Raw genomic sequence first — 72,089 nt, 5'->3', positions numbered from 1 at the left:
GTTTTCCTTGTGGGGGTCTCTTTCAGGAGGGGATGGGTGGATTCTTTCAATGATGATTTTATCCTCTGATTCCATAATTTCATGGTAGTTCTCCCTGATTATTTCCTTGAATATGGTGTCTAGACTCTTTTCTTGTTCATGTCTTTTAGGTAGTCCAATAATTCTTAGATTATTTCTCATAAATCTATCTTCCAGGTCAGTTGTTTCTCTAGTGAGATATTTCATATTTTCTTCCATTTTTCAGTCATTTGATTTTCCTGGACAGATTCTTGGTGTCTCGTGGAGTTATTAGCTTCCATCTGCCTAATTTTAATTTTTAAGGCATTATTTTCTTCAGTAAGCTTTTGCAACTCCTTTTCCATTTGGCCATTTTTTTCCTCCTGTTTTCGCCATTGTATTTTTTAAGGAATTGTTTTCTTAAGTCAGTTTTTGTGCTTCTTTTTCTAGAGTAACTTTAATTTCTCTCATTTCTTTTTCAATTTTTTCTTCTATCTCCCTCATTTGGTTGCTAAAATCCTTTTTGAGCTCTTCAAAGAAGGCTTTTCTGGTCTTTAGAAAAGATCATCTTCTCACTTGAGTCTTCACTTGTAGGCATTTTGACAAACTCTTCTGAGCTTGAGTTTTGGTCTCCCCTTTCACCATGGAAGCTGTCAGTGGCAAAAGTCCTTCTTTGTTTCTTACTCTTATTTGTAGCCTATTTTTAAACTTATGAAGATGATGTCAGTACCTGGGGCACAGGTGTAACTGTTGCAAGCTTCTTACTACTCTCAGCTTCACTACTCTCAGCTTCACCACTCTCAGCTGCCTCACTCTTAGCAGTGTCATGCTGTAGCTGTGTGGAGCTGCTGGTGAGTAGGTGAGTTGGCTGATCTGCCCTCCCCTTTTGCCCAGGTGAGATAGACCTTTCCTGAAGTCTTGTAAATTAAATCAACTAGGATGATTGTGTCTCTCAGTATTTTTCTAGGTTCTGTAGTTACAAATCTGTTTTGAGACTTGATTTAATGATTTTGAGGAAAATATGGGAAAGCTCAGGCTGCTTCCTGGCTTCTCTCCACCATCTCGTCTCTGACCCTAGAAGTCTCAACTGTATATATATATTGGTGAGGCAATTGGCATTAAGTGACTTGCCCAGGGTCACACAGCTAGTAAGTGTCCAGTGTCTGAGGCTGGATTTGAACTCAGGTCCTCCTGACTCTAGGGCTGGTGCTTTATCCACTGCACCACCTAGCTGCCCCAACAATCTATTCTTAATTGAACTTGTTATCAACTAAAATCACCAAGTCCTTTCTGCATACAAATTCTATTGAATTATGTTTGTTCCATACTGTTCTTGGCCATTTGATTTTTTTCATGGTTTAGCATTTAGGAGATCAGCATTATGTAGAAGAAAGAATACAAAATTTTGAGATAAAGAGGATCTGGATTTGAATCCTCAATCTAGTGTGTAACCATAAATCATTTAACATTTATCAGTCTTAATTTCTCCAACTGTACAAGTGTAGTTGGACTTTATGAAATCTAAAATTCCATCTACCTCTAAATCTATGAACTTCTGGTTATACATTTATCACTAACACATTTCATCTTGTTATCTATTTCATCATTCCAGTCTTCAGATATAATTTTGTATCCTGATTCCATCATCCAGTCCATTAGCTGTCCTGTCCAACATTGGATTCAATAGAAAATTATTAAGTATGTGATTTATTTTTTCATCCAAATCATTGTAAAGGAACAGGGCAAGATTAGCATAAGCCTCATCATGTACCAATAAAAATCTTCCTCTAAGTTGACATTGATCTTTTAATTACACTCTTTTTTTTTTACTATTTTCCAGTTCATATGACAATTTTCTCAAATTCCTGTTTACTAGATCTATATATAAAATATAATAATATAATAATCCTAACCTCTGACTCATCCAAGAGAGGGAAATGAGCTTATTTTAGTTTCAATTGTTTTCAGTAAACCCATACTGGTCCCCAGTGATCAGTTTCCATTTCTACATGCATAGAAATTATTTCATTTCAGTTCAGTTTAATTAAGGCCCTTCTGGGTAGAGACAACTGTGATGAGTACTAATAGAAATAGACAATATGAATTAGACATAGTGCCTTTCCTAATTTGCCCTGCCTCACATCTAGCAGTAGGACATAGTGCATATCTGTAACACTTTTGGATCTATGATCACATTGAGGTGAGTTGGCTCTCAAATGTCAATCAGTAAGCATTTAATGAATCAACTATGTGTCAGACATTGTGCTAAGCACTTGGGATATAAGAAAAGTTGAATGGAAATCATTGCTCTCAATAAGTTCCCAGTCTAATGGGAGAAAGACTGTACAAACAATTATGTATAATTGTTTACATATATCCTGTTTAACAGGATATATGAAAAGTAAATTGGAAATTCTCAATAGGGAAAAGGCCCTACCATTAAAGGGGATTGGGAAAAGCTTCTGGTAGAAGGTGGGATTTTAGCTGCAACTTGAAGGAGGCCAGGGAAAACATGAAGAGGGAGAGAATTATAAGAATGTAGGCCAGTCTGTGAAAATGTCTGGGGTCTGGAGGAGTGTCTTGCTCAAGGAACAACAGACTAGTATCTGTTTCCTAGAGTACATGGGGTTTAATGGAGATGGAGAAAGAAAAGTTAAGAAGAGAGCAGAGAGAAAAGGGCTTTGAATGACAAGCATGATTGTAAATTTGATCTTTTGAATGATAGGGAGCATATTGCAACCCATTCTTAATTTCTCATTCTATATACTCCTTGCCCATTTATTCCCATAATTCTTCACTGGAGAATCTACTCAATATGCTCCAGAGGTCAGAAATTATTTAGGGTTTTTTGTTTCTTTTCTTTTCTTTTCTTTTTTTTTTCTTTGCACCATATATATTCCCAAATATGTTGTAGCACAGAACCTTATGGTAAGACAAAGAAAAATTGCTAAACTAAACCAATTGACATTTTATCTGTGTGAAAATGTATACAATATCTCACACCTACATTCCACCTTCCATTTATTTAGCAGAAAAAGAACATCTGTTTCATCACACATTTTCCAGGATCAAGGTTGGCCATTATAATTCATGAATATCTAGAGATCTTCATTTATATTATTGTAGTCATTGCCGATATTTTCATATCATTCAATTTATTTCACTCTCCATTAATTCATAAAGTCTTCACATATCATTATCTATTTCTCTAATTCATCCTTTCTTATGGCACAATAGTACTGCATTGCTTTATTGCATTACATTTTTTCAGTAATTTCCTAACTCATAGTTTGTTTTTGAAGTTTTTATCTATCATAAAAATGTTATTATGAATACTTGGGTATATATGAGGGATTTATTCTTGTCTTTGTGTCCTCATAATGTATGAAGAGTAGTGAAAGTCCTAGGTGAAATTACATGAATAGTTTAAGGATTCTTCTCTCTAAATTTCCAATTATTTTACTGAAAGTTTGAGCTAATTCACAGCTCCACTGTTAACATAGTAGTAAGCATATCTCCAAACAGTCTTTTCAAAAATGACTGCTACTCTGTTTTACCATGTGTCTCACTTACAAATCTTAAGCTTTCAAATCCAAGAAAGAATACTGCAAGTAGAGAGAAAGAATTGAAGTCAAGGAGACACAGTAAGGATCACAGAAGATTTATAAGCCACCATTTTAAAGTAGCAAAGAGCTTGGGACACAATATTATAGAAGGCAAAGCATATTGATATACAACCAAAAATTACTTACAAAGCAAAACTGCATACAAAGTTATAATTCTTTGGAGGGGATGTAGGGGAGGGTGGGAGAAGGGATGGACCTTTTAATGAAATTGTGGACAATTTCTGACAAAAAGATCAGAGCAGCACTTAAACTTTGAAGTTAAAGAAGGTGTAAGAGAAGCATAAGGTAAACATAAATGTACAATGTTGTCTTGGTTTTGCTTACTTCATTTCACAGTGGTTCATATAAGTCTTCCAAGGATTTTTTTTCTGAAACCACTTTGCTCATAATTTCTTATAGCACAATAGTATAAACATAAACAATCATAAGGGACTTAAAATGAATAAACCTCCTATGTGTGCCCTCTAAATCCTTCATCAAAAATGGTCTCAAATGGAGTCTAATTAGGTCAGAAATATGTTTTATTATGTGTTCATAATCTTTTAAAGAAAGAATGGAAAAAGTGAGAGGAATATATTGGAAGAGAAAGGGAAAGAAAGCTTAGAAATTTTTTTTTCATAAGTAAGTGTGTAAGAAGAAATACTTCTACTTTACAAGTAAGGAGGAGGTAGGTGGGAGCAGTTAACCATAGTACAAAATTCTCATTAGAATTTATCAAAGTAGAGAAAAACACACAGATTTGGGTATAGAAATACATTTCTCTCAATAAAAATATGGGAAGAAAAGGGGGAAAAGGGGAAGGTGAGATTTTAGGGACGGCAGATTAATTGAGGAATTAGTCCTAAGCAAATCAAAATCTAAGTATATAAACAATATTTTTAGTTCTTTTTGATGCAGCAGAGAATGAAACTATAAGAAGGTCATCAGTTGGGGAATGGTTGAACAAATTATGATACACAAATGTGAATGGATACCACTGTGCTAAAAGAAATAATAAAAGGAATGGTTTCAGAGAAATCTAAGAAGAATTATAAGAGCTGATACAGATTAAAGTCAGAAAGAGCAAGAAAACAATTTATATGACAAGCATTATAAATACAAACAATTAAATGTCTTAGGAATTCTAATCAGAATAAGGAATAACCATGACTCCAGAGGATTCATGATGAAGCATGGTATTTGTCTCCTGAGATTCAGACTACAAAAGAAGACTTATTTTATTTTGGGAATAGTCAGTTTGATAATTTGTTTTGCTTGAGTATCCATGTGTGTAAAAAGTTTTTTTTTAAATGATGGGTGTGGGAAGCTTTGGAAAGAAAAGAAAGCAGATTTTTACTAATTTAAAGCATGCACTTTTAACCTCCTCTTTTCTTCTAAAAACTTTGCAGTCTGATTTCCAACCACTTTTTAAAAATAAAATTACTCATTCATATATTACCAACTTTTTTGTTTTTTTATAATTATTATTGATATCATTTTAATGGCCTAGATTTTCCTTTAAATATCATCTCCTTCCATATCCCAGAGAACCATTTCATAAGACAAAAATTCTACAAAGGAAAGAATAGGAAAAAAATCAGTAAAACTAATAAATAAAAACCAAAATGTTCTATACAGTGTTTCCCAGCTGGTGACCCTTTATCTCTACAAAATATCAGTAAATGGTCTTATTTTGGAATATGAGTAAAAACCTAGTTACTGCCATGGCCCTATTAATCAGAATACATGTCTTTTGAGCCTCATTTAACCTACAGACTATATATTACTACCCCAGCCCCATCCTCAATCACTTATGTGATAGAGTAGTGTTTCCTGAGTGCCTGCCCCTCATTCCTCATTCCTTATTAGGCAATGCAGGAAATAACCTTATTTCATTGGTCAAAATTACCATATTAACTTGACCCAAGGATGATGGAGCAGTCTCCTATTAGTGAAAAATCAACACTTTGTCTAAAACTCTATACAAATTTGAGTCCCAAGTAGTTTGAAGCTTGATGTTATAGTGTGAAGTTTGTTGCCTGGACCAATAAATTGGCTCATCCATGACACTGGGGGATTGTAGGTGGGAGGTTGAGGATGCCTACCTATGTTGTTATTTAGTGACATGCTTTCTTCTAATCACAGCTATTCCTGTGTAGGCAATGTCATTCTTTAGGAATAGTTTTCTCCCCTTTAGCATTGCAAAGGATAATCTTAGTCTTTATAATTTTGTGACATTCATATTCAATTGTTATGTGGTTATTTTCCTTTCCATTTACATGATTATCATAATTATGTGTATTTTTTCTGGCTCTTCTTAATTCATTTTATAGCAATTCATGTCTTTTCATTCTTCTCTTATTTATTATATTCATTGTTGTTTGTGAAAAGTAATACTCTATTACATTCATGTACCAAAATTTGATTAACCAGTCCCCAGTTGATGAAAATTGGAAGGGTTGCTGCAGAAATATTCCAAAATGTCTAAATAGGAAATAAAAGAGATTCTATAAAGTTCTACAGCAATATTCTTTAAAAAATATCATAGATATGTTTTATATAACTTTCATTTCCCCCTTATACTTTTCCATGCCCTTTCTGGAGAGCAATATAGAAATGATTTTAAAGAAGGAAAGATGACATAATAGATGGTGATGCTAATGATGCTGCTGCTGATGATGATGATGGCAGACAAGAAGGAGAGCAAGGAGGAGGAGGAGGAAGATTTGGAGGATAGAGGAAGATGAGAAGAAAACAAGATGTAGAAGGATGGTGATTAGGAAGAGGAGGAGTAGGAGGAGGAAGAGAATCCTTTATTATAGGAAGGATTCCTAAGTATTTACCAAGGGAATCAGTGATCACCAAAATTCTGCATGGATTCATCAAAAGTAAGTGATAACCAATATAAAGGTTTTTTTTTTAAGGTTCTAAATCACTAGTGATTAGAGTAATAAAAATTAAACCAACTGTGAGGTACCATCTCACACTTTATTGTCAAAGATGACAAATAAGGAAAGTTACTGGAAGGAATGTGGAAAAACTTGGACACTAAAGAACTGTTGGTGGATTTATGGAATAGTCTAATGATTTGGGAGAACAAGTTGAAACTACACCCACAAGGCTGTAAAACTGCATACCCATTGGCCCAGCAATACCATTATTAGGGCTATATCCCCAAAAGATCAAAATAAAGGGAAAAGGACCTATTTGTAGAAAAAATATGGCAACTCTTTTTGCAGTGGTAAAGATTTTTAAATTAATGTGAAGCTTATTAATTAGGTAAAGGCTAAACAAGTTGTGGCATATGATTGTAATAGAATACTATTGTGCTATAAGAAATTATGAGCAGAGTGATTCCAGAAAAAAACCTTGAAAGACTTATATGAACCATTGCAAAATGAAGTAAGCAAAACCAGGACAACATTGTACATAGTAACAGAAATATTGTAAGGATGGTTAACTGTGGAAGACAGCTACACTGATCAAAAAAATGATTCAAGACAATTCCAAAGCACTAATGATGAAAAATATTACCCACCTCCAGAGAGAGAACTGCAAAACTCTGAGTACAGAATGAAGTATACATTTCTAGTATCTTTATTTTTATTGCTACATGTGTGTGTGTGTGTGTGTGTTTTATTTTGCAACATGGCCAATGTGGAAATAAGTTTTCCATCACTTCACAATTATAATCTAAATCAGAGTGTTTGTCATCCAAGGAGTAAGAGGTAAAAAGAAAATTAGGAATTTTATATGTAATTGGGAAATATTTACCAAAATAAATTATATATGTGCATGCACATGCACACACACATACACACATATGTGGGGGAAAAGAAAAGACAAGTAATAATAAAATAATCCTATTTCCAATTTTGACTAGATAAGTAGCCATGTAGATTAACTAAATGCTGGGATGGTATGACTGTGGATGTCACATAATCATATATCAGCAAGTCATCTGACAATCTCTCTCATGCTATCTCTATAGAAAAATAGTGAAAATTAAGCTAGATTAATGTTAATTGGATTCAGAACTGGTTGAATGAACTGTTCTAAAGGGTAGTCATTAATGGCTCAATGTCAAATTTATAATAGCTAGCATTTATATAGCCCTTTAAGATTTGCAAAGTGCTTTACACATGTTATCTCTTTTGTTCTTCACAACCCTATTAGGTAGGTTCTATAATTATCTTAAATTTACATGAAAGAAAACTGAGTCTGAAAGAGGTTAACTTATCTGCCCGGGTCAAACAGAAAGTAATGGTAGGAGGCATGAATAGAACTCAGGTCTTTTTTTTTTTTACTCCAGATCCAGTACTCTATACACTGAACTATATAGTAGTCCAAATTAGAAAGACATCTCTGGCAAAATATTTAATGGACTTGTCTATGGATTTGAGTTATTCCACAGTTTTATTAATGACTTGAATAAATTCCTAGAACCTATTATTGTCTAATATGAAGTCTATACAAAGCTAGAAGGGATACCTAAAATTTTGTATGACAATCAGGATCCAAAATATTTGAAAAGTCTATGTAAATACTTATATAAGATGAATTTAATTGGGATAATTGGGTTAATATAATATGAAAAGTAGTGGGCTTATCCTTAACAGAGGTCTTCATACAATGTCTAAATGATTGACCATAGTTCTGTACTTGGATCAAATAAACTAATATAAAAATATAGACTAGATAAGTGTATTTAGAATTCAAATCATATAAAAAGATCTCAGATTTTTAGTAGGCTTTAATGTCACTGTAAGAGAGCAATGGGTAATTGCATGCCCCAAAACTAATAAATTTTAGGTCATATTAAAGGAGACATAATACCTACTGCTATGAGGAACTTTTCTCTGAACAAAAAATCCAGAATATTAGATGGTTTTGAGAATTTTACTTCAGAGAAGACCATCAGTAAGTTACACAGAAATGTGACCAGGATTTCACCTAGTCAAGAGATTTAGAAGACATGTCATTGAGGACTATTAAAAAAAAAAAAAACTAAAGTTATTCAGGATGGAGAAGAGAAGACTTATGAGGACATGGTATTTGTATTCCAATTTTTAAAAGTGTATCATGTTGGGGAAGCTAGGTGGACCAGTGAATAGAGTCCCAGCCCTGGAGTCAGGAGGACCTGAGTACAAATCCGGCCTCAGACACTTGACACACTTACTAGCTGTGTGACCCTAGGCAAGTCACTTAACACAAATTGCCTCACAAAAAAGATGTAATATTAAAAGGATATCATGCAAAATTAAAGTTTTAATTGTTTTAAATGCCTCCAGATTGCAGAAATGTAGTAGTGAATGGAAATTTAAGAGAGGGAGATTTAGGTTTAACATGAGGAAAAAACTTCCTTACAAGAGCCATGAAATGATTCTAAAGTTGGGCTCCACTCACTGGTTGTTGGAGAGGCACTTGCAAGCTTCTAGTTTTTTTTTTTTTTCATGGTTCTGTTTTCAGAACTATTTTTGTGGGTCTGTAAGTTTTCTGTACTTTCAAGGTGGTATGATCAATGGAGAAGTGTCATAAGTGCTCTTCTAGTCAGTGTTAAAATTTTTTATCCAGGAAAGTCCACAGCTCCTCTGCAACCACAATACTTAATGCTCCTTTCTGCCTTGGAGTGACAACTAGTGATCCTGCTGCCTTGTAACCATGCACAAGTGCTCTTTTCTGCCTATGAACTGGAATCCAGTTCAGCTAGAATTATGCCTGTCCTCTGCCTATTTTGCACAACTAGTCTTAGCATGCTTTTTATCATAAAGTTCAAAGTCAAGAAATAGACTAAGTAAATGAGCAAATGACAACAAAAGTTGACAATAAAAATTTAATGCAATGGCAGGAAAGATCAAAACACAAACTCAGAAGAAGGCAACTATGTGAAAACAGCAAGAAAACCTCAGAGGAAAAAATGCTAATTAGACACAATCCAAACAAGAATTACTGGAAAAAATAATGAAAAAGGCAAGAGTAGTAGAGGTAAAAGTTGTAAAGAAATGAGAGCAATATAAGAAAATTATGAAAAGAGAGTTGAGAACTTGGTAAAAGAGAGGCGCGCACACACACACACACACACACACACACACACACGCAGAAAAAATGGAAGAAAGTCACATCTTCAAAAACAAAATTGCCTAATGGTAAAATAGCTATTAAAATTCACTTAAGAAAAGAACTCCTTAAAAAAAAGCAAAATAGGCCAAATGAAGAAGGAGGGACATAAAGGAACTAAAGAAAAGAAATCATTATAAAGTAGAACTGGCCAACTAGAAAAGAAGGTACCAAACCTTGCTGAGGAAAATGATCTGGGCAAATGGAAGCTAATGAGACATTAAAAACAATTTAAGGGGAGGGGCAGAGGCAAGATGGTAGAGAGAAGCCAGCAAGTTGCCTGAGCTCCCCTTTGGTTCTCTCAAAAAGAACATTAAATCAAGCTTCTAAACAGATTTGAAACTACAGAACCTACAAAAAGACAGAGAGATACAATCTTCCAACCTGAGTTAATTTAGAAGACTTCAGGAAAGGTAGGTCTCACTATGGCAAAAGGGGAGTGCAGTGTACCTCAGCACAGTGCAACATGGAGCGGATCTGGGCAAGTCAGCAGGAAGCTCTAGACCACAGCTGAGCAACTGAGGGCCCTTGATCCCAGAAAAGCAAGCTGGTGGAACAGCAGACCAGTGGGGAGATCCACCAGCAGCAGCTTAGAGGGCCACCCATAGAGGATTCAGAGTAGAAAGCCAGTGACACAGACCCTATTCCCCAGCACAAGAGGCTTGAAACAGTGACAAGGGGGCCCCTGGAACAGACCTCAACTTTAAAAAAAATTAAGCTGCAATATGAGTAAAACAACAAAAAAGAGCTCTTACCATTAAGAGCTTCTGTGTTGACAGAGAACAGCCAAACACAAAGGACAATACTCACAAATTGCCTTCATGTGAAGCCTCAAGAAGGAAGATAAATTGGTCTCAAGAACAAAAAGCCTTCTTGGAAGAGCTCAAAAAGGATTTTAGAAATCAATTGAGAGAGGTAGAAGAAAAAATGAGGAGAGAAATGAAAGCAAAAAAAGAAAATTATGAAAAAAGAACCAGCAACTTGGTAAAGGAAGCACAAAGAGTAAGCAGCTTGGGTAAAGAAGCACAAAGATTGACTGAAGAAAACAAATTTTCCAAATGGAAAAATGTAAAATACATCATTGGAAAGACAATCGATATGGAAAACAGATTCAGAAGAGACAATTTGAGAATTATTGGACTGCCTGAATGACATTATCAGAAAGAGTCTAGACACCATATTCCAGGAAATGATAAAGGAGAACTGTGTTGATATTATAGATTCAGAGGATAAAATCATTATTGAAAGAATCCACTGATCACCTCCTGAAAGATACACCAAAAGGAAAACTCCAAGAAATATTGTAGCCAAATTCCAGAATTATCAGGTGAAAGAGAAAATACTGTAAGCAGCCAGAAATAAGCAATTTAAATATCATGGAGCCACAGTCAGGTTTGCACAAGACAAGGCAGTCTGAACATTAAAGTATCACAAAGCTTGGAATATGATGTTCAGGAAGGCAAAGGAGCTTGGACTGTAACCAAGAATCTATTACCCAGCAAAACTGATCTTTCTCTTTCAGGAAAAAAGTCGGCATTCACTAAAATAGGGAAGGTTCAAGGTTTCCTGATGAAAAGACCAGAACTGAATAGAAAATTTGATCTTAACATACAAGAATCAAGAGAAGTTTAAAAAGGTAAATGAGGGCAGGAGGGCATTCAATAAGGTTAAATTATTAACAACCTTACACAGGAAAACAATACTTATAACTCTTGAGAACTTTATCTCGATTTGGGCAGACACAAGGATTATACACAGAAGGTATAAATATAAATTGTTGTTGATGTGATGATATAAATAAAATTAAGGAGTTAAATAAGTAGTTTATGGGGAGAAGAGGAATGGGGAGGTGGAATGGGGTTAATTACATCATATGAAGAAGTATGAAAACCCTATTACCATAGAAGGAAAGAAGGGAGGGGAGAACATTGTTTCAACTTTACTCTCATCAGATTTGGTTCAGAGAGGGAATAACATATGTGTTCATTTGGATAAATAAATTTTGCTTATTCTTTCAGGTAGTAAAACAGTAAGGGGAAAAGCTGGGAAATGCTAGAAGGGAGGGCAGAAGTAGGGGAGAAAAGGATAAAGAAAAGGGAAGGTGGCTGATAAAAGGGAGCACAGATTGAGGGAGGTAATGGTCAGAAGCAAAACACTGGTCAGGAGGAATAGCATGAAAGAATGGGAAAAAAAGAGTACAAAGAAAGGGGAAAAGAGAATGGAGGGAAATAAACAGTTAATAATCTTAACTGTGAATGTGAATGGGTTGAATGCTCCCATAAAATGGAAGCAAGTATCAGAGTGGATTAAAAATCAGAATGCTACAATATGTTGTTTCCAAGAAACACATTTGAAGCAGAGAGATACACACAGAGTAAAGGTAAAAGGTTAGAGAAGAATATATTATATACTTCAGCTGAAGTAAAAAAAGCAGGTGTAACAATCCTTATCTCAGACAAAGCAGAAGCAAAAATAGATCTAATTAAAAGAGATAAGAAAGGAAACTACATCTTGTTAAAAGGTAGCATAGATAAGGAAGCAATATCAATACTAAAGATGGATGCACCAAGTGGTATAGCATCCAAATTGTTAGAAAAGTTAAATGAGGTAGAAGAGGAAAAAGAAAGCAAAACTATACTTGTGGGAGATGTGAACCTTCCCCTCTCAGAATTAGATAAATCTAACCAAAAAATAAATAATAAAGAAGTTAAAGAGGTAAATAAACTGTTAGAAAATTTAGATATGATAGATGTCTGGAGAAAATTGAATGAGGATAGAAAGGAATATAACTTTTTCTCAGCAGCACATGGCACATATTCAAAAAATGACCATGTATTAGGACATGAAAACCACCTAGTCAAATGTAGAAAGGCAGAAATAGTAACAGCATCCTTCTCAGATCATGATGCAACAAAATTACATGTAATAGAGAGCCATGGAAAGGTAGACTGAAAATTAATTGGAAACTAAATAATCTTATCATAAAGAATGAGTAGATTAAACAACAAATCACAGAAACATCCAATAACTTCATCCATGAGAATGACAATAATGAGACAACATATCAAAACTTACAGGATGCAACCAAAGCAGTGCTTAGAAGAAATTTTGTATCTCTAAATGCTACATGAATTAAAAAAGAGAAGGAGTAGATCAATGAACTGGACATCCATCTAAAAAAGCTAAAAAAGAACAAATTTAAAATCCCCAACTAAATAGTAAATTCGATATCCTGAAGATCAAAGAAGACCTTAAAAAAATTGACATCTAGAAAAAGAAATTGAACACGCCATTAAGGAACTTCCTAAGAAAAAATCTCCAGGGCCAGATGGGTTTCCAAATGGATTCTATCAAATATTTAAAGAACAATTAATTCCAATACTATACACATTATTTGTGAAAATAGGTGAAGAAGGAGTTCTACCAAAATCCTTTTATGACACAAATATGGTATTGATACCAAAACCAGGTAGAGCCAAAACAAAGAAAGAAAATTATAGACCAAATTCCCTAATAAATATTGATGCAAAAATTTTAAATAAGATATTGGCAAGGAGATTACAGAAAGTGATCACCACAATAATACATTATGAGCAATTGGGATTTATACCAGGAATGCAGGGCTGATTCAACCTTAGGAAAACTATCAGCATAATCAACCACATCAATAAGAAAACTAACCAAAAACATATGATTACCTCAATAGATTCAGAGAAAGAATTTGACAAAATAATACTAATTCCTATTAAAAAACACTAGAGAGCATAGCAATAAGTGGAACTTTCCTTAAAATAATAAGCAGTATCCACCCAAAACCATCAACAAACATTTTATGTAATGGGGATAAGTTAGAGACATTCCCAATAAGATCAGGGGTGAAAAAGGGATGTCCATTGTCACCTCTATTATTTAATATTGTGCTAGAAATGTTATCTCTAACAATAAGAGAAGAAAAAGGAATTAATGTAATTAGAATAGGCAGGTAGGAAACAAAACTATCACTCTTTGCAGATGATGTGATGGTATAATTAGGGAATCCTAGAGAATCAACATAAAAACTATTTGAAACAAGTAACAACTTTAGGAAAAGTTGCCGGTTATAAAGTGAACCCACATAAATCATCAGCATTTGGATACATGACCAACAAAGCTCAGAAGCAAAAGATAGAAAGATTAATTCCATTTAAAGTAATTGTAGGGGGCAGCTAGGTGGTTCAGTGGCTAGAGCACCAACTCTGGAGTCAGGAGTACCTGAGTTCAAATCCAGCCTCAGACACTTAACACTTACTAGCTGTGTGACCCTGGACAAGTCACTTAACCCCCAATTGCCTCACACACACACACAAAAAAGTAATTGTAGACAATCTAAAATACTTGGGAGTCTACCTGCCAAGACAAACCCAGGAACTCTATGAACACCATTACAAAACATTTTTCACACAAATAAAATCAGATCTGTAGAATTGGAGAAATATAAATTGCTCATGGATAGGCCAAGTTAATATAATAAAAATGACAATTTTGCCTAAATCAATATGCGTATTCAGTGTGATATCAATCAGACTACCTAAAAATTATTTTATAGTGTCAGAAACAATAATATCAAAATTCATCTGGAAGAACAAAAAATCAAGAATATCAAGGGAACTAATGAAAAGAAAGCACAGGAAGGTGGGCTAGCTGTACCAAATCTGAAGCTTTACTATAAAGTGGCAGTCATCAAAACTACTTGGTACTGGCTTAGAAATAGAGTGGTGGATCAATGGAATAGGTTAGGCACAGGAGACACAGTAGTAAATGACTGTAGTAATCTACAGTTTGATAAAGCCAAGGACTCAAGCTTCTGGGATAGGAACTCAATATTTGATAGAAACTGCTAGGAAAACTGGAGGATGATATGGCAGAAAGTAGGCATGAACCAACATCTTACACCTTATACTAAAATAAGGTCAAAATGGGTACATGATTTAGACATAAAAGGCGTGATACCCTAGGTAAATTAAAAGAGGAAGGAAAAGTTTACCTCTCATATCTATGTAGAGGAGAAAAATTTATGACCAAACGAGAGATAGAGAATATTATGAAATGCAAAATGGATGATTTTTATTACATTAAATTAAAAAGGTTTTGTACAAACAGAAGCAATGGATCCAAAATTAGAAGGGAAAGAGAAAGCTGGGGAATAATTTTTATAACCAGTGTTTCTGACAAAGGCCTCATTTCTAAAATATATCAGGAACTAAATCAAATTTATAAGTAAGTCATTCCCCAATTGAAAAATGGTCAAAGGATATGAACAGGCAGTTTTCTGATGAAGAAAGCAAACTTATCTATTTTCATATAAAAATTGTATAACTCACTAATTATTAGAGAAATAAAAAACTAAAACAACTCTGAGGTACAACCTGAGAACTATCAAATTGAATAATATGACAAAAATTGAAAATATAAATGTTGGAGAAGCTGTGGAAAAATTGGAACACTAATGTATTGTTGGTGTATCTATGAAGTGCTCCAACCATTTTGCAGAGCAATTTGTAACTATGGCCAAAGGGCTATAAATCTGTGCATAACCTTTGACCTAGCAATACCACTATTCCCAAATAGATAATAAGAAAGGGGAAAGGACCCAGATGTACCAAAATATTTATATCAGCTCTATTTGTGGTGGAAAATAATTGGAAATTGAGGTAATGATCATCAATTGGGGAATGGTTGAACAAGTTGTGGTATATTAATATAATGCAATAGTATCATGCTATAAGAAACAATGAGCACGAGAAGTTTAGAGAAACCTGGAAGGACTTACATGAACTGATGCTGACTGAGATGAGCAGAACCAGGAGAATATTGTACATGGTATAAACAACATTGTGTGTTGAACATCTGTGATAGACTTGACTCTTCTCAGCAATACAATTCTCCAAGGTGGTTCCAAAGGACTCATAATGGAAAATGCTCTCCAAATTCAGAAAAAAAAAAAAAAAAGACCTATGGAATCTAGATGCAGCCTGAACCATACTATCTCTATTTTTTTATTTTTATTTTTTGATGTTTTTCCTTGTTTCTCTGATTCTTCTAGCACAGCATGACTAATGCTGTTTATATATGTTTAATGTGATTGCACATACTGTAAGATTTAAAATTATCGCTAACCGACTGTTAAAACTTTTTACCACAATACATAACCTATATTGTATTGCTTTCTGTGTTGGGGAGAGGGTAGGGAGGGGATGGAAGGAGAAAAAATTGAAAGTAGAAATCTTATAAAAACAAATGTAGCAAAAAAGAAAAGAAAAGAAAAGAAAGAAAAGACAGGGCAGCTAGGTGTCACTGGCCCTGGATTCAGGAGGACCTGAGTTCAAATCTAGACTTACACACTTGACACTTGCTAGCTGTGTGACCCTGGGCAAGTCACATGGCCTTCATTGTCCTGAAAAAAAATGTTGCAAACTATCTCTACATGTAACTGGAAAATTTAAAAAATACTTTTAAGGGAATAAATTTAAAACGGCAAAAGAATAAAAAAGAAAATGTGAAATATCTCATTGTAAAAACAGTTGATCTATAAAACAGTTTGAGGGCTAATAACCTAAGCATTATTGGGCTACCTAAAATTGATGATCAAAAAAAAGAGCCCGGATATCATATTTCAAGAAATTATCAAGGGGCATCCCTTGCATTTTGTCATATGGCTAATATGTTTTGCATGATGTCACATTATCGTATTGCTTGCCTTCTAAGCTGGTAAGAGAAGGGAGAGAATTTGAAACTAAATTTTTAACAGAAAGCTAAAACTAAATTTTATATATAGATATGTGTATAGAATAAATATAGGATACATATGCATAGAAGATATATATCTATATATATGTACATAATTTATGAATATATGTATATATGTGTATATGCATGTGTATATATACTAGCTAAAGGGAAGAAAAATAAATTGAAGAAATTGGATCAGCAATGAGGAAAAATAACTATTACTCTTTGTAGAGGATATTATGGTATACTTGGAAAATCCTGGAAAATCATCTTTAAAAATAGATGAAATAGGGGGCAGCTAGATGGTGCAGTGGTTAAAGCACCGGCCCTGGTTTCAGGAGTACCTGAGTTCAAATCCAGCCTCAGACACTTGACACTTACTAGCTGTGTGACCCTGGGAAAGTCATTTAACCCCCCACTGCCTGCAAAAAAAAATAGATGAAATAATTAGCAACATCAGCAAAGTTGCAGGATATAAAATAAACCCACATAAATAATTATCACTTCCGTGTATTACCAACAAAGTCCAACAGCAAGAGAATAAGAAATGCCATGTAAAATAACTGTATACAGCAAAAATACTTTGGAGTATACCTGCTGGGAGAAAACCAGGAACTACATAAACATAATAATGAAACATTTTTCACACCAAGGAAGAGCTAAACAATAGGAAAAATATTAATTGCTCATTGGTAGGCCAAGCCAATATAACAAAGAATGAGAATTATACCTAAATTAACTGATTTGGTGTTATAATAATCAAACTCTCAAAAATACTTTTAAAGTGCTAGAAAAATAATAATATAATTCATTTAAATGAACAACATGTCAAATATATCAAGGGAATAAATTTTAAAAGTGAAGCAACCCAGAATTCCCATACTAGATATTAAGCTGAATTACAAAGCAAATTACAAAGCAAAACAACCTGGTGCTGCCTAAAAAGTAAGAGTAGTGGATCAGTGGAATAGTTTAATATACAATAAGCAGTAGTAAATGACCATAGTTTTCTAGTGTTTGATAAAGTCAAAGATCCAAGCTTTAGGGACAAGAGCTCACTGTTTGACACACACAAGAATTGCTAGAAAAAATGGGAAGCAGTTTAGCAGAAACTAAATACAGACCAACATCTCATAACATATACCAAGATGACCTCAAAATCAGTAAATGATTTAGACATAAAAGATGGTAGCACAGACAAAATAAGGGAGTAAGGAATAGTTAATCTGTCAGAACTATGGAGAAAGAAAGAATTTATGACCGAACAAGGAATCAATGGCATTAAAATATGTAAATATTGATTATTTTGATTCCATTAAATTTAAGAAAATCTTTTATACAAACAAAACCAATGCAGTCAACATTAGAAGGAAAATGGAAAATGGGGGGGGGGGTGTTGGTTAGGGGGAATGTATAAAAAGCTTCTTTGATAAAGGCCTCATTTCTCAAATATATTGAAAACTCAATCTAATTTAGTCAGTTTTTTAGTTAGCTTTTACAAACAATATTATAAGAAAAGTCAGTCAATTCAAGGTACTATGAATACTTCTACATAGTCTCAGATATGAAGGGGGGTTCCACATTTAAAACATTTTATACAAGAATGCTCATCTCTTAAATCAGAACATTGTTTCAGTCATTCTGTTTTCTAGATAATGTACATGTAATAAAACAAACCAAAACCAGGTAACATTTTCCATTAGACATGGATTTCATTTCATTGAAAAGTGCAGCAGTGGGGAAACAATTTTTACAGCCAATGTTTCTGATAAAGGCATCATTTCTTTCTTTTTTTTTTTTTTTTTAGTGAGGCAATTGGGGTTAAGTGACTTGCTCAGGGTCACACAGCTAGTAAGTGTTACGTGTCTGAGGCTAGATTTGAATTCAGGTACTCCTGACTCCATGGCCAGTGCTCTATGTACTGTGCCACCTAGCTGCTGCATAGTCATCATTTCTAAAATATGTAGGGAATTAAATCAAATTTATAGGAATGCAAGTCATTCCCTAACTGAGAAATGGTCAAAGGATGAGAAATGGTCATGAAAAAATGCTGTAAATCACTTTTGATCAGGGAAATACAAATTAAAAAAACTCTGAGGTACCACCTCAGACCTCTCAGATTGGCCAATATGACAAAAAAAGTAAAATAATAAATGTTGGAGAAGCTGTAGAAAGATTGGAACACTAATGCATTGTTGGTGGAGCTGTAAACTGATCCAACCATTCTGGAGAGAAATTTGGACTTATGCCCAAAGGGCTATGGAACTGTGCTTATCCTTTGACCCAGATAATACCACTACTAGGTCTGTATCTCAAAGAGATCACGAAAAAGCGAAAAGGAACCACATGTACAAAAATGTTTGTATCAGCTCTTTTTGTGGTGGAAAATAATTGGAAATTGAGGTAATGCTTATCAATTGGGGAATGGTTGAACAAGTTGTGGTATATGAATGTAATGGAATACTATTGTGCTATAAGAAATGATGAACAGGCAGATTTCAGAAAAGCCTGAAAATACTTAAGTGGACCATTGTTGAGTGAAGTGAGTAGAACCAGAACACTATACACAGTAAGAGCAACATTGTGTGATGATCAGCTTTGATAGACAGCTCTTCTCAGCAATACATTGATCCAAGACAATTCCAAAGAACTCATGATGGAAAATATTCTCCACATTAAGAAAAAAAGGACTGTGGATTCTGAATGCAGATTGAACAATAATGTTTATACTTTTGTTTTTGTTTTTGTTTCTTTTTTGAGGTTCTTCTCTTGTGTTCTGATTCTTTTTTTCACAGCATGATTAAAGCAGAAATAGGTTTAATGTGATTCTACATATATGACCTATATCAGATTGCTTTCTGTCTTAGGGAAGGTGGAGGGAAGGGAGGGAGAGAGAAAAATTTAGAACTAAAAATCTTATGAAAACAAATGTTGAAAAGTATCTCTACATGTAAATGGAAAATAATAAAATACTTTTTTGATTTAAAAAAATAAAAAAGAAAAGTGCAGCAGTGAACAGGGTCCTTGAAAGGTTATTTTCAAACCATACGAAATGATACAAAAAAGGAGGGTTATGGTTAACAAGACAAATATTCAAACAATATGTCTCAATAGCTTTATAAACAAAGTATAAAAAAATGAGCATCTGCTTCAGTTGTTAGGTTAACTGAGACAATATTCCAATGTAAATCCTGTTAAAGTAGTGTTAAAGCCTAACTTGTTCCTCACGTAGACCTTGGATGCCTTCTCCCCACCTCAATGGGCCAAACCTTAAAAATATAATTCATTCACAATTAATAATTGGTCAAAGGATATGAAAAAATAATTTTCAGAAGAAGGAATCAAACCAACTACAATCAAATGAAAAATGCTCTAAATCACTATGATTAGAAAAATATGAATTAAAACAATGTTGAGGTAGCACTTCATATCTATGAGATTGGTCAATATGACAGAAAAAGAAAATGTAAAATAATGTATTGGATTTGGGAAACTTGGAACACTAATGCACTGTTGGTGAGTTTATTAACTGATTCAACCAATGTGGAAAGCAATTTGAAACTGCTAAGTAAAATAAATCCCAGGTAAAAAGTTATTTGAAGTGAATGATTTGATCACAGATACCAAAAAGTGTTTATGGTCTGAGAAGAGCTTGCAAGCAGGAGAGAGAGAGAAAGAGAGAGAGAGAAAGAGAGAGAGAGAGAGAGAGAGAGAGAGAGAGAGAGAGAGAGAGAGAGAGAGAGAGAAAGAGAGAGAGAGAGAGAGAAAGTTTTCAACTGTTCAAAGGATAGTAGAAAAAGATGAGATATTTATTGTTTCTAGAGGCTTTGTGGTGTTTTGTGGTGTGAAGTAGGGCATTGGGGGAAGATGTCTATAGACACTATAAGCAAGAAGTACTATGTTTGGAAAGTCCCCAGTATGCAGTTGATACTCAAGGTTGTTTCTGAGGCAATCTCAAGGCTCTTTCTTTGGTTTTGGCAGCTATAGGCATCTCCAAGTTGGCTAGAGTTCACTCACAAAGGATCACTGGCATGTCAAGCAGCCCTGGGTTTCAGATGTCCTTCTGTTTGTCTGGTTGTTGTGCTACTCCATTCATTGTCTGGATTCTTTGTGAAAAAGAGAAGCTGATATATCTAATGGGTTAGTATAAATCTATGCCCTGAAAATTATCAAAGTGTGCATATACTTTAACCCAATAATAGCACTACTATGTCTGTATCCAAAAAAAAATTTCTAAAAAGGAAAAAGACCTATATACACAAAATACAAATAAAATATTTGTAGCAGCTCTTTTCTTGTGGTGGCAAATAAATGAAAATTGAGTGGATGCCCATCAATTAGGAAATGGCTGAGGATGTGGTATTTGATTGTGATGGAATAGTATTGTGCTATAAGAAGTGACAAGTAGGATGCATTCAGAAGAACCTGGAAACACATACTTTACCCAATGCAAAGTAAACTGACCTGAACATGAGACCATTATACACAGTAACAGCAATATTGTATGATGAGCAATTGTGAATGACTTGGGTTTTTTGTCAATACTATGATCTACTTCTGAAGGACTGATGATGAAAAATGTTATTCACCTCCAGATAAAGAAATTGTGGTATTGAAGCTTATCAAAGCATACTTTGAAAAAAAAACACATTATTTTTCTTTGGGGGGGGTATTTCTTTAACAACATATCTAATATGGAAATATGTTTTTTTCAAAAAAGCACTTTTAGAACCTATAAAAAATTGTTTGCCTTCTCAATGAGGGGGGAAGGGAAAGGAAATGGAAAGAATTTGGAACTCAAAATTTTTAAAAATGAATGTGAAAACTTTTTAAATGTAATTAGAAAAATAAAATATTTGAAAAATGGGCAGAGATCAAAGAAAGTGATTAAATTCAATGTCAATGGGGTTACACCCAAGTACACGCTTGCATAGTCTATAGAGTTATGAAATGTGCAATCTTTTCAGAAATAATTTATATTAAAATATTGTAAAAGATTAAAAAAGAATGCTACCTACATTATCAATTAGCCAATTGATATTTATCCCTTCCATATTGCAGGGGTTAGAGGCACAGTGACAATGTGATCTGGAAAATCAGCATAAAATGTTTTGGCTCTCATAACATACCAGCAGAAGTGTGATTTTTTTTCTTTTTCTTTTATAGGGTGTTTATAATACCTTATTATAAAATTTTAGTTGAGATTATATAATGCCATATCCAAATTTTATGCATTCCTGAATATCTAAACTTGTCTGCTGGCCTTCATATGTCATCTGAAGTTTCCAAAAAACTCTAAAAGCATTCTTATTTAATTTCCTTTTTTTTATTTTGTTACAAGTAGTATTTTAGCTAATTCTTTAGGATTCCTAATATTGAAAGAGTTCTTCATTGATGGTATAAGTCCCACCTGGTCATAGAATATAATCCTTTTGATAGATTGCTATAACTTCTTTACATATGTTTTATTTAAAATGTATGTATCAATATCTATTAGGGAAATTGGTCTGTAATTTTCTTTCTGTTTTAGGTCATCCTTGTATATGTATCAGCACCATATTTGCATCACAAAAATAATTTGGTAGAACTCCTTCCATGCCCATATTTCCAAATAGTTTATAAGGTATTTATAACAAATTGTTCTTTGGTAGAATTCACTTATAAATCCTTCTGGCCCTGGAGATGTTTTTTTCTTAGGGAGTTCATCAGTGGTTTGTTCAATTTCTTTTTCTAAAATGCAGTTAATCAAGGTTTTTATTTCCTCTTCTGTTAACCTGGGCAATTTGTATATTTTTGCAAATATTCATTCATTCAGATTGTCTGCATTGTTGACATACATGTAGGCAAAATAGCTCATATTTCTTTTTCTTTAATGTCCTGTTCATTGGTAGTGAATTCACCCTTTTCATTTTTGATTTTGGCAAATTTGTTTTTTCTTTGTTTGTTGAGAGTTCGTAATTTGGTTTTCTTCTTTTTTTAAATCAAATTAAACAAAGCTTTATCTATTTTATTGTTTGGTTTTCACAAGGCCAGCTTAGTTCTGTTTATTAATTCAATAGTTTTCTTTCAATTTTATTCATTTTGATTTTCAGAATTTCTAATTTGGTGTTGAATTGGGGATTTTTAATTTGTTCTTTTTCTAGCTTTATAAATTCCATGTCGAATTCATTAATCTCCTTTTACTCTATTTTATGCATGTAACCATTTAGATATAAATTTTTCCCTAAGAATTGCTTTGACTGCATCCCATAAGTTTTAATATATTGCCTTATTGTCTTTCCCTTTGATGAAATTACTGATTGTTTCTATGATTCTTATGGATGAGATTATTTAGCTTGTAATTAATTTTAGTCGATCTTTCCATGGCCCTTTATTACATGTAATTTTTATTGCATCATGATCCGAATAGGATGCATTTTCTATTTCTGCCTTTTTGCCTTTTACTGTGAGTTTTTTGTGCCCTCATACATGGTCAAATTTTACATAGGTGCCTTGTACCACTGGGAAAAGATATATATCTTTCTATCCCCATTCAATTTTCTGCAGAGGTCTATCATATATATATATATATATATATATATATATATATATATATATATATATATATATATATATATATATAACTTTTCTAAAATTCCATCTTCCTCCTTAACTTCTTATATATTTTATTGATAGATTTACCCAGTTCTGAGCAGGCAGGGGGTGGGGAGTTAAGGTCCCCAATTAGTGCAGTTTTGCTTTCTATTTCTTCCTGTAACTCACTCAACCTCTCTAAGAATTTGGATGCTTGATGCATATAGGTTTAGTATTGATGTTACTTCACTGTGTTTGGTACCTTTTAGCAAGATGCACTTTCCTTCCCTGTCTTTCTTTTTGGGGGGGGGGGAGCAATGGGGGTTAAGTGACTTGCCCAGGGTCACACAGCTAGTAAGTGTCAAGTGTCTGAGGCCAGATTTGAACTCAGGAACTCCTGAATCCAGGGCCGGTGCTTTATCTACTGCACCACCTAGCCACCCCCTTTCCCTGTCTTTTAATTAGATCTGGGTTTGCTTTTGCTTTGTCTGAGATAAGAATTCATACCCCTGCTATTTATTTGTTTTACTTCACCTAAAACATAGTAAAATATGTTCCAGCTTTTTTTTTCTTTACTCTGTATCTCCCTGCTTGAAAATGTGTTTCTTTTAAACAACATATTGTAAAATTCTGTGTTTTTTGTTTTGTTTTGGTTTTGGTTTTTTGTTTGTTTTGTGTTTCTTTTGGTGAAGCAATTGTGGTTAAATGACTTGCCCAGGGTCACACAGCTAGTAAATGTTAAGTGTCTGAGGCCATATTGGAACTCAGGTCCTCCTGAATCCAGGGTCGGTGCTCTATCCACTGTGCCACCTAGCTGTCCCAAAATTCTGGGTTTTAATCCACTCTGCTACCCAACTCCATTTTGGGTAGAGTTCATTCCATTCACATTCAGAGTTATGATTAATAACTGTGTATTCCCCTCCATCCTATTTTTCTCCTTGTTTATACTTTTCTCTCTCCTTTCACTCTGTCCCTCCCCACCAGTGTATTGCTTCTGACCACTGCCTTCCTCAATCTGCAATCCCTTCTATCAGGTCCCCCTCTCTTTTCTTTCTTTTTTCCCTCCTACTTCTGCCTTCCCTTCTATCAGTGCCTCCAATCTTTCCCTTTTCCCCTTCTACTTCCTTATAGGGTAATATAAATTTCTTTACCCAAATGAATTTGTATGTTATACCCTCTTTGAGCCAAATCTGATGTGAATAAGATACAAATAATGCTCACCCCTTCATTCTTTCCCTCTACTCTAATAGGCATTTTGGGCATCTTTATGTAATACATTTAGAGATTTGATTTAATGTTGTTTCTGAAGAAAATTGGGGAGAGCTCTCTAAATTTCCTGACTTTTCTCAACCATTCTGGTTCCACCTCCTGTCCTATTAATTGTTTTATGCTTACCCATGATATACTAAAACCAGAATAGGAAAATTGTATGACTGAGTTAGAACCTCAGAACTATAGAAGTAATATGTAGGTCTCTTGTTATTAGCAATTTAGAGCATCTTTTCATAAGATTGTAGATCGCTTTGATTCCTTCCCCCTGAAAAATGCCCATTCATATCTTTGTTGAATTTTGCATATTTACATTCCTATATATAAATGACATATATTACTATTATTATAGCATGCAACCCTGTGACAGTCATGTTTTTAGATATCTATTTTATTCCTCTCTTCTTAGGAGTGATTGAAAAACTACAAGGTTTCAGCCTTTAGCAAGTACATGTATTTTGTAGAGTGAAGCAAATATATTAGAATTAAATAATTTTTAGAGGAAAAGAAAGGACTACAGTGGCCATATAATCCAACTGCTTTATATTGGGAAAGTAATCCTGATCATATCTTACCCAACCAAAAAATGACACCCAGCCATTCCTTGAAGATATCTAAAGAGCAAGCATTTATTCACATGTCAGGGTAATCCATTCTTCTTTTTGGCAATTTTAATGTTTAGGAATGGGACCTAGATATCAAAATATAATTTGTTTCCCTAAAACATATTTATGCTGGCTAAGCCACCTGGGGTCAAATAGAACAAATCTAATCTCTTTTTTAAGTGAAAACACTTCAAATACATGGACATATCTATCATAGCTTCTCTAGGCTAAACATGCCCACTTCCTAAACTAATCCTCATATGACATGAGTGCAAGACCCTTCACTATCTTGTTTGTCCTTCTCTAGAGATTTTCCAATTACTCATATTTAAAGTACCCACAAAACTTAGCATAATATTTTAAATGAGGTCTGACAAGAACACTATAATTATTTTTTTTGCTGGAGCAATGAGGGTTAAGTGACTTGCCCAGGGTCATACAACTAGTAAGTGTAAAGTGTCTGAGGCAGGATTTGAACTTAGGTCCTCCTGAATCCAGGGACAGTGCTTTATCCACTGTGCCAGCTAGATGCCCCACATTATCACTCTTAATGACACCAAAATTTCATTAGATTTGTTGTCTTTTTCCTCTTGTAACTCAATTTCTCTAAAAAATTTGATGTTATACCACTTGGTGCATACATGTTTAGTATTTATATTACTTCATTGTCTATTCTACCTTTTAGCATGCTATACTTTCCTTGCTTATCTCTTTTAAGTAGATCTAATTTTGCTTGTGCTTTGTCTGAGATGAGGATTGCAACCCTTGCTTTTTTTTTTTCACTTCAACTGAAGCATAATATATTCTGCTACAACCTTTTACCTTTACTCTGTGTATATCTCTCTGCTTCAAATGTGTTTCTTTTAAACAACATATTGTAGGATTCTGTTTTTTAATCCATTCTGCTATTCACTTATGTTTTATGGAAGAGTTCATCCCATTCCCCTTCACAGTTATTATTACTGTCTATTTTCCTCAATCCTATTTACCCCCTTTGTACTTTCTTCCTCTTCTTTACACCCTACTCCTCCTCACCAATGTTTTGCTTTTTACCCCTGCCACTCCATTTGCCCTCCCTTTTATCAGCCCCCCTCCCTTTTCTTTACCCTTTTCTCCCCTGCTTCTGCCCTCCCTTCTATCAGCCCCCCTTTTCCCTTTACCCTTTTACTTTCTTAGAGAATAAGCTAAATTTCTTTATCCAAATGAACACATATGTTATTCACTCTTTGAATTGCATCTAATGAGAGTAAGGTTGAAACAATGTTCACCCATCCCTTCTTTCTCTCTATTGTAGTAGGTTTTTTGCACCTCTTCATGTGATGTAATTGATCCCATTCCACCTCCCCTTTCCTCTTCTCCCCATAAACTCCTTTATTAACCCCTTAATTTTGTTTATATCATCACATCAACAACAATTTTTATTTATACCCTCTGTGTATAATTCTTCTATCTACCCAAATAAATATACAGTTCTCAAGAGTTATAAGTATTATTTTCCTGTGTAAGGATGTAAACAGTTTAACCTTATTGAATAACCTTTTCCCCCTGTTTACCTTTTTAAACTTCTCTTGAGTCTTGTATGTTAAGATCAAATTTTCTATTCATTTCTGGTCTTTTCATCAGGAAAATTTGAAAGTCGCTTATTTCATGGAATGTCCATGTTTTCTCCTGAAAATGAATGCCCAGTTTTGCTGGGTAATAGATTCTTGGCTGCAACCCAAGCTCCTTTGCCTTCTGAAATACCATATTCCAAGCCTTGTGATCCTTTAATGTTGAAGCTGCAGGTCCTATGCAATCCTGACTGTGGCTCCATGATATTTAAATTGCATCTTTCTGGCTGCTTGGTGTATTTTCTCTTTCACCAGATAATTCTGGAATTTGGCTACAATAGTCCTTGGAGTTTTCCTTTTGGTTATCAGTGGATCCTTTCAATAATTATTTCATCCTTTGATTCAATAATATCAGGACAGTTCTCCTTGATAATTTCCTGGAATATGGTGTCTAGACTTTTTTTCTGATCATGGCTTTCAGGTACTCCAATAATTCTCAAATTGTCTCTACTAAATCTGTTTTCCAGGTCAGTTGTCTTTCCAATGAGGTATTTTACATTTTCTTCTATTTCTTTTTCCTTTCACTCTGTTCCTCCCCACCAACATTTTGCTTCTGACCAGTTCCTCCCTTCATCTGCCCTCCTCTCTATCAGCCCCACTCGCTTTTCTTTCCCCTTTCCTCTCCTGCTTCTGCCCTCCCTTCTATTACTGCTCAACTTTTCACCCTAGCCTTCTACTTCCTTATAGGATAAGCTAAATGTCTTTATTCAAATGGGTGTACATGTTATTCCCTCTTTGAGCTGTATCTGATGAGAGTAAAATTGAAAAAAATACCCCTCCATTTTTTCCTCTAGTGTAATAGTTTTTCTTGCCTCTTCATGTGACATAATATACCTCATGTTACCACTCTTTTCCTCCTCTCCCTATATACTCTTTTTTTCACCCCTTCTTTTTTATATCATAATATCAAAGACAATTTATACCTGTGCTCTCTATGTATACTCCTTCTATCTTCCCAAATATACATACAGTTCTCAAGAGTTACAAGTATTATTTTCCTATGTCTGGATGTGAAAAGTTTAACCTTATTGAATAATGGTCTTCTTTTGTTTGTTTGCTCTGTTTACCTTTTTGTACTTCTCTTGAGTCTTATAATTGAAGATAAAATTTTCCGGCCTTTTCTTCAGGAAACCTTGAAAGTCATCTACTTCACTGAATGTCCATCTTTTACCCTGAAAGATAATGCTCAATTTTGCTGGGTGGTTGATTCTTGGTTGCAATCCAAGCTCCTTTGCACTCTAGAATATCATAATACAAGCCCTTTAATCCTTTAATGTTGAAGCTGCCAGGTCCTGTGTAATCATGTCTGTGGCTCCATGATATTTAAATTGCTTATTTCTCACTGTTTGCAGTATTTTCTCCTTTTAATTCTGGAATTTCACTACAATATTCCTTAGAGTTTTCCTATTTGAGTAACTTTGAAGAGGGGATTAGTGGATTCTTTCAATGACTATTTTATCTTCTGATTCTAAGTCAGTTCTCCTTGACATTTTCCTGGAATATGGTGTCTCAACTATTTTTTGATCATGACTTTCAGGTAGTCCAATAATTCTTACATTATCTCTCCTTGATCTATTTTCCTGGTCAGTTGTCTTTTGTTGAGATAGTTCACATTTTCTTCTGTTTTTTTTTCATTCTTTGGATTCTGTCTGACTAATTTCTGGTGTCTCATGGAGTCATTTGCTTCCATCTGCCCAATTCTAATTTTTAAGACATTATTTTATTCAGCAAGCTTTTGTACCTCCTTGTCCATTTGGCTAATTTTACTTTTGAAGGAGTTGATTTCTTCAGGAAATGTTTTTCCCATTTGGCCAACTATACTTTTAAGGAATGATTTTCTTCAGTCAATTTTTTGTTCTTCCTTTTCCAAACTGTTGACACTTTTTTCATCATTTTGTTGCATAACTCTCAATTCTCTCATTTCTTTTTCCAATTTTTTCTTCTGCATCCCTAATTTGATTTTTTGAGAGCCTAATTTGATTTTTAAAATCATTTTTGACCTCTTCCAAGAAGGCGATTTGGTCTTAAGACCAATTCATCTTCCCCCTTGAGGCTTCAGATATAGGCATTTTCACAGTGTCGTCCTCATCTGACTTTGTGTTTTGGTTTTCCCTGTCTCCATAGAAGCTCTCTATGGTAAGGGTCTTTTTCTGTTTCTTACTAATATTTTAGCTTATTTTGTGACTTTTAAAGTGGAGGACTGCTCCTGGGGCACACAATTCACTATTAGAAGCGTCTTGTGGGGGAGCAGTTAAGTAGCACAGTGGATAAAGCACTGGCCCTGGATTCAGGAAAAACTGAGTTCAAATCTGGTCTCAGAAACTTGAAATTTACTAGCTGTGTGACCTTGGACAAGTCACTTAACCCTCATTGCCCTAAAAAAAGACAACCAGAAGCTTCTTGTGCTAGGGGATAGGGCCTGATCACTGGTTTTCTTCTCTCTTTCCTCTGGGGCCTGTGGATTCCTTACTGCTCTAGGCTTGCTCCCTGCTCTGGGATGGCTTGGCCTAGTTTCACCTGTTCTGTGGATGGTTGGCTGGCTGGCAGTTTGCCCACTCAGTCTGTGCTTGGGGGCTTTCAAAACTAGCCTGCTATGTCAGAAGATTGCTGAGCCAGGAGCAAGGAGCATTAGCTGCTGATCTGTGCTGTGGGAACAGCCTCTTGCTGACATGTCGATATACCATCTGCACTGTGAAGTTAGAAAAAGCTTTCCTAAAGTCTTCTAAATTATGTAAAGTTTAAAAATTATGTTTGTCTCTTTTTTTCTGTAGGTTCTGTAACTCCAGAATCCATTTAGAGGCTTAATTTAATGTTGTTTCTAAGAAACTTGGGAGAGCTCAGGCAACTACCTGGCTTCTCTCCCCCATTTTGGCTCTTCCTCTTAGAACTGTTACTACAACATTACATTGTTTTCTCATATTGTGCTAGTGATCCACTAAATTCACAAGATTTTTTTGAACTATATGATATTTAACAAGACTCTTATCCTGTGCTTGAAAATATTATTTTTGCCTACATGTAAGAATTTCTATTTATCCCTATTGAAGTTTATATGGTCCAATTCAGCCCAATTCTTATTCTGGCTGTATGGTTCTGATACTTGTATTACCTGCATCTTCTCCACAAAAGTAGAATCTATCCAACAATGTCCATGTCAGAGGACTCTGTTATAATTGCTTCCCTTTGTACATGTTCATCAACCAATTACAGAATTTTCTCAGAATATTAGTCCAGATAATTAGCTCATAGTTTTCAAACTGTTTTCTTTCCCCTTTAAAAATTAGAAAGGATATTTGTTCTTCTACAGTCTTGTGGTATTTCTCTAATCTTCTGTGAAAATATTTAAAATGACTGAGTCTAATTTGGGGGCTAAAGCTGACTGGGGTACTTAATCTGGGACTTTTGACTTTTTGGCTATCTGACTGCTATTAATTTAATATGGGCCCTTTATAAATTTCCACCACACTGCTCCACTCCCAAAATTGATAAGCAAAAGATTAAGAAGCCTCAACTAAATAATCAAAGCAGAGTTTATTTATGACATACTATTAAAAATTAAGAATACAGGGAAATAAAACATACAACCTGACTGCTTTCTGGTTCTTCCTTTCACCTGCTGAGCCTGGAACCTTTTTAATGCAATAAAGGCCTTAGCCACCTCTTGCCTCAGGGTATTTTACACTTTCCCTGCTCAGCTACTTTCTTCTAACTCCTCTTAATCTTCACTTTCTCCAACCTGTACCCTGTGCTGTCTGCTTCTGTGCTCTCCACTGCTTCCTGGTCAGTCTGTCTGTCTGTCTGCTCCGTCAGTCTGCCCTCTGCTGACTTTGCCACCCCTCTAATCTTGTCCACCAGCCTTTCCTCCTTGCTCCTAGTCCAGCATCACTGTTTGTCTCATCACCCCCTTCTAATCTAACTCCCAGGTCTATATATACCTTTGTTATCTCTACTCAAATCTTGGAGCTTTTTGCACCCACACACCAAGCTAATCTGCCAGTCAGGGCTGCGGCTGGGGTTGGGGGCACACTTGAGCATCACGTGCTATGCCAGAGGCTACCCCAGAGCCCAATATCTCTCAAATACCTCCGCTCAGGGCGGAGGGAGCTGGGGGCTTTTTTCCCCCAGCTGTCTGACCTGGCATTTTGTATAGCCCACAGGCCTTTTTGGCTCAGCTAAAGCAGAGGGGGAGGGGCACCAGCACCTCCCACACAGAAGAGACTCTGAGGGCCTAAGGCTTTCTAATCTCAGCCCAAAGGTAGGGTCACCAAATCAAAATAAATTTCCACACTTCCAATCCTTTTTTTTTTTAATCACTGGTATTATTTCTGTCATTACATCTGCTAGTTCTTTTAGGACCCAAGAATGTAGTTTAACCAGGGCAAAAGACCTGAATTTAACTAAAATCACATAAGTACACTTATACTCTCTTCTTATCCCTCATTGGTATTAATTCATTAATCATGTGGATTCTGTAATTTTCACTGAAAAAGTCTTTCTCTTTGACAAAGAGAATAAAAGCAAAATAAGACTTGAGTAGCTCTACTTTCTCTTCTTTTTGCTGTCAGTTATCATCATCATTATACACGCTATACAAAACTTCCTTGGTTTTGATGGTGCACATTTTTCTTCCTTTGGAAAGAAAATCAAATCACTTTTTTGTTTTCTTTCCTTGAGAAATGAAGAGTTTAGGAGATTTTGTACTTCTGATATTATTTGTACACTACCAGGTCATGTTCTTGTTTCACCTATCATTTTATGACCTTCTTCCATCTTTTACACATTCCTTTTTAAAAATAAAATCTAAGGGTTTTTTATTAGTATCCTGTTCATTCACACTGATGTCTTCAGCTAAAACCCATTTCTCCTTTTTAATATAATTATTTCCCCCTGTATCTTCAGGAATTCATTCTTGAGCATCTCCTGTCCCTATGAAGCCAAATTTCCCTGTAAGAATTTAGTCCATGAGGGGAAGCTAGGTGGCACAGTGGATAAAGCACTGGCCCTGGATTCAGGAGGACCTGAATTCAAATCTGGCCTCAGATACTTGACACTTACTAGCTGTGTGACCCTGGGACAATCAATTAATCCTCATTGCCCTGAAAAAAAAAAAGAAAAAAGAAAAAGAAAAAAATGGAAAAAAAAAGGAATTTAGTCCATGAAATCCTATTTATCTAACAAACCATTTTCAGTATGCTCCCTTTTGCAAAAATAACTAGAACATCTATTAGACTACACCAAGATTTCTTTGTTTCCTTGTTTGTTTCTTTTTCTTTTTTTTTCTATAAATGTATATACATATGTGTATGTTTAAATGTATACATAAATCTATGTGGGGAAGGAAAAGAGAGTGAGAGCGAGAGAGAGAGAGAGAGAGAGAGAGAGAGAGAGAGAGAGAGAGAGAGAGAGAGAGGGAGGGAGGGAGGGAGGAAGAGCATACTATTTATGGTACATAATTCCAAACATAGTTCTTCTGGAAAACTGAAAAGGTAAACCAAAGAGGCAAGAAGAAATACAGATAAAAACATTTTTGTTCTTTTCTGTTAATGATGCTTATTCTGGTGGCTAGAACTGATAACAGGGGCGGGGGGGGGGGGGGGAGCCAGATAAATCGATCAGAAAGTAGAGAAAGTGCATTATTTTTCTTCTCCCCCTGCCCTGATTCAGATGGGTGTGACATCTCATCAATCTAATATTATTTATTACAAAAACCTGTGTTTGCTCTGTCCTTCACATTTCTAGGAACCACATAGAAGAGAGTGACTTTTCCTAGCAGAGGCCTGAGAACAACTCCCTGTCCATTATTAGAAAGTTTTCTCTCTCTTACAAGTTGCTAAATTCCAGTTAGCAATTCCAAGGTTTCATAACTACTCTTACAAGAGTAGAATTTCTGCAACCTTGGACCCCAACATTCCAAGAATGCAGGTCGTAACACCAAAAGTTACCTTACTTTTTATGTATTATTAGTTTTCAGTAAAGTTCATCCATACACCATCATGGTTTCAACATGTTTCAGTAATATCCATGTGGTCAAATTTGCCTCCTTGCATTAGGATCATTTTGTTTATTTCCTTAATATTGGGTGGTTTTGTTTAGGCTTCTTACTTCATGGATATTACTCTAAGTATTTTGTTTTCTTGGAGAAAGCACTGGACAATGAGTTAGAAAGTCTTGAAATCAAATTCTGTCTCAGAAACTGATGAGCACTATAATTCTTGGTTAATCATTTCCTTATGTATAAAATGAGAGAAATTGAAATGATGGTCTATAACATTTCAGAAACAATGATCTTTTCCCCTAGATTTTGTCATATGATTTTTGAGAACCTTAAATATTATTCTTCTGTATTTTCTCTATGGTATCTACCTTAAAGTTTTACATGGAGAATCTGTTCCATTCTACATAAATTTATTTGAGAGCCCTTGAGATTACATTTGCAAAATGCCTGGCAAACACATCCTTACAAGCCTATGTTAGATATTATATCTCTGATCAAGAATCTGTCATTCTTTTATTATTAATCAGTGGTTCAAGAGTTCAGATCCCATTCTCACATTATTAGCTAGCTTTTCTCTTCTAAATCATTTGTCTTCATTGGGAAATAGTGAGGATAAAAACAACTTTTGTAACTGTGGTCTTTGGTTTCTTGCCCATGATTTCAAAATCCTTGGAAATATTTTGGTTCCTTCTGTCTGTGCCCTTTATAGGCATGAGAATCAGCAGATATGAGTACTTATCATTCATTTTCATAGGTATTCTGAGGTTAAATTTTTTATCTTGGACACATAGCTCTGGAAGAAAACAAACTCCCTCAATAGTTAATCTGAAATTTCTACTCTTTGGTTCTTCCTCTGACATTCAATGGATGATCCATATCTTGATAACTTTTCTTATCCTATAATGTCCTTAGCAAAATAAGTGGCTTCTTCCTCATAGTAGCATCCACATGTACCCTTCTTAGGAAAAGCTTCAAATCTATTTTGAAGTTCCAATTTTAGGCTACAAGACTATACTATACTATCCTCTTTTCTCCCCCTTGTATAATTCTTCAACTCTGAAATATTCTGACAAGGCTCCTTCCCCTTTATCCTTTTAAGATCCATTTCATATAGTTATTGAAGTATTTTTAAATTAAAATAATATTTTTCAATTGAAAATTTGCCTTCACCCTCTCCCATAGACAACTCCCAATTGAGAAAGCAAACAAACAGAAATAAATAAGTGAATAGACAGGAAGGCAGGCAGACAGGTAAATCTCCTGTTCTAAATATGTATAGGCAAGCAAAAAAAAATTAAGAAATAGGTCATATCCAAAAAATATGTCTCTACTTGCATATTGAATCCAAAACCTTCTTAACATAAAATAATGTTTCATCCTGATTGCTCTGGAATTTTGTTGGGTCATTATATTGATCAAAGTTGTTAAATCTTTCCATTTTTTCTTTAAATATTTTATAGAATAATATAAATTATTCTCTTTATTCTGCTTATTTATCTTTGCATTATGTCATACAAGTCTTCTGATATTTCTTTGAAACCATTTCATCATTTCTTAGAGCACAATACTATTGCATCACTTTCATAAGTTATAATTTATTCAGTAATTCACTTCTTTATTGGCAGTATAATAGTCTTCAATGATTTGTCATCCCCCCAAAATCTGATAGAGATAGAGATACAAATAGAGATAGATATATATAATGATATATTGACATATATATATATATATGTATATAGATATATATTGATATGTATGCTTTTTCATCTTTCTATGACATCTTTATGATTCAAACCTAGTTGTGTATTGCTGAGTCAAAATGTATACAGTGTTCAAAAGTTTTGGGGGCAGAGTTCCAAACTGATTTCCAGAATGAGTTGACCAGTTCACATTCACCCCAAGAGTTTGTTAATCTGTTTTACCACAGCTCACCTAACATTTGCATCCTTCCTTTAAAAAAATATTGTCAATCTTATCTTTGTAAAGTGGAATGTCAGAATTGCTTAACTTTTCGTTTATCTTTTCTAAAATTGATTTTGAATATTATTTTTTCACAGGGCTATTCATAGCTAGAATGCTTTCCTTCAAAACGTCTCTGTCATATCCTTTGACCATTTTATCAGTTGGGGAATAGTTCCTATTCTTATAAATTTTAATAAGTTTCCTATACAACTTATAAATAAGTCCTTTATCAGAGAAAGTTGCAACATGTTTTTGCCATTTATTTGACTCTATTCTACTTTTAACTGCATTGATATTGTTTATTCAAAAGCCTTTTAAAAATATTTCTCTAATTAAAATTATCTTTTTTGCCTCTAGTTTTCCTTTCTGATTCTTATTTGGTCATAAACTTCTCTATCTATATATCTCATGGGGATTTTTTCCTTATTCCTCTAATTATTTTTGTAATATTGTCTGCCTGCATTATGTACCCATTTAGAACTTACATTTGTATACAGTGCAAGATTATGATTGATTCATAATTTCTGCTTTCTGCTTTTCTCCAAAATGTTTATACTATAGTGAGTCCTTACCCTAGCATCTGAGATCTAGGGTTTATAAAAAACTAGGCTTCATTACTCATTTGTTTCTAAATCTCATGTACTTAATCTCTTCCACTGGTTGACCTATTTCTTATAAGATAAATTATTTTCTATTTTATTAATAACTGATTATTAAATTAGGGTTAAGGCTTCTCCTTTCTATTTCTTTCATTCAAAGACCAGCCCTTGTAGATTATTCACCAAGCTCTGGAGGACAAGTCCTGTTCTCTCTTTGGCTTTTCACTTATGGCCTGTTTAATTTATTTTTCTAAGATTGAGTCAAGTTCTCGATTTCCCATTTTGTTCATTTGTGAATTTTATTTTTTCCTAAATTTTCATGAATCTAATATAGATTGTCATTTTATTATCATAAATTAGACAAAATAGTTAGTCACTTATTTTCTTCATTGTTGTGAATTTATCTTATTTTCCTTCTTTAGACTAGCAATTTGTCTTTTAAATATAAAATTAGCAAATATTTTGCTTTCTTAGTTTCTAGTCATATTTATTAATTCATTTTTCCAATTTTGTTAATATCTTTGATTTATAGGATTTTTTGTTAAAACTCTTCATAATGCTATTTGGGGTTTTTTTGGCAAAAATATTGGAGTGGTTTCCATTTCCTTCTGCAGCTCACTTTATAGATGAGGAACTGAAAAAGAAAATACAGTTAAGTGACTTGCCCGGGGTCACACATCTAGTGAGTGTCTGAGACCAGATTGGTCCCAGGAAGATGAATTTTCCTGATTTCAGCACTGATACTTTATTCACCACACTACCTAGCTGCTACATTAGTCACTTAACTGTGGTAAAAATGCAAAATAAATCATGGAATAAGGCACAACCATCATTCTCCATGATTGGATTTTTTTGTCCTTTTACAAAAAAAAAAAACATAGTTACATAGTTGCATTTATAACTCAACCCTAATCATGTTAAAACTTTTTTAAGCCAATTGTCAATGCTTACTAAACTTGATAACCCAATTCTACTTCCAATCCTTCGTCTCAATAACTGCACAGTCATACCAACCTCCCCTTCAGTATAACTAGAATCTTCTATTTCTTAATTTTCCTTACTGATCAATATATTCCATAAATTTGTTTTACTAATTGTTCTGCTTACATTTTTCTTATTTAATTTTCCATGTATTGACAACTTTCCTTGATTTTTCTTAGGTCTTTTGAATTCTCTTTAATTGAACTTGATCTTACTTTCTGCCCTTCTCCTCAATGCAACATAGATGATTCTTCTTCAAATTTTCCTCAATTTCTCTCAATATCTGCTCAATGTCTTCCCCAAATTCAAGCTCTGACCTATCAAATGCACCCACACTGAATGATTTCTGTCTTCTTTTTTGATACGTGGACTTCTATTTTCCTTGAATCTTTTTGTTTTGTTTTGTTTTTGTTTACAGCTCTATTCCACAGCAGCTGGGGGAAAAAAAAGAAACCTATATGTGGCAATGCTTAGAAATGGTGACAATGTAATTATTCAACATTTATTTGCATAGGACTTTACTGTCACAAAAAGGGCTTTTTAGGAATATGTTAAAGTCATGTAAATTAGATGCAGGGGTACCTTTACTTCTTCTGTAGCATCTATCAACAACTCTCCACACTTTAGTAGATTATTTCATAAGTCATTGTGGCCAGAAACATAACCAACTTTTGTCTAGGTTGTTTATCCTCATCATCATCATCAAACTTGTACTAATGGAGCCAGTTTGGTTTTGGAAAAGCAACCAATATCCTCTCAGAAGGCCATACTTTCAAGTTCCATAATGATGTCAGTTGAGGACCAGCATATGAACTCAGAAAGGCTTTTTTTTTTCTTTTTTGGTGGGGCAATGAGGGTTAAGTGACTTCCCCAGGGTCACACAGCTAGGAAATGTCAAGTGTCTGATGTTGGATTTGAACTCAGGTCCTCCTGAATCCAGGGCCACTGCTTTATCCACTGTGCTGCCTAGCTGCCCCAGAAAGGCTTTTTAGCAGAAGGTTACAACTAGTTTCTTAATTAGGTAGGTATAGAAGTTGATAGGAAAGGGGATTGATAGAAATGAACATGTCTACTTGGGGATGGAATAGTTGTTATTTGCACCAAGGGAATAAGTACTCATAATAGATATGTAATCTTGTGTTTCTTTGTTTTGAATGATCTAGGCTTTTTTTAAGTATATCTTTAATTGTGGCAGCTAAATATGTTGCTATATATGAATTGTCATCAGAAAATGTCATTTTCTTCTCTTGATTTGTAAGGAGCATATATACCTTCCTTTTGCTCCAATAGTCAGGAAATGGCACTTGTTCTATTGGAAGCTAAAAGTGACAAGCAATCCCTCTTTTGGTGAAGAGTAAATAAAGTAATCAGAGATATGGTACTATCCTTAATGAAATAATACTCTCAACAGGAGACAACTGTGATGTTGTGAAAAGAACCATAGCCTAAGAGTCAAAAAACATAGGCTATAAAACTAGCTTTTTTATGCTGGGATTTGGATTCAGGACTTCAAAAACTGTAAAAAGTCCTCATTTCAATAGTCCACAGTTTCTTTTTATAATTTTCTTTAATGAAAGTCATGCTTTTCTTCTAGTTCTCTTAAACTCATAGAGTAAGATGAGAAATTAGCAGAATTCTTTTTTTTATCTCCTAGCAATGCTATATCAACTTTCTGCCACCATAATATACAACAACAACATTTATAGTTCTTTAACTGTAAATTATTTTTAATATTATTTTTGGAAAATGTTTTACACACTATTTTATTTCATCCACACAACAATCCCATGAGTTAGGTGCTATTTTCTCTGTCTTACTGAGAAGAAACCTGAAGCTGAGAGATTTAAGCGGCTTAGGTAGTCACATGAAAAGTAAGTCAGGATTTGAACTCATCTGCCTTACTGCAAATCCAATGCACTATATCCTATACACCTACCTATCCTAAAATATTCATCAAATATACCTAAAATATTCTCAACTGATTTCACTTCAAGCAACATTTATTATGGACCTTCACTGGTTCTTCTTTGTTTAGATTAGTTTTCAAGGCCCTATCCTATATGCAAAGGAATTTAAACAAACAAATAAATAAAACACAATAAAAGCCCTCTTCCTTCAAGTTTTCTTGCTATAGGTATATATGCAATGAATACACATAAAGTATATACTAGATAAAACAGAGTAATTTCAAGGGTCTGAGGCCATTAATTAGTTGGAGGTGTCAGGAAAGGCTTTGTGTAGTAAGCACCAAACCAGATGAAACTTTAAGACTTGCTTTCTCTGCCAGTTCTGTTGTGGCCAGAAAGATGTCTTGCTGCAGGATGGTAGGAACAAGAGCTTGTTAATAATTAAGACCTGTCTTTCTTGTACTTAAGCCTTGTTTTGCTAATTAACCATCAGACCTAGGGCATACAATGAGAACAAAATCTCTTGATCTTTACTTTTTTCTTGCATTTCCTAGCTGAATCTCAGGGTCAGAAACTCTATGAGTATTCCCTCTGGTGTTGTACTCAAACTGGAAACCCAGGGTTCAAACAGCCTTCACAGTCACTAGCCGCTCAATAGGTAGACAGTATCAAGCTGTTTTCTGGCTCTTGGCTCTTAAAGTCTTAGAAGCATCAGTATCATTTGAGTCTCTAGTGAAAAACCCCTGTGGTTCTGACCTGTTCCCTCCAGGCAGCAAAGCTTTAATTAATTGTTTGGCCTAACAGTGGCCAGCACCCTTATCGAGGATTGCCTTCTGCTAGTCCAGGTAAGTTATGGGAGAATTCTAATGCAGTGTCTCCTTTCCCTATCTTATTGTTTTAATATTTCTTCCTTCAGAGAAGAAAAATAAAGAGAAAATGTATACTTCATTCTACTCTCACCTTTTTTTAGGTCTGGATCAATCTCTTAGCATTTTCTTCCAATTATAATAACAATTTATAAATAATAATTTATCAAGTTTTCTTAGACATTTATCAAGGCAGTTTTGACTGCTAGGTTCAACTGATAATCTACAATGCAATGTCTCCAATTCAGGGTTTCAAGTTATAGAATCATCTCACTCTGATCTCTTGAATCTTGTTATTTTTTTTTACTTAAACTTCATGTAGTTTAAACATTACTTATACAAAATATGTTTTAAATAAATAAACCAGCAAATTATTTTCTTAGTCGAATAAAAATATTTTTCAATGTTATAGGGAAATATAAAAAAAAAGAGACAATAGACATTTTAGACAGGTATCTCACTTTAACAAGCCCAGAGTCAGAATATATATGGGACCAAGGATACTATAGTGTAGTATGACAAAAATAACATTGAATTAAGATTCAGGTGACCTGGATTCAAATTCTACTTATATTCCACATTACCTATATGATTTTTAGATTTTTTGTTCATTTATCAAACATTTTCTTTTCTCCTTTCCATTCATTGCCCACTGGGGGCGGGGGAAGAGAAAAACAAAATTATTGTAACAAATAAGCAAAACAAATGGCCATAGTGGTGTCCCTGACTATATATATATATATGTATGTATGTATCATTCTACATATTTAATCTATCACCTCTGTCAAGAGGTAAGTAGCATTCTTCATCACTGCTCTTCTAGATTTATATTTGATCCTGGACTGTAGTTCTTAATTCTCTCAAAATTATTCACTTTTTACAATGTAATTCCTACAGTATAAATTGTTTTCTTGGTTTGACTCATTTTATTCTGCATCAATTAATGCTAGTCTTCTCAGGTTTCTAAGGAAATACCCCCTGTCTTCATTTCCTTTAGAACAACTGAATTCTACCCCACTCACATATCATAATTTTGTCATTCCCCCGAATGATGGGCAGACTCTTGATTTCATGTTCTTTGTTGCTGTAAAAAGAGTAGCTATAAATATTTTTTGTATAAATAAATTTATAGCTATAAATAAATTTTTGTATTTCTCTATTTCTTTGGTCTTTTTTAGGGATAGACATATAATCTTGGTATCACTGGATCAAAGGGTAAACTTGTTCAATAGCATTGTCTACATAGTTTAGTAGTATAACTCCAAACTGTTTTCCAGAATTACATGACCAGTATGTGGCTCCCCAAAAAAGTACATTAATATGTCTGTTGTTCCATATCCTCTCTAGAATTTGTCATTTTTCTTTCTTGGTCAGTTTTGCTGTTTGTATAGTGTAAGGTGAAGCCTCAGAATTTTTTAAGTTATATTTTATAATTATTCCTAATATGGAACAATTTTTAAATTTCTTTTCCATTGCTCTACTTTTTTCATTAATTCCCTTGAGATTCTTGACATTTTCCCCATAGATGGATTGTATTATTATTTGTATACTTCTATACAGGAATCATTTGAAAGTTTGATTAGTATGACACTGATTAAATAAATTAATTTGGATAATATTATTATTTTCATTATATTGGTTTAGCCTATGAATTAGAAATTGTTGTTTTCCAATTATTTAGGTCTATATTTTTATAAAGATAGCTTTGTAGTTTAGTCATATAATTCCTATGAATATCTACATGGGTATATTTTAATATATTATATAGGACCACTCAGCATGGCATACTCTCATTAGAGAATGTACTCTGTTCCATGAGCAAAGCAGAAAGCTCAAAAGAAAAACAAGATGCTCAAATTTGGAGACTCTAACCCAAATGTTCTCCTGGCTTATTTGTCCCTAACCTGTGGTAGAACATTCAGAGCTTGTATTGATCTGATCAAGCACAGTCAGACACATTGTAACTTTACTATAACATAGTGATATTATTTTGGTCCTATTCAAGAATGAAGGACAACAATAACATGCTCTAGTTATTTCTCTATATATACCCATGGCTTTTGTTGGTAATATAGAGGAAAGCAAATAATTTCTGTGGATTTATTTTATAAAATGTAAATTTTCATAAGTTAGTAATGATGTAAATTAATTTTAGTAGACTCTCTAGGGTTCTTTATGTTAAGTATTATATCATGTGCAAAAAGATATAATGTTATAGTTCTTCAACTTTGCTTATTCTGTCAATTGCTTTTTCTTGTCTTATTGCTATAAGTGGTATTTTTAGTATTATGTCAGATAATAGTAGAGACAATGGACATCTTTACTTTACCTTTAATTTTATTGGGGATAAATTTGAAATAAAAATTAATATATTAAAGTAGTAACTGGGAGTAAAGTAAAAGAGATAACTAATTAGCTAGTTTGCATTTTAAAAGAAACAAAATTACCATTATCAAAAATTTTAAAGGAGAATTCACTGCAATTAAAGAAGATATAAATGATGTTAATAGAAATATTTTGTTCAACTATGTGCCAACAAAATTGACAACTTAAATGATATAAATATTTTAAAAATATAAAATTCATAGATTAACCAAACAAAAAAATATAGAATTTAAACAAGCCAATCTCAGAAAAAAGAAATTGAACAAGATATAAATTGATTCCCAAGGAAAAATAAATACTATGACTAAATGTTTTTACAAGAACATTTTATCAACTAATGAATAATTAATTCTGATCTTAAACTATTTGCAAAATAAATAGCAAAAGAAAATATCCCACCAAAACCCTTCTATGATGTAAACATAGTCTTGATCTTTAAACCAAAGAAGGTCAAAAATGAGAAAGAAAACTAAAGATCAGTATTGCTAAAGAACACAGATTCTAAAAAATAATTATTTGATTGCTTCATTATTAGCAAAGAGAATATAATAATATATCACAAGATGATATATTATGACCAGTTTGGATTTATGTCCAAAATGCTATAAAAATGACTCTGAACTATAAATATAATTGACTATATTAATAAGAACAATTTTTCTTTAAAACCTTCTCTTCTTCCAAATACCTCCATTATTTGCAAGGGTAACACCAATATCCCAGATATGCAAGTTTGCAAGCATGACATTTCTACCTTTGTAATATTCTTCTATCTCTATCACTATTTATATCCTTCTTTCTAAAGACATAAATGATTCCCTAGGGTAGCCTTCATTACCTCAAGACTGGATTATTTCAACAGATGACTGGATGGTTAGCCTGCCTCAACTCTCTAAGCACTCCAGCTCCAGCTGAGTCTCTTACTTATCTACCAAAGTGATTTCCTAAAGTGTAGGTCAGAGTATATCATACCCATAATGAAAATCCACTGGCTGTGTTTTTTATTTAAAATCAAGTATAAAATTTTGTGAATTGTTTTTAAAGGCAGTCATAACTTAACCCCTTCTTATCTTTCTATTTCAGGAATGCTGTGATCTAACAATTCTTGGCTTTCTAATGCTGCCACATATTTCTCCCATCTCCCACATCTTTTCCTTTTCACCAGCTGTTTATCACACCTAGCATACTCTTCCTCCTGGTTTCTAGTTTTTTATATATTCAAGATTCAATTCAAAATCGATCTTCAGCAAGAAACATGTTCTACCCCCTCCCAACAATGTTCCACACTGCTATGGTGGGGAATGTCCCTGAGATTTTTTTTTCTAATTGAACTGCATGTTGTTATTGCTGTTTGTCCTTCTTTTTCAAAGAGGACCATTACATCAGAGTGATGTCATGAATTGTATATAATTGGATTTAAATGACGGAGGGCTGTACAAGTTCACCAGCCTCACTCTCCTTCAGACCCATGTGGGTCCAGTAGCAAGCTATATATTGGGATGACTGGAGATGGCCCCATATGTTTAAGGTAAGTGGGTTTGACATGATCACTCCAAAAAACATCCAAATAATGCCATAGGACAATGCCTGGAGCAGTAAAACCCACAGAAGAATGTGCTGAAATCATCTTCTAACCAAGAACAGCTTGGAAGGTCAGAAGGAGGGAGTTGCTATGCTGATACAGGAGTGGAGCCCAACCCCACAGTCACCCTGACATAGATCCAGTCTCAGGAAGGCCTCACCAGAGAAGGAGACCCCCAGAGCCTCTGAATCAGCTGAAGCACCACTGTCATCTGGAACTAAGCTCACAGTCTGGTGAGAGGGCTGAGCCCTTGGCAGAAGGGAGACTACAGGAGTCTATGCTGGTGCTGAGGCTGAACTTCACTTTTTCACCCTTGCTGAGAATGAGGAGGTAGGCTTGAGTAGCACTGGCCCAGGTGGGGGAGGGGCATAAGCTCATCAGCACTAACAATCACAATACACAAAGCTGGTTGATTAGCAAGTTGGTCTGGAGTTGGGCAACATACCTGGGGTCGTGCAGTGAGTGACTGTCTTGGGTCTGAGGATGGGTTTGGGGTGGGATCCCCCTGGGTCCAGGGTGGATGCTTTGTCCAGTGTGTCACCTGGCTGCCCCATAATGACATCATTAGGGTTAAATTGAGGGTGAAGGGAATGCACTGGGGGAGGGGGAAGGGCAGAGGTGAAATCCTACATGAAAGAAACAGGAAAAGGCTTATAGAGTGGGGGAAGAGATGGGAGAGGAGCAGGGCAGTAAATGAATTTTGCACTCATCAGAAAAGGCTCAAAGGTCTTAAATTTATCAAGGAATGACTAACACACACACACACACACACACACACACACACACACACTCACTCACTCACCCAACTGGGTGGAATAATTTATTTAATCTGGGCAGTAAAGGAGCCTAACACTCATCAGAATTAGCTGCAGGACATCAATCTCATTAAAATTGACTCAAGGAGGGAATAAGTACACACTCAATTGGGTGGAGTAATCTCTCTTACCCTGCAGGAAAATAGAAGGGGAAGGGGATAAAGAGAGAAGGGCAAAAGAAGGAAGGGCAGAGGGAGGGGACAGACAGAAGCAAATCGCTTTTGAAGAGGGATAGGATGAAAGAAGATGGATAATAAAATACATATCATGGAGAAGGGAATAGGGTGGAAGGGAAACAGTTAACAATAGTAATCATGAAAAAGAGAAAAGGGGGAAAATTGTACAAAAAATATTCATAGCAACTCTTTGTGGTGGCTAAGAATTGAGAATCAAGGGAATGTCCATCAATTGAGGAATGATGGAAGAAGCTATGGTATATGATTGTGGTGGAATGGTCTTGTGCTATAGGAAATGACAAACAGGATGATCCCCCAAAAACCTGGAAAGACTCATGAACTGATGTCTAGTGAAGTGAGCAGAGCTGGGAGGGCATTGTGCATAGTGACAGCAGTATTGTTCGATGGGCAATTGTGAATGACTTAACTACTCTCAACAATGCAATGATCCAAGACAATTCCAATGGACTAAGGAGGAAGCTTACTATCTGCCCTCATAGAAAGAACTGATAAAAAGAATACTTGTGCATAGTACATATATAACCTGGTTGCGATCTTGTGGAGGGGAGAGGAAAGGGAGGGAGGGAGAAATATTGGGAACTCTAAATCTTATGAAAATGAATGTTGAAAACTGGAAAAAATAAAATAAATATTTGTTGCAAAAAAATAGAATAAAATAAAATAAGGTAATTGGGTTTAAGTGACTTGCCCAGGGTCACACAACTAGTAAGTGTCTAAGGTTAGATTTGAACCCAGGTCCTCCTAACTTCTGCCCCTAAACTGTATATACCTTATATGTAAATAGTTGTTTACATATTTTCTTCCCATTAAAAGATGAATACTTTGAGGTTAGGAACCTCAGTTTTGTCTTTCTTTGTGCCATCAGTACTTACCACAGTGCCTCACAGATAATGAATCCTGAAAAAATTTGTTGACTACTTATATCATTAGATGTAGAGGGAAAAAACAAACTTTCTGACAAAATTCAATACCCATTTCTGTTCAAAATCAAACACTAGAAATCATGCAAATGAATGGATCTTTTATTAAAACAAAAAATAGAATATATCTAAGAGCCATAATTACAGTTAATTAGGATAAACTAGTCCTTACCTATATTACTGTAAATCCCTTAAACTCATGTGATTTTTGTTTCATCTTAAAAAACTGAAGAGGTTGAACTATAAGTTTTCTGAAGTCTCTTCCAGCTCTAAAATTACAATCCTATGAACCTACCTATCTATGCATATAACTCCCTCTAAATGTTTATTAAGTTGAAATTTCTAGTTCAGCAAAGGAGCATTAACTGAGTTTCAACCTGTTGCTTAAAATCTCATTGGGAGAAATTAGAGACAAAGAAGCATGAGACAGTTCTTTATTTTAATGAGATTATAATTTCTTCCAAATAATGTAGCTGACATTATGAAGTGACAGTGTTTTATGGTTAAAATATCTGTTATAATACATAAAAACTATTAGCTGAAGAGTGAATGGATGGATAGATCAGGAAATGGATAAATGAATGGATCAGTGAACAATGTATAATACAAGAAAGTACAAAATGTAATCCTAAAATTTTGAAGTACAAAGTAAATGCTCTAGGGATTAAAGGAAATGAGTTGGAGTAGTCAATGTAGACTCCATGCAGGAAATAAGAAATGTTGGATAAATAGGGGATGGATAACATTTGAGAATCTAAGACAAAGGAGTATATTATATTTTAGAAGAACAACATAACTGAAAACATGAATAAATATGGAATGTTCATGTAACACAGTGAAGAGGCTGTTCTAATTATAGGAGAGGGAACATACTGGGGAGTGAAAAAAAAAGGATTTGCTAGGTTAATGATGACTTGCTTCAAGTCCCAGCTAAAATCTCACCTACAAGAAGCCCTTCTATATGTCTCCTAATTATAGCTCCTTTCCTCTTTTTATTGTCTTCAAATTATTCACTATGTAGCTCATTTGTACATAGTTGTTTTTATGTTGTCTCCCTCATAAGACTATGAGTTCCCTGACAGCATGGATTATCTTTGACCTTTCTCTGTATCTTCAGTGTATAGCACAATGCCTGACACGGAGTATGTTCTCAATAATTATTGACTGTAAAAAAAGGCCTTTGAAAAATGCTAGCAGAATAGTGTAGATGATGCTATAAAACACAGACACCCAAAGTTTTTTGAGAATGGGAATAATTTAATTAAAGTGGAATTAAAAATATTACTCTAGTAGCAATATTCAAAATTTGGAGTGGAAAAATCATAATTACCAAGGCATCTTAATAGTTGTAATTGAGGTAATAGGTGTTACAACTGGCAGAATAGCAAAGGAAAGGAAAAGGAAGGGACAAACATATGACAATTGGAAAGAAAGGATCAGCAGAACTTAAAGATTTAGTGAATATGGAGGTATGAAGGAAAGAAAGGAGTCAAAATTGACCCAAAAGGTTCAAGTCTCATTTACTGGGTGAATAGCGATATCACTGACCAAAAAATAAAATAAAATAAAATAAAAAGGTGGATTGGTGGAAAGAAGATTAAACTGATTATGATATGTAGAATTTAGTTTTGTTGAGTGATATGATTATTCTTCTGTTCATTAAGAAAAAATTACCCTACAAAGGTGTAGAGTGTATGAAATTCTAAGTTTCGCACTCAATACCCTCCTTAATCTGATGCCAGTCTACTTTTCAAATGTCAATTTCTACTTGTCCTATGCAAACCTTTTTACTTCAGCCAAACTCATTATTTTCTAAATGTACCTTGTGTTTTATGACTATCATTCTTTAATGGATTTTCTCTCTCTCATACGTTCATGTCACTTTTTTCCTGGAATTTTTAGACAAGATAAAAAACAGGCTTTTTTAATTTACTGGGTTGAATTATATTTTCACATGCATATGAGATGTTATTATAAAGTAATAAGGCTAATTTTCACTGGAAGCTTATGTAATTCTCCTCATTCCTTTTTATCTTATCCTCCCCTCCTTGCTTAAAGCCAGAAATTTACCTTTTTTTTCTTTTTTTCAACAAACATTTATTTTATGTTTCCCAGTTACACGTAAGGGTAGTTTTCAACATTCATTTTCATAAGATTTAGAGTTCCAAATATTTCTCCCTCCCTCCCTCCCTTTCCTCCCCCCTCCACAAGATCACAACCAGGTTATATATGTACAATCCACAAGTGTTCTTTTTATCAGTTCTTTCTACGGAGGTGGATAGTAAGCATTGTCATTAGTCCCTTGGGATTGTCCTGGATCATTGCCTTGCTGAGAGTAGTTAAGTTATTCACAATTGCCCATCGAACAATACCACTGTCACTATGCACAATGTCCTCCCAGCTCTGCTCACTTCACTATACATCAATGTTCATTAGACTTTCCAGGTTTTGGGGGGATCATCCTGTTTGTCATTTCCTGTAGCACAAGACCATTCCACTACAATCATAAAGTACAGCTTTTTCCATCATTCCTCAATTGATGGATATTCCCTTGATTCTCAATTCTTAGCCTCCACCAAGAGTTACTATAAATATTTTTTGTACAGTTTTTTCCCCTTTTTCTCTTTTTCATGATTACTATTATTAACCATTTCCCTTCCATCCTATTCCCTTCCCCATTTCCTTTGCCCTCTGGAATGTCATATTCCATGCCCTCTGATCCTTTAATGTAGAAGCTGCTAGATCTTGTGCTAACCTGACTGTGGCTCCACAGTACTTGAATTCTTTCTTTTTGACAGCTTGCAATATTTTTTCCTTGACCTGAGAGCTCTGGAATTTGCCTATAATATTCCTAGGAGTTTTCCTTTTGGGATATCTTTCTGGAGGTTATCAGTGAATTCTTTCAATGTCTATTTTAGCTTCTTCTTCTAGAATTTCAGGTCAATTTTCCATGACAATATCTTTGAAGATGTTGTCTAAGCTCTTTCCTTGATCATGGTTTTCAGGTAGACCAATAATTTTCAAATTATCTCTCCTGGACCTATTTTCCAGGTCAGGAGTTTTTTCCAGAAGATATTTCACATTGCCTTCTATTTATTTATTCATTTGTATTTGCTTTATTGTGTGTTTGTTTTTCATAAAGTCACTGGCTTCCATTTGTTCAATACTCATTCTTAGGCAAATCTTATTTTCATCAGAGAGCTTTTGTACCTCCTTTTCCATTTGGCCAATTTGACTTTTCATGCTGTTGACTTTTTTCCCATGTCTTTCCTGCATCATCCTCATTTCTCTTTCCATTTTTTCCTCTACCTCTCTAACTTTATCTTCAAAGTCCTTTTTGAGCACCTCTATGACCCAAGACCAATTCATATTTTTCTTGGAAGATTTAGATATAGGGGCCCCGATGTTGAAATCTTCCTCTGAGTGTGCACCTTGATCTTCCATGTTACTGAAAAAACTTTCTATGGTACTCACCTTTCTCTGTCTGTTCATCTTGCCTTTCTTTTACTTGGCTTTTAGCTCATGAAAGTGGGGGACTGTTTCCAGGCTGCAATATCCCAAGCTTAAGAAGTCCCAGGTGGTATGATTTAAGGAGGATCAGGTTCTTCACTCGCCTGGCCTGTTCCTTGTTCTATAGATGACCCCAGACCAACTTGCTAATCAACCAGCTTTGTGTGTTGTGTTTGTCAGCTCTGATGAGCCTGTGCCCCTCCCCTGCCTGGGCCAGTGCTACTGAAGCCTACATCCTGGTACTCAGCAGGGGAGAAAAATCCAAGTTCTGCCTCAGGACCAACATAGACTCCTGTAGCCTCCCCCCTGATCAGGGCTCAGCCCTCTCACCAGACTGTGAGCTTAGTTCCAGAAGACACTGGTGCTTCAGCTGATTCAGAGGCTCTTGGGGTCTCCTTCTCTGGTGAGGCCTTCCTGGGAATGGATCTGTTTCAGTGTGACTGTGGGGTTGGGCTCAACTCCTGTATTAGCACAGCAGCTCCCTCCTTCTGACCTTCCAAGCCATTCTTGGTTAGAAGATGATTTCAGCACATTCTTCTGTGAGTTTTGCTGCTCCAGGCATTTTCCTATGGCATTATTTGAATGTTTTTTTGGAGTGATCATGTCATGAGTTTGAGAGCTCACTGCCTTTCCTCTACCATCTTGGCTCTACCCTGGACCAGAAAATTACCTTAACAATTTTTTAAAATGTTACTTGACTTACATTAAGTTCTATAGTGAAGAAAGGATACACAACCCAATTAGGAAACTACTATGTTGCAGGAATTGTCCTAACTGTTTTAGAAATACTACCTTCTTTGATTTCACAAAAACTGGCTGAGCAGTGAGACTAGTGACATTTTCTGCTTTTGGAGCTAAAGACAAATGAGACACACCAATCAAATGCAGCTTTGGACTCTACAAAGACTACAGCTAAAAGCTTTACCACTAAGGTGAGTATCTTAAGGCCTCAAACCACTTACTGATTTTTACAGCAAAAAATTACTCTCACTACTACCTGTGCTCTATGTTTGAGCCCACTTTGCCCTGTACTCTCTATATACTCGAGTGAAAGCTTATTCCAGTGTCTTATAGTAATGTTTTTCACCAACTTTTTCCATGTCACTCTTTTATAAAAGCTAATTAATCCTTGCTAAATAATTGACATCAATTGGTTATTGTGGAAAGAACATACTGATTGCAGTTCATGATCCATTAATTTTTTTAAAATCTACTTTTTATAGGCATCCCAGAAACTGATGGGGCTGGAATATAACATCCTCCCATGCCAGTAGGAGTAGAAGTTTATGGAGTGACTTTATAGAAGTGCAAAAATGAAATATGAAAAAAAAATTGTCTCAAAGTGAAGGAATTTATTGCCTGTTTTTAGTCATTATAGAAAAACTGAAGTGTCTGAAAGTCATTTTCCTCTAGATGAATTCAATTGTTTACCAAGTCAGGATGTCTGGACAACAAGAACAAGATTATTTGGTTTCATTTTAGTATCTTTCTATAGAATAAGGCAACTTGGCAGCATAGTGAATAGAGAGCTAGACTTTAAATCAAGAAGCCTAGAGTTCAAATATGACTTGAGACAGATACTACCTATGTGAGCCTGGTCAAGTCATTCAATTTCCATCTATTTGAGTTTCCTTACCTATTAAATGGAACAATAATAGTACCTATCTCCATAGGTCATTGTAAGGATAAAACAAATAATATTTGTAAATAATATTGCTAATATTAAAACAGTATATAAGTGCTAGTTATTCTATGAAATATAAATGTTAAATTATAATTTAATATATGCTAATAGTGAGGGGGATATTTGTACAGAGTTAACTTTCTGAAATTGTATGTCAAAAGAAATACTTTTGGAGACATCATGTCTATGAGAAATCCATTAATGGACATTTCACACATTACTAAACCTTGTGCATTCTTCAACCCTCAAACATAGAATATTCTTGAAATGCTATTAACCATTAATAAAGCAAAGTTCTGCAAAATTCCAATCCTCCAAAAGGATGTCCTAAAGAGAAACAGAACATTACCATTTATTTTACCATTCAAAAACATAATGAATATTTCTTATCTACACTACAAGACCTACAAATGTGATACACAAAGTAGAACTTTTTAATATAATGCCATCAGATAGTACTTTAAAAAACTATGAAAGAATTTTTTTCTGTTTCAGATAACACCATTATAAAACTGCTTATAAAAAAACTCTAAGATATTTTAAGCAATGCTCCATACTCCTTGTGAGGTAAAAATAAAATTTTTGACTATTGTCAAAAGGACAAAGGAAAAATTAAGTGATGCAGACCAATTCAGAAAGATGCTGTCTACATTATTACAATAGGGCTTACTAATGTATGAAAGCATGATGCCAAGGCCTTAGACCGTGTCATTTATTGCAGTGATGAAATGACACATTTTAATAGGGAAAAGGATTAGTTCTTTAGGGCTTAATCTTTTTAAGCATAGCAAAGAATGAAAACAAGAACTATCATTCAGCCAATCACAGGGAATGACTGCATAACAAAACAATTACCAATAAGTGTTTAAGTTGTAAGACTGTTTAGAGCCCCTATGTAGGATAACATGGATAAGAATCAGTTCTGGCTTTCTTTCCTGAACTTGCTCACATCTTTCTCTTGTGTCTCTCATACTCTCTCATCTTTCCCTATCCTACCTTCTTGTTTTTATCATTGTCTTTGGGGGCTTAGAGGGGTAAGGTCTTATAACCTTGGTGGTGCAATTCAATTCAACTCAAAAAAGCCTGGGAGCAATGATGATTTATAAAGTAATTCCATAGTCTTGGCTCAAATGTTTCTGAATATTTAAGGGTAGTTGTAAAGTGTATACTCTCAATTTATAGAAACTATTGTCAATAAGATTTACATATATGGATTAAGTTAGAAATTTTTCAGTATAGTCCACAGGAATTTCAGTGCTATGATTTATTAAATATTTATGAGGAGTTGCATCTGCATGTGTGTTTAGTTATTGGATTTTCGTCCATTCTTAGTGTCCAATGGCTGATTGCCAAAACATTGTCAAGGGTGTTGGAAGGACTGGCTGTGAAAGGGAATTGAAGAATCTTTTTCCACAAACTTTCTCAGAAGTACTGATAAATAACTGACTCTTATGTCATTTCTCTTTGCAAGATGGAATGCAGTAAGGGGAACCTAAAAGCCACTAAATCTTGGCAGATACCTCTCATGTTCCATCATAAAAATGACTGCTCATCAATCAGTCAATAAGCATTTATTGAGCATCTGTGCTATACATTGTACATCATGGTCTGATACCCCATTCATTTCTGTTTATTTCTGTCCCTAATTCAATTCAAGTTGATTTCATAATGGATGAAAAATGAATGAATGAGAAGGCATTTATTAAATGCTTACTGTGGGCAAATTATGGTGCTAAAACAAGAGATAAAGAAAAAGAAAGACATTTACTACTTTCAAAAAGTATACATGAAAATAGGGGGAGAAATTATATACCCATAGCTCAGTTTCAGGATAGATGATGGGACTAGACCAGCTCAGAAGACACAGTGATAAGATACACAGAATGAAGCCTGGTAGTGTAGCGATCACAGCTGTAAGATAGACATGAAGCATACAAGCTCATGACTTTTCCCAAACAAGATATGCATGTCAAACATATCACTGAGGCTCCTATTATTAAAAAGAAGGCTAAAACCCTCTTTTGCCATGGGATTCACCTCCCATCAGTTCTGAATAAGGTCACAGTGTTTTTGTAGCTCTACTATTGTCCCCCATATACCGAACTTTATTTAGATTCCACATCACACTATAACTGAAATCCATTTACAAAGTATCAGATAAACCAACAAAGACTGTCCAATCAATTAGAGGAGTGTATTGGAGAGATCATATTCAACAGGAAAAATATCCTCAATGAACATATATAAATGTTAAAAATAAACTCTCCATAGCAACTCAAATAGGAAGAAGACATCTGGTTTTTCAGAACATGACTTTCCATTACATTTCTTGCCTTGTAAGTAGTTGGGGGAGGGAGTGAAGGAGGGAGATAATTTGTAATATCTTTTTCTATTGATTTTGCTTTTAGTTTTCCTAGTTCTATAAAGTAATTCTTTAGTAGTTTGATTTGTATGGTACTGAATAATTAATTTAACTAATATTGGCTTGTTCTACCCATGAGGAAATAATATTTCTCTACTTATTTAAGGAAATCTAAGTGACAAAGTGGATAGAGTGCTGCTCCTAGTGTCAGGAAGACCGGAGTCCAAATCCAGCCTCAAATACTTACTAGCTGTGTGACCCTAGGGAGGTCACTTAACCCTATTTACTTCAGGTTCCTCATATGTAAAATGAACTGGAGAAGAAAATGGCAAGGTACTCTTTTGTCCCAAATGGGCTCCCAAAGAGTCAGACACAACAACACAACTTATTTAGATCTGCCTTTACTTGTGAGAAAAATATTTTGTAATTGTGTTAATACAGTTCCTGTATGTGTCTTGTAGAATAAACTCCCATGTATTTTAAACTACTTGCAGTGATTTTAAATGGAATTTCTCTATTTCTTCCTGCTAGGTTTTATTGGTATTATAAAGAAATGAAAAAAATTGCTATGGGTTCATTTCAAAACCTAAAACTTACTAAAATTATTAATTATTTCAAGTTTTTTAGTTGACTTTCTAAGGTTTTCTAAATAAACCATTATATCATCTGTAAAAAAGTTTTAATTTGGGGAATGTCCATCAATTGAAAAATGGCTGAAGAAACTGGTGGTGTATGATTGTAGTGGAATGGTATTGTGCTATAGGAAATGATGAGCAGGATGATCCCAGAGGAACCTAGAGGGACTCATATGAACTGATGTATGGTGAGATAAGCAGAGCTGGGAAGACATTGTGCATAGTGACAACAGTATTGTTCGATGAGCAATTGTGAATGGCTTAACTACTCTTGGCAATGCAGTGATCCAGAACAATCCCAAGGGACTGATGATGAAGCATACTATCCACTCCCATAGAAAGAACTGTTAAAAAGAACACTTGTGGATTGAACATATATAACCTATACCAGATTGGTTGCTGTCTTGCGGAGGGGGGAGGAAAGGGAGGGAGGGAGAAAATTCTGGAACTCTAATTCTTATGAAAATAAATGTTGAAAACTACCATTACATGTAACTGGAAAAAAATAAAATAAATGTTTGTTGTATAAAAAAATTGTTATAATTTTATTTCCCTATTGCCTATGCTTATCCCTTTACTTTTTCTTGTGTCTTATGGCTATAGCTAGAATGCCTAGTATAATATTGAACAATAATAGTGACAATGGACATCATTGCTTCCTCCTTTATCATTTTGGAGAGGTTTCTATTTTATTTTCATTACAGATAATACTTGCTGTTGGTTTTAGATGAGTACACTTACAATTTTAACAAAAGCTCCATTTATTCTTATGCTATCTAATGTTTTAATAGAAATGGATGTTGTATCATGTCAAAGGCTTTTTCTGAATCTATTCATATAATCATAATTTTTGTTTGTGTTATTGATATTATGTCAACTACAATTAAAATTTTCATAATATTAAATCAAGCCTACTTAGCAGGTATAAATTTAGCTTCTCTCTATACATAGAGATAGCTGGTATTAATCTAGCTTCTTTTTCTACATAGAGTATCATCTTTGTGATTTATTGTTATAACCTCCTTCCTAGTATTTTATTTAACATTTTTGCATCAATATTAGGGAAATTAGTCTATAGTTTTCTTTCACTGTTTATATTTGCTCTGATGTATGTATCTAAATCGTATTTCTATCAAGGAATTTGGTAGGAATCCTGTTTATTTTTTTCAAAATTTGCATATTATTGAAATTAATTGTTCTTTAAATATTTTGTATAATTGGTTTGTAAAACCATCTGGTCCTGGCTTTTTTTCTTAGGGATATCATTTATGGTTTATTCAATTTCTTTTTCAATTATATGGTTATTTAAGTATTCTACATTCTCTTCTGTTAATCTAAGCAACATATTTTATAAATATTTGTTCATTTCATTTACATTATAAATTCATTGACATTTCATTAGGGAAAATATCTTCTAATAATTACCTTAATTTCATCTTCATTCGTTGTTCATTCATCCCATTCAATTTTGTTAATGATAATTTGTTTTTCTTCTTTCATCTAAAAAAAAAAGCATGTTAGCCAATATCCTGTCTATTCCATTGTTTCTTTCTAATAAAACCAGCATCTAGTTTTGTTGAGTAATTCAATTGATTGCTTTTGTTTTACTTTAAATTTTATTAATCTCCTGTGATTTTCAGGATTTCAATTTTCTTGTTTAATGGGGGGGGGGTCAAGTCTAATTTGTTGTTTTTTCTATTTATTGTGGTGGTTTTTTTAGTTGTATGCCCAGTTCTTTGATGTCTTCTTTCTCTCTTTTATGGATGAAAATCTGCTAGTATTATTTTGGCTGCAATTCACAAATTTGGATATGTACTCTCATTTAATTTTATATTTAATGAAATTGTTTATTGTTTCTATTGTTGGTTCTTTGCACCACTTACCCTATTATTGTTGTTGTTGGGTCTTTTCAGCCCTGCCTGACACCTTATGACCCCATTTTTTCAATTTACTTGGAAGATGAGTGTTGCTGCCTCCAAGGCCAGCACTTTATTCACTTTGCCACATAGCTGTCCTACTCATTCTATAAGATTATATTATTTAGTATTCAATCAATTTGAATCTCTGCTTCCAAGGCCCTTTGTTTTATGTAATATAATTTTATTGCATTATGATTTGAAAAGGGTACATATAATATTTTTGCTTTTCTTAAGATCTTTGAGAGGTTTCATGCCCTAATACATGGTCGGTTTTTGTGAAACTATCTGACAAATAGGCATATTGGTTTTTATTCCCTTTCTATTACCATTCAAATGTTCTCCAGAGGTCTGTATTATCTAACTTTTCTAAAACTCTATTAATTTCTTTTAATTATTTCTTCTTTGTTTCATGTTTAAATTTATCTAGGTCATGACCCAGGACATCATTTAACCCCAATTGCCTCACCAAAAAATGTTTTTTAAAATACATTTATCTAGGTCTGAGAAAGGTAAATTATGGTCTCCCACCAGTAAATTTTTTGCAGTTTATTTCCTCCTGTATTTCATTTAATTTTTCCTTTAAGTTGGACACCATGATGCATAAATGTTCAGTATTTAGATTGTCTGCTGGGGAAGCTAGGTGGCACAGTGAATAAATCACCAGCCCTGGATTCAGGAGAACCTGAGTTCAAATCTGAACAAAGACACTTGACACTTACTAGCTGTGTGACCCTGGGCAAATCATTTAACCCTCATTGCCCTGCAAAAAAATTAAAAAGGTAAAAAAGATAAAATTTTTAAAAATATTGTCTTCTGTAACTTTTAGCAAAATTTAGTTTGCCTCATTTTAAATCAATTCTATTATTTTCTTTTGCTTTATCTGAGTTCATGATTGCTAATCCTGTCTTTTTTTCTGATAAAAGTATTTTATTTTTTTCCAGTTACATGCAAAAACAGTTCTCAACATTTGCTTATACACTCTTTCCAATTTCAGATTTTCTCGCTCCCTCCCCTCCCCCCCCCTCCCCCAGACAGCAAGTAATCTGACATCAGTTTTATATATATATATATATATATATATATATATATATATATATATATATATATATATACATACATACATAATAACATTAAACATATTTCTGTATCAGTCATGTTATAAGAGAAAAATCAAAGCAATAAGGAAAAAGCCTCAAAATAGAAAAACAACAGCACCAAAAGCAAAAGAAATAGTATGGTTCAATCAGCATCTCTACTCCACAGTTCTTTTTTTTTCTGGATTTGGAGATCCCCTTCCATCATGAGTCCCCTGGAATTCTTCTGTACCATGCATTGGTGAGAAGAATCCAGTCCATCACAGTTTATCACACACAATGTTGATGATACTGTGTACAATGTTCTTCTGGTTCTGCTCATCTCACTCATCATCTGTCCATCCAAGTCCTTCCATGTTTCTCTGAACTCCTCCGGCTCATTGTTTCTTACAGCACAATAGAATTCCATTACATTCATATACCACAACTTGTTCAGCCATTCCCAAATTGATGGGCAACCCCTCAATTTCCAATTCCTTGCTACCACAAAAAGAGCAACTATAAATATTTTTGTACATGCGGGTCCTTTTCCCTTTTTTATGATCTCTTTGGGAAAAAGTCCTAATAGTGGTACCACTGGGTCAAAGGGTATGCACAGCTTTATAGCCCTTTGGGCATAATTCCAAATTGCTCCCAGAATGGTTGAATCAGTTCACAGATCCACCAATAATGCATTAGTGTTCCAATTTTCCCACAGCTTCTTCAACATTCATTATTTTCCTTTTTTGTCATATTAGCCAATCTGATATGTGTCAGGTGGTACCTCAGAGTTGTTTTAATTTGTATCTCTCTATTCAATAGTGATTTAGAACATTTTTTCATATGGGAATAGATAGCTTTGATTTCTTCACTAGAAAACTGCCTGTTCATATCCTTTGACCATTTCTCAATTGGTGAATGACTTGGATTCTTATAAATTTGAGTTAGTTCCTGATAGATTTTAGAAATGAGGCCTTTATCAGAAGTACTGGCCATAAAAATTGTTTCCTGGTCTTTGGGTTTATCAAACACTGCATTACTAATGTCATTTGCTACTGTTTCTCCTGTGCCTAGCCCATTCCATTGATCCACCACTCTATTTCTTAGCCAGTACCAGTTAGTTTTGATGTCTACTGCTTTATAGTAAAGCCCCAGAATTTGTACAGCTAACCCACCTTCCTGTGCATTTTTTTTCATTATTTCCCTTGATATTTTTGACTTTTCGTTTTTCCAGATTAATTTTGTTATTTTTTCTAGCTCGATAAAATAACATTTAGGTAGTCTGATTGTTATGGTGCTAAATAGGTAAATTAATTTAGGTAGAATTGTCATTTTTATTATATTAGCTCTGCCTGTCCATGAGCAATTGATATCTTTACAGTTATTTAGATGCTAATCCTGCCTTTTTCAGTGCAGCTGAAGCATTAATAGATTCTGTTCCAGTTTGTTATTTTAATTCTGTGGTGTTTTTTTCTCCTAATTCAAGTATATCTCTTGTAAACAACAGGTTTTTGGATTTTGGTATCTAATTCTTTTTATTAACCTCTTCTGTTTTATGCAGGAGTTCATTCTATTCATATTCATGTTCATGATTGTTAACTATGTATTTTCTTCTGTCATTCTCTTCTATTAATCCTTCCTTTTTTTTTACTCTCTCCTTTCCTCAAAAGTCTACATTGCTTCTGACCTCTACTTCCTTTAATCTACCCTTCCTCTTATCATTCATCTTTTCTTTTAGCCCCTTTCCTTCCTACTTCCCTGTTGTGTAAAATGAATTTTTATACCCAAATGTGTGTTTATATACATACAACATATAAATTTTTGCCTATATTTGAACCAGTTCAGAGGAAAGTGAGGTTCAAATTACACCTGCTCCCCCCACCACTATTATCCTTTTCATTGTAAAAAGTCAACCTTTCAGGGCAGCTGTGTGATCCTGTGAAAGTCAGTTAACCCTCATTGCCCCACAAAAAGTCAACCTTTCATGCCTTTTTCATGTGAGAAAGTCTTCCATTTTCTTCCTGTCTCTTTCCCCCTTCTCCCAATGAATCCCTCTTTCTTTCACTTCCATTCTTTTAATATCATTGCAACATAATACATGCATTCCCTCTAAGTAGCTTCTAACTGCCTTAGTGATGAGTGTGATCTTAAGGTTATATGTATCATCTTATATATAAACTATATAACCTTGATAAGTCCTTCATTATGTCTTACTCAAGTTTAACTTTACTTCTCTTGAGTCTTTCGTTTATATGTCAAATTTTCTGTTCCTTTCTGGTATTTTCATCAGGAATGCTTAAACATCATCTATTTCATTAAATATCTAATTTTTTTCCCTTAGTATTACATTCCATTTTTCCAAGGATACTTTTAGTTGTAGTCAAGCTCTTTTGCCTACTGGAAAATCATGTTCCAAGCCCCATGCTCCTTTATGGTGATATTTGTCAAATATTGTTCAATTCTTACTGTGGTTCCCTGGTTTCCTTTCTCTCTGCTCATAGTAGTTTTTCTTTGTTCTAGGACCAAGGGATTTTTGTTATAATATTCCTGGGACTTTTAATTTAGATTTTTTTTCATGAGGAGAATAGCAGATTCTTTCAATTTATAATTTACTTTCTTGTTCTAAGATACTTGGAATTTTTTCCTTTGTAATTATTTTTTTTTTGTAAGGCAATTGGAGTTGTCACTTACCCAGAGTCACACAGCTAGTAAGTGTCAAGTGTCTGAGGCTAGATTTGTACTCAGGTCCTCCTGAATCCAGGACCAGTGCTCCACTGTGCCACCTAGCTGTCCCTGTAATTTCTTAATATATAATGTTTAGACTCTATTTTTGTTGTTGTTGTTCATGGCTTTAGGTAATTCTTCAATAATTCTTAAATTATCTCTCATTAATCAATTTTCCAAGTCAGTAGGCTTTCCTATGAGATATTTCACATTTTCTTCTATTTTTTTCAGTATTTTCACTATTAAACTGTTTCTTGATTTCCCAGGAAGTGATTAACTTCCACTTGACCAGTTATAATTTTAGAGAGTAATATTCTTCAGTGAGATTTTATATCACTTTTGCTATTTGGCCAATTCTGATTTTAAAGACTTATTTTTTTAAATAAGCTTTCTGCCTCTTTTACCAAGATGTTAATTCTCATTTCATAATTTTCTTGAGAACTCTCATTTCTTCAATTTTCCCCTAACACTATTATTTGATTTTAAATCATTTTGTCCTCTTTTATTTTTTTCTTTTGTTATTCTAAGAATTCTCATTGGGCTTGTGTCCAATATGCATTTTTTGAGGATTTGCTTATACATATTTTAAAGTAATTTTTTTTCAGTTTTTTGTAAGCTTTCCTGCCGCAAGAGTAGGTTTTTTGTAGTCAGGTTCTTTGTTGTTGTTGTTGTATATTCATTTTCTAGCCCATTACTTGACTTTGGAATTTGTGTTGGTGTTAAGCTCTGTTCACATCTGAAGTGGGAGAATATCTTACCTGAACTTCTGTCTTTTGTGGTTTTCTTCACTCAATTGAATCCTATAATCCTAAAATGTTGTTATCAGAGGAAATGTCTGGTATTGCCCTCCTGGTCTGCATGCTACTCTTTACACAGGTAGGACCTCTTTTCCCATATGACTCCTTTCTGTCTTAGAACTGGATAGTGAGTGACAGAGCTGCCAAATGATACCCAATCCTGAATTCAGTCTTAATACAAGGGTCCCCTATGATGTCATTCTTACCAAGTATTCCATCCCTTAATATCCTTGGGTGTTAAAGTGACCGTTGTCACTATAACCATAGGTCCTACTTTTGCCCTTGGTATTTGCTATTGTTCCTACCTAGCCCCAACCCCAATGTCTGTAGTTATTTCTTTCTGTGTTTCCAGGGCACCCTGAACTAGAAAATAATTCACTGTGACTGTCATCACAGTCAATGACAAAAATTCAGAATTCAGTTTGGGGCTTTGTAAAAAGTTGTTTCAGGCAGGGGGGTGTGGTGTTGGGAAAGCTTGGCAAAAGTTCTAGTCCCCATACATTTGCATTGTAATAGGTCCATTCTTAGCTCAGACGTTTTTTTTCCCCAACCCACCCCCTTCTTATTATGATTATGCTTTCAGACAATCATTGGCAAGACTTTGTCAATTGTAAGCATCATTCCCCCTTTTTGTTCTGATTAATAAAAAAGAAAAGGGTTTAGTCTTTGTAATTAATTAGTTGATTATTTCATTTTTACTGACTTCTAAAAGCTAACCAAAATAGAAAATTCTCAGTTTTTTAGCAGACAAGACTAAGCATGGAGAAAGAGGGGTTTGCCTATACTTTTAAACTGTTAGAGAAGGAAGTTCCATAGTTCTGAGACATCCTCCTAGTGGAAAAATGTGAATAAATCTCACCAAGTGGAAGGGCTGAGTGAGTATGCCATAATCAAACTCTCAAATAGGGAAATCCTGTTTGACAATGAAATCTCTATATATTCTTCATTAAAACTATAGATTTCATATGAATTACATAGCAAATGTGGATTCTGGGTCTCTTGACTGACAGGGGTTATCAGTCCAATAGTCCAATTAACCTTTTATTGTCCCTTGCAATAAAAGAAAAGAGGGAATTTTATGATGATTTCTATTGGCCAGTTTTATAAAGAAAATGTGATCTACTATGCAATCTGATTCTTCTCAGCTACAATAGTATAAAACAGGTGTCAAGATAATGTGATAAATCAGACAGTTACAAATGGATACTATTCAGATGCATGCTAAGTATTTTCTGTGCATTGTTTTAATTACAAAATGAGCATTGTTGAAATAAATAACAAGATGAATCTTCCAAACTTTGTGGTGAAATGGTATCAGAATTTGCCAATCTCTAGTTTATGATATACCCAAGTGAAATCATGCTAGACATAGAACATAACTGAAGAAATATGTTCTATGATAGAATTCTGATGTTTACTATGTATATGTTAGTCTTTTCCCTCAACACCTAGATAATAAATAAAATTGCAGTGAAATTTCTTGTTGCAATGGATTCATTTTAACAAGCCTATCATAAAAACAATAGGCAAAAAAACAATAGGCAAAGCAAGAAAGATAATAAAACTACAAAATCATAATGGCTTAAGCCTGCTTCATAACTTAACATAGCATTTAGCTGAATGAATACTTGTAGCATTCCACTCAACATTTACAAGAAAAACTGATGCTGATTGTCTTCATTTTGATTCTATTCAGTACACAAAAGCAATCAAATCCAATTCAATCCTGACATTGCATTTTCCAACTACGGGCATTTTCCCTGCTTGGCCCCCATGCCAAGAACTCTTCCTCCTTATCTCAACCTCCCGAGTTCCCTGATTTCCTTTAAGTCTCAAGCAAAATCGTACTTTCTATGTAAAGTCTTTTATTTTCCACCTTAATGTTTGCACCATCCTCTGTTGATTATCTCTAATTTACATTGGCTATATTTTGTTTGTACATAATTGTTTTCATTTTGTATCCCTAATTAGGTTCCTTGAGACCAGACACTGTCTTTTGTTTTTCTTTGTAACTCCAGAATTTAGCCAAGTCCCTAACATATAGGAGGTGCTTGTTGACTGACTTCCTTTGACACAATGTTTTTCTTGTTCATTATATTAATTCTATAACTCAAATGAATATCTTACAGTGATATAAATGACCAGAAATTTACCACTTTGTCCAATTTTTTCTTGATGCTTATGTTCTAATGTTTAAACTTTATTTTTTTTTTTAATTTTCAATTATAGATTAAGGAAGCAAAAATTTTCTGATAGGCTTTTGTTTTCTAGGGTGGTTTTTTTTTTTGGTATTTCTGTTGTTTTTAATTGGACAATATAGAGTTCAAGTTTTCTACTTCATGTATCAGCTAGATAGTGATATAATATTCTAATTTTTTTCCACATTCTTCAATAGGTCTCTTAAGTCACTTCTATAATGGGAGTGTTTGAAATTAGTCCAAAGGGGCATTTCTTGGTACCTCCAATTCTCCTTCTTTTGTTTTTATCATGACAACAGCTACTACATGTACTGTCAAAGACAGAGCCTTAGCTGGTTTTACATTATCTGTCAGGAATTATGAGAAATGTTTTTACACATGATGGTTAAAGAAAATACCAGCTTTTTAAAAACATTACTCAGTTCTGGCATAATTGGTATGCTAGTTAATCTTATGTCACCAATCTCAAACAGGACTTTTAGACATTCTATTTGTAATATGTATAACCTCATTTTACATCATTTTAGATGTAAATGCTGCTTTTCTCACATGTTTCATTTTAAGGTATTATTTCCAAACTTTACATTGGAAGAAGATTTTTAATACCTTCAGGGTCTTTAAATATTCTCTTTGGGCATTCTGGGGAAAATGGCAGAATAAAACAGGAAATTACAAGGCTCTTCCAAATCCCTCCAAAACAAGTTAAAATAATTTGTCAAAGTGAATTTCGAGTAGCAGCAATAATTAAAGTTTGGGACAAAGCAGTGGTCTACCTAAGAAAACTTTGGAAAACCTTAGAAAGGAGCTGACATCCTGGGGTAATGCCCAGACCTGATTGGAATGCAAACACCTCTGGGCCAATACTGATGAATCAACAAACAACAAGCCCTAGGGGCAGCTGTGTGGGTAAACTTCAGGAATTGTCACCTAACAGACAGTGTGGGATCAGGGCCTTCCACTCATGCTGAACACCAAGCCCATGTGCTCTGAACAGACACTGTCCCCTGCTGTGACTGTGGGCAAGGAAGAGTGACCACATGTCAGTGAGTATACTGGCAGAGGGTAGGCTGTCTATGGGCACTAACAGGAGAGCAGAGTCCATGGTTTTCATTCTAGGGCATAGGGGCCACCTAATGCTTATAACAATGAGAGGGACCACATATAGTAAGGGTGCATTGGCAATATTACTGGTGTCCCTGGCAGTGGCTCAGGGGTGTAGAAGAGTACCTAAGATCAGGTCTCCAGATAGAGCTCAAACATCAACAGTATGAAAAAGCTGAAGCATAATACATCATTTCTCACAACTCAGGGTTAGAACCAGATAGTAATACAAGTTTAGTAGCCAAAAAACAAGTTCCTAAAATAATTAGTAAGCAAAAGAGAAAGAACCCAACCATAGATATGGTGATAGAGATAGGTTCATATTCAGAAAAAAGGTAGTAAAGTTAAAGCATGCACTTGTACTTCAAAGAAAAATGTCAAATAATCACAAGCCCCAAAAGAACTCTTGGAGGAACTTAAAATCACTTTTAAAATCAAATGAGAGTTTGGGGGCAGCTAGATTTCACAGTGGATAAAGTCCCGGCCCTGGATTCAGGAATACCTGAGTTCAAGTCCAGCCTCAGACACTTGACAGTTACAAGCTGTGTGACCTTGGGCAAGTCACTTAACCCCCATTGCAACCACAAAATAAAAAATCAAATGAGAGTTTGAGGCGAAATTGGTAAAATAAATGAGTAATGCAAGAAAATCAAGAAAATTGTGAAAAAAATTAACCAATTGGAAAAAGAGATCCAAAAAATCACAAAAGAAAATAACTACCTAAAAATTAGAATTGCAAGGGAAAGCTAATAACATTATAGGACACTAGGCAATAGAAATAATCAAAAGAATGAAAAAACAGAATACAACATGAAACATTGCATTAGAAAAATAATGGACATAGATAACAGATCAAGGAGTAACAATATAAGAATTTGGGGACTACCTGAAAGTCATGATAAAAAAAATTAGTATAGATAGTATACTTAAAGAAATTATTAAGAAGAAAAGCTCTGAAGTTTTAGAATGAGAGGGCAAAACAGAAACTGAAAAAATCTGCTGATCACCATCTGAAAGATAGCCCAAGATGAAAACACACAGGGACATTATAGATAAATTTTGAAGCTCCTAGATCAAAGGGAAAATACTATAAGTAAGTAAAAAGAAAAAAAAAATACTGTGGAGTTATATTCAGGACAACACAGAATTTAGCAACTTCTATATTGAAGAACTGAAGAACATGGAACATTATATTCAAAAGAGTAAAGGAACTGGATTTTCAACCAAAAATAACTTACCCAGAAAAATTGAGTATAATCCTTAATTTTAAAAATATACATATGTGATGAACTAAAGGACTATTGGGTATTTTTGACAAAAAGACCAGAACAGAATGTAAAATTTGACCTATAAGATTTTTTTTTTGCAGGGCAATGGGGGTTAAGTGACTTGCCCAGGGTCACACAGCTAGTAAGTCAAGTGTCTGAGGCCGGATTTGAACTCGGGTACTCCTGAATCCAAGGCCGGTGCTTTATCCACTGTGCCACCTAGCCACCCCTGACCTATAAGATTGAGGATAAAATTAAGAAGGTGAATATTAAAGACCAATTATAAGAAATTTAATAAGGTCAAACTGTTTACTTCTTATATGGGAAAACATCTGTAACTTAAAAATATTATCATTACTTGGGAAGTTTGAAAGAGCATGTATAGATTGAAGGCTTGGGGTTGAATAGAGTTATGGTGGGATGATCCTAAAAAAATGAATTGGGAAAGAAGGGACGTATGAACATTGTTTCAATGCTACTCTCATTAGATTTGATTCAAAGAGGGAATACTATATACGTTCATTAGGATAAAGAAACTTAGCTTATTCTTTAGGGAAGTAAAAGGGGAAGGGGAAGGGGGGGACTGATAGAAGAGAAGGCAAAATAAATTGAAAAAAGGTAAAGAAAAGGGAGAGGGGTGATAAAAAAGGGAGGGTAGATTGGGGGAGGCAGGGGTAAGAAGAAAAATGTTGGTGAAGATGAATACGGTGCAAGAAGTAAGGGGGTAAATAGAATGGAGGGGAATAGACAGCTAGTAATAATAACTGTGAATTTGAATGGGATGAACTCTGCCAGAAAACAGAAGTGAATTGCAGAGTGGATCAAAGACCAGAATCCTACAATATGCTGTTTACAAGAAACACATCTGAAGCAGAGAGATACACACAGAGTAAAGGTAAAGGCTGGAGCAGAATATATTATGCTTCAGCTAAAGTCAAAAATCAGAGGTAGCAATCCTTATCTCAGACAAAGCAAAGGCAAAAATGGATCTAATTAAAAGAGATAAGGCAGGAAACTACATCTTGCTAAAAGGTTTTATAGATCATGAAGTAATATCAATATTAAACATGTATGCACCAAGTGGTATAGCATCTCAATTCTTAGAGGAGAAGTTAAATGAGTTAGAAGAAGAAATAGACATTAATACTATACTAGTGGGGCATCTGAATCTCCCCCTCTCAGAATTAGATAAATCTAGCCACAAGGTAAATAAGAAAGAAGCGAAAGAGGTAAATAGAATACTAGAAAAGTTAGACATGATAGGTGTCTGGAGGAAATTGAATGGGGATGGAAAGGAATATACTTTTTTATCAGCAGTACATGGCACATTTTCAAAAATTGACCATGTATTAGGGCACAAAAACATCATAGTCAAATCTAGAAGGGCAGAAATAGTAAATACATCCTTCTCAGATCATGATGCAATAAAAATTACATGTAATAAAGAACCATGGAAAGGTAGACTGAAAATCAATTGGAAACTAAAACATTTCATTCTAAAGAATGAGTGGGTCAAACAACAAATCATAGAAACATTCAGTAACTTTATCCAAGAAAATGACAATAATGAGACAAAATAACAAAATCTATCGGATGCAGCCAAAGCAGTGCTTAGGGGAAATTTTATAGCTCTAACTGCTTACATGAATAAAAAAGAGAAAGAGGAGATCAATGAATTGGGCATGCAACTTAAAAAGCTAGAAAAAGAACAAATTAGAAATCCCCAATTAAATACTAAATTAGAAATCCTGAAAATTAAAGGAGAAATTAATAAAATTGAAAGCAAGAAAACTATAGAATTAATTAATACTAAGAACTGGGTTTTTTTGAAAAAAACAATAAAATAGATAAACTACTGTTTAATTTGATTCAAAAAAAGGAAGAAGAAAATCAAATTACCAGTATCAAAAAATGAAAGTAGTGATCTTACCACCAATGAAGTGGAAATTAAATCAATAGTTCAGAACTATTTTGCCCAACTGTATGCCAATAAATTTGAAAATCTAAATGAAATGGATAAATATTTACAAAAATACAAACTGCCCAGCTTAACTGAAGAGGAAATAAAATCCTTAAATAAGCCCATATTAGAAAAAAGGAATTGAACAAACTATTAATGAACTCCCTAAGAAAAAACCCCCAGGGCCAGATGGGTTTACAGGTGAATTCTACCAAACATCTAAAGAACAATTAATTCCAATATTATACAAAGTACTTGGAAAAATAGGTGAAGAAGGAGTTCTACCAAATTCATTTTATGACACAAATATGGTGGTGATACCAAAATCAGGCAGAGCAAAAACAAAGAAAAAATATTATAGACCAATTTCTGTAATGAGTATTGATGCTAAAATCTTAAATAAAATATTAGCAAGGAGATTACAGCAAGTGATCACAAGGATGATACAATATGACCAGGTGGAATTTATACCAGGAATGCAGGGCTGGTTCAACCTTAGGAAAACTATTAACATAATCAACCACATCAATAAGAAAACTAACCAAAATCATATAATTATATCAATAGTTGCAGAGAAAGCTTTTGACAAAATACAGCACCCATTCCTTATAAAAATACTAGAGAGCTTAGGAATAGGTGGAGCTTTCCTTAAAATAATAAGCAGTATCTACCTAAAACCATCAGCAAGCATTATATGTAATTAAGATAAGTTAGAGGCCTTCCCAATAAGATCAGGGGTGAAACAGGGATGTCCATTATCACTTCTACTATTTAATAGTGTACTAGAAATCAGCTTTAGCAATCAGAGAAGAAAAGGGAATGAAAGGAATTAGAATAGGCAAGGAGGAAACAAAAATATCACTCTTTGCAGATAATATGATGGTATACTTAGAGAATCCTAGAGAATCAACTCTAAAATTACTTGAAACAATTAACAACTTTAGTAAAATAGCAGGATCTATAATATATCAACATAAATCATCAGCATTTCTATACATGAACAACAAAGTCCAGCAGCCAGTGATAGAAGTAGAAATTCCATTTAAAGTAACAGTAGACAATATAAAATACTTGGGAGGGTGCTTGCCAAAACAAACCCAGGAACTCTATGAAGACAATTACAAAACACTTTATACAGAAATCAAATCAGATCTAAAAATTTGGAAAGATATCAATTGCTCATGGATAGGCTAAACTAATATAATAAAAATGACAATTCTACCTAAATTAATGTAATCATTTAGTGCCATAGTGATCATTCTGCCTAAAAATTATTTTATAGAGCAAGAAAAAAACAATAACAAAATGCATCTGGAAAAACAAGAAGTCAAGCATATAAAGGGAATTAATGAAAAAAAATGCACAAGAAGGTGGGTTAGCTGTACCAAATGTGAAGCTCTACTATAAAATGGCAGTCATCAAAGCTATCTGGTACTAGCTAAGAAATAGAGTGGAGGATCAATGGAATAGGCTAGGCAGAGGAGGCACTGAAGTAAATGACATTAGTAATGTACTGTTTGATAAACCCAAAGACTCCAGCTTCTGGGATAGGAATTCAGTATTTGACAAAAACTGCTGGGAAAACTGGAAGATAGTATGGCAGAAATTAGGCATAGACCAACATCTGACAACTTATACTAAAGTAAGGTCAAAATGGGCACATGATTTAGACATAAAAGGTGATACCATAGGTAAATTAAGAGAAGGAATAGTCTACCTTTCATATCTTTGGAAAGGAGAACAGTTTATGACCAAACAAGAGACAGAGAATATTATGAAATGCAAAATGGATGATTTTGATTACATTAAATTAAAAAGGTTTTGTACAAACAGAAGCAATGCATCCAAAATTAGAAGGGATGCAGAAAGCTGGGAAATAATTGTTATGGCTAGTACTTCCAATAAAGGCCTCATTTCTAAAATATATAGGGAGGGGCCGCTAGGTGGCACAGTGGATAGAGTACTGGCCCAGGAGGCAGGAGTACCTGAGTTCAAATCCGGCCTCAGACACTAAACACTTACTAGCTGTGTGACCCCGGGCAAGTCACTTAACCCCAGTTGCCTCACAAAGAAAAAATAAATAAATAAAATAAAATATATAGGGAACTAAATCATATTTGAATCCAAGTCATTCCCCAGTTGAGAAATGGTCAAAGGATATGAACATGTAGTTTTCTGATGAAGAAATCAAAGCTATCTATTCCCATATGAAAAATGCTCTAATTCACTATTGATTAGAGAGATCCAAAATAAAACAACCTGACAACTATCAGACTGGCTAATATGACAAAAAAGGAAAATAATAAAGGTTGGAGAAGCTGTGGAAAAATTGAAACACTAATGCATTATTGATGGAGCTGTGAACTGATCCAAACATTCTGGAGAACAATTTGGAATTATGCCCAATGTGCTATAAAGCTGTGCATACTCTTTGACCCAGCAATACCACTTATGGGTCTTTTCCCCAAAGAGATCATAAAAAAAAGGAAAAGGACCCACATGTAGGAAAATACTTATAGCTGCTCTTTTTGTGGTGGCAAGGAATTGGAAATTGAGGGCATGTCCATCAATTGAGGAATGGCTGAACAAATTGTGGTATATGAATGTAATGGAATTCTACTGTGCTATAAGAAATGATGAGCAGGAGGAGTTCAGAGAAACCTAGAAGGACTTGCATGAACTGATGATTAATGGGATGAGCAGAACCAGGAGAACATTGTACATAGTATCATCAACATTGTGTATTGATCAATGGTGATGGACTTGATTCTTAGCAATACAATGGTACAAAAGGTTCCAAAGGACTCATGATGGAAAAGGCTCTCCAAATCCAGGGGGGAAAATGAACTGTGGAATATGGATGCTGATTGGACCATACTATTTCTTTTATTTTTGGTGCTGTTGGTTTTCTGTTTTGAGGTTTTTCCTTTTTTTTCCAGACAGTGGGGGTTAAGTGCCTTGCCCAGGGTCACACAGCTAGTAAGTGTCAAGTATCTGAGGCTGGATTTGAACTCAGATACTCCTGAATGCAGAGCCCGTTCTTTATCCACTGCGCCACCTAGCTGCCCCGAGGTTTTTCTTTTTTGCTCTGATTCTTCTCTTATAACATGACTGATGCAGAAATATGTTTAATGTTATTATGTATATATAACCTATAATCAGATTACCTCCTGTCTAGGGAAGGGGGGAGGGTGGGGAGGGAGGGAAAAAATTTGAAATTGGAAATCATATATAAACAAATGTTGAAAACTATAATTAAAAACTTTTATTAAAAAAAAGAACTTCAATTGTTTTATGAAAATTTGTCACCTATCAGTCAACTAAATTATCAAGATTCTAAGATATGATTCTTGTCACAAGAGTATGTCTTGTTGGGCATTTGGTGGATGCTAAAATTTTTCAGTCTATTATTATTCTTTAATATTATGTTAGTTGAGGTGTTGTATGGTTTTTATTGTTTCCTTGAATAGTCTGCTTTGATCATTACATCCAGGCCCCTTAATAATAACCCTTCTTTCATCTCTGATAGGAATGACTTCATCCTGAAATGCCATCCTATAATCCTGTTTCTGTACACTAATTTGTGTGCTTCAGCATTGCTTTTTCATCATCGTATTGTTGATGGATGTTATACTGATCTTTCTGAAAATGGCCCTTTTGATTCCACCCTTGGATATTAAAAATTTCTTAGGGTTGATCTGGAGATCAACCACTTCAGTTTACATGTGAAAAACCCAATGAAATATACTTGTTATTACCTTGAACTACTCCTTGGGAAAGTGATGACTGCTTATTTCAAAAGGATTTCAGTAGGTTCCTGACTTATTTTTCATGTGATCTGAGATTGGTTATTATTTTCCTTCCTTTTGGCAAAGATATGTTTACTTCTTTTTCTGATCTCTATTTGATTCAGGCTAGTATCATGTTAATTTATGTTTTATGTTGGAACAAAATCAAATAGATCTCTATACAGTTCATTAATCAGTTAACAAAAGGAGAATTTTGTAGCCATAGCAGGAGAAAATTATGCAATAAATATATGCATTGAATATATATCTTGTTGATCTGACTGAAGCTCCCTTACCAGAGTTGCACATTGTCTTAACTAGCCAAGCATAATGGAAGACCTGGAGTTCCTTGCAACTATTTTCTACTCAGAAGACCAATAATGCCAAGAGTCTGAGGCTTTAGTCCCCAGAACCAATCAAGTTCCGAGGATTATTTCCCTTTTTAAGGAAAACTTAACCTATATTTCATGGGGGGGGACAGAGTAGGATATTGCTCTCAACAAACCTTTTTTATAGTGTTCTTAGGCTGATGAGTCTTGATTTACATTAATATTATCGGGATTGTTTATCATCATCATCACCACCACCACCACCATCATTATTGTCATCAATAACAACAACTACATTTCTGGTTTCTCATTCATCTCATTTTATACATTATATGACAAGATAATAATTTTTGTTCTATCTTCCTATTATTTTCACCTCAAAGAAAAGATCCTCTTCACTGTTATGGATGAAATATAGAAGTTCTATTCATTTGTTCCTCTACTTTTTGAAGGATGATATTATTATATAAAGTCAAGAGATATCAGCTGCCCTGCTTCTGGTTGGGACTGATCTCCAGCATGTGTAAAGATAATTAAAATCCTTCCCAAATACTAGATATCATTTTATCATGTCAGGCTTGTGATTTGTTTACCAAACTATTCAACTATTTCTTCTTTCTATCCAGATGGTCTGTAAAAAAATTCCAAACACAATATCACTCTTGTTTCTGTGTTTGTTGATCTTCACCCAAAAGCTCTCCACCAAACTTCCCTCCTGAGGTTTCTGGATTTCCTCATATGAATATGTCTTCTGAATATATAATGCCATAATGCTCCTCCTCCTTTTATCTATCTTGTTCTTTTAGAGTAAGGCATACAGCACCTTCACAGAATCATATTCCCGTCAGAGATTTCATCCCACACAGTCTCAATGATAGTGATGACCAATTCTAGCTTCTAATCAAATAACCAGTCCTCAGAGTCATATTATGGAAATTTTATAACACTCCCCCCCCCACCCATTGCATTTATCTTAGTTGCTAATAAAACTGTTGAATACAACAAGGCTAAATGCTTTTGTTCTGCATTGCACTAAGTACTAATAGATTCATTATTCATTAAGCTTAGAAAAAGAAAAAAAAATTAAATAATATGGTAATTAACTGATGTCAAATGTCTTATTGAGGAAAAAGTATTATTTGAAGATGGCCTCATAACATCAAACATATGCATTTTAAAAAATAGTTGATCAGTATCATTAAGAGATGTGCTTTGAAATATAATTAGAATTAGTGGTCCAATTAATTTTATACACTTTACATATGATGTTTTCACAAATTACTGGAAATGTGGGCAAAATATATTCAACAATCAGTAATGATAAAATTCAACAAATGTGAACATTTAGGAATAAGAAGTAAAATAATCACATATTAAAGTTAGCATCTCATCTTAAGGGTTAAAGATGAAATTAGGCATTTGGAAGGAAATTATCTCTGAATAAAATGTGGAAGAATGGAAAGTAGCAGAATCTATGATTACTTGGTAGAAAATAATTTTGGAATAAGAAAAATGAGAGAGAAGAAAAAGAGTGGGAAAATAAAATGCTGATCCATAATTTAATTTAGATTGTGACTGACTGGGATGATTGTTGTTTTATTTTCACTTTTCTTTAATTTGTTAGAACCTTATTTAAGCTGTATCTTCTTCAAGGTTTTAAAACCTCTGTACAAGATGGAACAAACACCATGTTCTGAAGATAGAGGAATAGGTCTCTTCGGTAGGTCTAAAAATGAGACAAAATTGTCTTTCTTTTCCCCAACCTACCCTTTATTCTTTCTTCCTTCTCATTATTTATCTTTACTCTCTCACTTTCTTTTTACATATACCCTAATTTCCTATTTCTAGCAATTTCTATAAAAAGTCACGCTCAGGAAATAACAATAAGAACTACAACTGGCATACACACATATGTATATAGGGTATAAGTGTATGCATATGTATATGTGGCACACTTTAGATATACTATTTCACTACAACTCTGAGAA

Source organism: Dromiciops gliroides, chromosome 1, assembly GCF_019393635.1.
Source record: "Dromiciops gliroides isolate mDroGli1 chromosome 1, mDroGli1.pri, whole genome shotgun sequence".
NCBI classification, from domain to species: Eukaryota; Metazoa; Chordata; class Mammalia; order Microbiotheria; family Microbiotheriidae; genus Dromiciops; species Dromiciops gliroides.
The sequence above is the reverse complement of the archived record's forward strand: the minus strand, read 5'-3'. Positions refer to the sequence as shown.